This window comes from Cibotium barometz, chromosome 43 (genome assembly GCF_041138505.1).
Source record: "Cibotium barometz isolate CiBa-2024 chromosome 43, ASM4113850v1, whole genome shotgun sequence".
Taxonomy (NCBI): domain Eukaryota; kingdom Viridiplantae; phylum Streptophyta; class Polypodiopsida; order Cyatheales; family Cibotiaceae; genus Cibotium; species Cibotium barometz.
In genome coordinates this window covers 16,944,343-17,016,431 of record NC_141088.1, presented here as the reverse complement: position 1 = coordinate 17,016,431, position 72,089 = coordinate 16,944,343, and the positions used below count along the sequence as shown (strand labels likewise).

At 40.0% G+C, this 72,089-nt stretch overlaps 7 pseudogenes; 4 read left to right on the top strand and 3 right to left on the bottom strand.

Moving 5' to 3' along the window:
* Positions 1-1,771: 1,771 nt before the first annotated feature.
* Positions 1,772-2,470, top strand: LOC147613621 (germin-like protein 8-2 pseudogene; annotated as a pseudogene).
* Positions 2,471-17,328: 14,858 nt separating this feature from the next.
* Positions 17,329-18,027, bottom strand: LOC147613620 (germin-like protein 8-2 pseudogene; annotated as a pseudogene).
* An 8,231-nt stretch (positions 18,028-26,258) lies between these two features.
* Positions 26,259-26,957, bottom strand: LOC147613619 (germin-like protein 8-2 pseudogene; annotated as a pseudogene).
* A 4,145-nt stretch (positions 26,958-31,102) lies between these two features.
* On the bottom strand, positions 31,103-31,801 carry LOC147613618 (germin-like protein 8-2 pseudogene; annotated as a pseudogene).
* An 18,162-nt stretch (positions 31,802-49,963) lies between these two features.
* Positions 49,964-50,662, top strand: LOC147613617 (germin-like protein 8-2 pseudogene; annotated as a pseudogene).
* Positions 50,663-59,086: 8,424 nt separating this feature from the next.
* Positions 59,087-60,039, top strand: LOC147613616 (germin-like protein 8-2 pseudogene; annotated as a pseudogene).
* Positions 60,040-64,360: 4,321 nt separating this feature from the next.
* LOC147613615 (germin-like protein 8-2 pseudogene) lies at positions 64,361-65,059 on the top strand (annotated as a pseudogene).
* Positions 65,060-72,089: the final 7,030 nt, after the last annotated feature.

Below are 72,089 nucleotides of genomic sequence, written 5' to 3'. Positions count from 1 at the left end.
AAATTTGTTCCCCATTGGTTGAGTGTAATGTCGCTAGGAGTGTCTTTGTTTTTATTCTTAGTTGACTCGCCTTAGGTAATATTATGAGGTCGAGCATGTTTGGTTATACATTTGGTTTGCAGTGGAAACGTAAGAACTGTATGAAGTTTCGTACCCCCAATTTCATTGTAGAATACTCATGATAATAAACATTTTTCATGAGATGCGCATGAATGTCAGAGGGCCCTAGTCACATCACTTGAGCACCCAAACCATCATATTGAAGTTATATCTCTTAGATGACACTCCTTGACTTCAAAAGGGTTTTTTTTTGGATATTCTCATAGTCTAGTAGTGTGTCTAGTTGTGCGAACTCTCTAGGTGTGAACTTCCTCTTATTAAGAGAACATGGGATGAGGCTTTATGCCTATAACAGAATTGTAAATGGTGGAAGTATTATCATAGTACAATCATTCTTGTTTGGTGCAACTCCTCTCTTGTGTGTGTTACCTCTCTTTCTTTCTTCCACGTTCTCCTATCCTTGCCTATCTTGGCACCATGTGTACTTTCACTTTGTTCTAGCTCACTAACTCAACAAATCATCAATATATGGAATATTTTCTCTTTATAGTTTGCCTATTAAGTCATCTTTAATCAACAAAAAGATAGTGAGAGATGGTATGTACTATCTTTCTTCTTTCAAAAGAGGACATGATCTATAGACCTCTATGACATAATGTTAGAGTCCATCATCACATGTATAGAACTCTTAGGAAATTTATTCCCCATTGGTTAAGTGTAATGTCACTAGGAATGTCTTAGTTTTTTATTCTTAGTTGACTCGCCTTAAGTAATATTATGAGGTCTGGCACGTTTGCTTATACATTTGGTTTGTAGTGAAAACGTAAGAACTGTATGAAGTTTCGTACCCCCGATTTCATTGCACAATACTCATGATAATAAACATTTTTCATTAGACACATGAATGTCGGAGGGCACTCGTCACATCACTAAGAGCCCAAATCATGATATGGAAGTTCTCCCTCTTAGATGACACTCCTTGACTTCGAAGGGGAGTTTTTTTTTTTGGATATTCTCAGAATCTAGTAGTGTGTCTAGTGGTGCTAACACTCTAGGTATGGAGTCCCTCTTATTAAGAGATCATAAGATACGGCTATAAAGGAATTGTAAATGGTGAAAGTATTATCATAGTACAGTCATTCTTGTTTGGTGCAACTCCTCTCTTGTGTGTGCTCTCTCTCTCTCTCCCCCAATGAAAAAAGATTCATGAAGGAGGTTACAATATTCACACCCGTGTGGCCCCCAAGCATTATTAGTTTCGCAATGCCGGGCTTATAATTGGAAGGCCGCAGTACTTCCAAGGTTCAAATTCGCATCAGTCCGACGTGGAGGAGGATACAAGACACCAATGAATGTGAAGGTGTCCATTCGGAACAACAAAAGCTCACAAGGTTCTCGGCGAATGTCGGTTTGACATGGGCGGCACTTGGAGACTACGTCAATCGATGGGACGTCCTCCCTTCCGGCACCTCAGGACTCGTTGGCCGGGAACGACTGGGTCGAAGCGGCACGATGCACATGGACTCTTTCTTGAGCGATATGACTGGTTCCTTCTTGGAGCGGATATTAGGACTCGTTCCTTCGAGTGGATGTCATGCAGAGCATAAATACCAGCTTATGGGGAGAGGCCTATACTCATCATCTCAGCCGCGCTCAAATCTTTCCAAGCTCCTCATCGCATCGCATTCCCCACAACAATATTCCTCAAACCATGGCAGCAGCAGCAGCAGCAGCCAGCAGCTTGCTTCTTCTGGGCGCAGTGATGCTGTTGGCCTCCTCTACGCTCATACTAGAAGTGAGGGCCGCGGATGCAGACCCTCTGCAGGACTTCTGTGTGGCCGATAACACCAGCATGATCACCCTCAACGGGTTCGCCTGCAAGCCAACCGACGAGGTGCAGGACGCGGACTTCAAGTTCATGATGCTTGAGCATCCCGGCCAACCTATGAAAGGGCTGGGCGTGTCCGTCAACCTGGCCAGTGCGGCCAATTTCTTTGCCCTCAACACGCAGGGCCTGTCCATCGCCCGCATCGACTTTGACCCCAAGGGATTAAACCCGCCCCACGTGCATCCCCGTGCCACCGAGGTGCTCTTCCTGGCCGAGGGCACGCTCAAGGTGGGCTTCGTCACCGCCACGCCCAACAATACCCTCTTCGAGCAGACCCTCTCCCCCGGCGATCTCTTTGTCTTCCCTCGCGGCCTCGTGCACTTCCAGCTCAACCCCGACAAGCACCACTCCGCCCTCGCCATCTCCGCCCTCAATAGCCAGAACCCGGGCACCTCGCAGCTCGCCGCCGCTCTCTTCGACGCATACCCACCCCTGCCCGAGGAGGTGCTAGAGACAGCCTTCGGCATTGACAAGGGTGAGGTGGAAAGCCTCATGGCCAGCGTCCGCAAAACCCTCTCTTAGTTTTATTAGACTGCCTCTCTCCTCATCGTGTACAAACTACAAGTGGCATATGAATTCCTTTTGAATAAAGACATTGTTTTTTAAACTTCAATCTTTCCGATTGTGTAACCAGGTTTGAAATGAAGCCTATCCCATTTTCAGAGTATGATCTAACTTGCCAATTGAGATTATTATCTTCCTAACCTAATGTGTAAACCTTAGACTTTACCCCGTGCATGCACACTCTCGTCATCGTGAACAAACTACAAGTGGCACGAATTCTTCATAAGTGGCATGAATTCCTTTTGAATAATGACATTGCTATTTTGCCCTTTGTGTAACTAGGTTTTGAAAGAAGCCAATACCTAATGCTTAGAACTTTGTGCTTTAGTTGCACAACACCTCGACCTTTGAGGCTTCCTCTATACATATCCCCCTCAATGCATGCCCTCATCAAACACCTTCTCTATGGGTACTCTCTTGTGAGGCATTCTCTTCGGTTGGTACTCTCACTAAAATCCATGTGACAGAACCCTCCCATCCACGTATCATGAGTAAAATCCATCACGAAAGCCGTAAAGAGAGAGAGAGAGAGAGAGAGATGGTATGGCTAGTTGTCCAAAGCTGCAACAACTTTGCAATAGAGGAAGGGTGTGGGAGGCATATATATAGAGACGGTAGATGGTGCGTGGAGAACTCTAACATGTGTGACCTTCCATATTATATAACGAGGCTTTTAAAACCAACCACTCTACAACCTTCATATGGATTATATTTTTCACATCTTCCTAAGGTTATATTTCTTCTTTAATTACTCACAGAGGCATGATCTTTTGAGGCACACCTACCAATTCACCTCATTTAAAATTGCATTATCCATACCATCGAGGGTGTGCAAGCGCTCGGGGGGTCACTATATGTAGAATACCCCTATCGCGTGCGTTCAAGGCCTATATTTTAAATCCCTTATCTGTGAATCTTTTTATCTATATAATATCCCCTTTTCTTTATGAATATTTAAATTTTTTTTTAAAATTTTTAAATCATACCCTTATGTAAATATATTTCTGTAAGTTTCATAAATTAAAAATATGCTTCTGTTGAACGCACGTGATATTCACATTTTTTTGTGAGTGACCCCCCCGAGTGCAAGCGTCTGTCAAATAAGATTATAGACTTTGTTTCTTCTCATCACCAAGGAAGGATTGCATGATTAGTGTGAGTTCCGTGGGTGCTCAATGTCCACTCTCTTTTAGGGTGTCTTGCATGTAGAGAAGCTTAATAGTGGCAATGTCTTGGGGTTCCTAGACCTCATTGTGATCTTCAGATTAATACACATACTAAGTTAAAGTCATTAAAAGCCCTTGATGTGATAATGCAACACGTTTTTAGTAGTTTGTATGCCTCGGATGGAAGGAGAAGTGATAGAGTGATTTGGAAATACTAAAAGAAAGAACTTACCTAGGAGCATAAAAATTTATGTTTGAGTTCTATAGAGGACATGATCAATAGACCTCTATGACATAATGTTAGAGTCCATCATCACATGTATAGAACTCTTAGGAAATTTATTCCCCATTGGTTAAGTCTAATGTCACTAGGAATGTCTTAGTTTTTATTCTTAGTTGACTCGCCTTAAGTAATATTATGAGGTCAAGCATGTGCGCTTATACATTTGGTTTGTACTGGAAACGTAAGAGCTGTATGAAGTTTCATATCCCTAATTTCATTGCACAATACTCATGATAATAAACATTTTTCATTAGACACATGAATGTCAGAGGGAACTCATCACGTCACTGTAGTCTAAGAGCCCAAATCATGATATGGAAGTTCTCTCTCTTAGATGACACTCCTTGACTTGGAAGGAGAGATTTTTTGGATACTCTCAGAATCTATTAGTGTGTGTAGTGGTGCGAACACTCTAGGTGTGAACTCTCTCTTATTAAGAGATCATAAGATGAGGCTTGATGCCTACAAAAGAATTGTAAATGGTCAAAGTATTATCGTACTACAATCATGCCTATTACCTCGGCTGAATTTGAAAGTGCATTCATGAAAGAATTTCATCCTAAGAATGAGATGGATCATAATTGGGAAGCATGGGACAATTGTAAGATGAGAAAAATCTCACATTGACTCAACATATCTCCAATTATACATTCTCAAATTGAAAGGAATGTATGATTTTTAAAAGATTCATGGATTAGACTCGGACTATAACCATCAAGTTAAGCAAAATGAGTTGAAAACTTTAGAAGAAGCAATTAAGTTTGCTCAGATTTTCGACAGCATTGTCGGAAAGAAAAAGCGTGCGTAGAATGCACAACAAACATCTAGTGTGTCCAAGGGTTCCAAGCATCAAGGTTAAAATAAAAGAAAGGGACCTAACCAAAAGAATCTAAGAAGTATAAAGGACCACAAAACTTTTAGAAGCATGAAGATTTTGAAAGAGCTAAAAAAGAGAATTTATGTTTTCACTACATGGAAAAGGGTCTTAGTAAACTACAACATCCTAAGCTAAAAGAAAATGAGAAGAATCAGCGTGATCAAAGTAAAGAAAAGCAAGTGCGCACTATTCAAGTGCTCCCTCTTGAGACTCCTCAAGTTTAAAGAGGTACAAGTTTATCATGCCGATTCTACTCATGTGTGTTGTGTCACATCATCAATGTGGGTGCCAACATTTGGACCACATGAGTTGGTTTGAATGTATGGTCACGCTAAAGGTCACAAGGTATGAGTTATGATTGATGATAGTGCCATGCACAATTTCTTGAACTATACTTTAGTCAAGAAATTAAAGTTTTCAGAAAGCTCAAGTGACCATAAGTATGTGGTTTCTTTGATTAACGGCTATGATAAAGATGTTTGGGATACAATAGTTCATGATGTTCCATTAGTCATTCAAGGTCATGAGATGCATTTGGATTTTCAAGTTATGCATATCACTCGAGCGGATGCTATTCTTGGTCGTAAGTGGTTATATAACATTGGTCCATCTTTGTCTAGAAGTTATTTGCATAATTCTTCTGATGGTCATTCATTATATGACTATTTTCAAAAGGCGATTCTTGAATGGGATGAAACGAACAAGAACATAACAAGGGAAGGAGGACAAGATGCTCATTCAAGCTCATCAAGCAGACACACTCCATCGGGTCAATGTCAAGGACACACAACATATACTAATGTGGAAACAACAAGTTAAATTCGTGCTCCATCTGTTCATCTAAGTTCATTGCACAATACTCATGATAATAAACATTTTTCATTAGACACATGAATGTCGGAGGGCACTCGTCACATCACTAAGAGCCCAAATCATGATATGGAAGTTCTCCCTCTTAGATGACACTCCTTGACTTCGAAGGGGAGTTTTTTTTTGGATATTCTTAGAATCTAGTAGTGTGTCTAGTGGTGCTAACACTCTAGGTATAGAGTCCCTGTTATTAAGAGATTATAAGATAAGGCTATAAAAGAATTGTAAATGGTGAAAGTATTATCATAGTACAGTCATTCTTGTTTGGTGCAACTCCTCTCTTGTGTGTGCTCTCTCTCTCTCTCCCTCAATGAAAAAAGATTCATGAAGGAAGTTACAATTCACACCCGTGTGGCCCCCAAGCATTATTAGTTTCTCTATGGGTACTCTCTTGTGAGGCATTCTCAAACAAACACCTTCTCTATGGGTACTCTCTTGTGAGGCATTCTCTTCGGTTGGTACTCTCACTAAAATCCATGTGACAGAACCCTCCCATCCACGTATCATGAGTAAAATCCATCACGAAAGCCGTAAAGAGAGAGAGAGAGAGAGAGAGAGAGAGAGAGAGAGAGAGAGAGAGAGAGAGATGGTATGGCTAGTTGTCCAAAGCTGCAACAACTTTGCAATAGAGGAAGGGTGTGGGAGGCATATACATAGAGACGGTAGATGGTGCGTGGAGAACTCTAACATGTGTGACCTTCCATACTATATAACGAGGCTTTTAAAACCAACCACTCTACAACCTTCATATGGATTATATTTTTCACATCTTCCTAAGGTTATATTTCTTCTTTAATTACTCACAGAGGCATGATCTTTTGAGGCACACCTACCAATTCACCTCATTTAAAATTGCATTATCCATACCATCGAGGGTGTGCAAGCGTCTGCCAAATAAGTTTATAGACTTTGTTTCTTCTCATCACCAAGGAAGGATTGCATGATTAGTGTGAGTTCCGTGGGTGCTCAATGTCCACTCTCTTTTAGGGTGTCTTGCATGTAGAGAATCTTAATAGTGGCAATGTCTTGGGGTTCCTAGACCTCATTGTGATCTTCAGATTAATACACATACTAAGTTAAAGTCATTAAAAGCCCTTGATGTGATAATGCAACACGTTTTTAGTAGTTTGTATGCCTCGGATGGAAGGAGAAGTGATAGAGTGATTTGGAAATACTAAAAGAAAGAACTTACCTAGGAGCATAAAAATTTACGTTTGAGTTCTATAGAGGACATGATCTATAGACCTCTATGACATAATGTTAGAGTCCATCATCACATGTATAGAACTCTTAGGAAATTGATTCCCCATTGGTTAAGTCTAATGTCACTAGGAATGTCTTAGTTTTTATTCTTAGTTGACTCGCCTTAAGTAATATTATGAGGTCAAGCATGTGCGCTTATACATTTGGTTTGTACTGGAAACGTAAGAGCTGTATGAAGTTTCGTACCCCTAATTTCATTGCACAATACTCATGATAATAAACATTTTTCATTAGACACATGAATGTCAGAGGGAACTCATCACGTCACTGTAGTCTAAGAGCCCAAATCATGATATGGAAGTTCTCTCTCTTAGATGACACTCCTTGACTTGGAAGGAGAGATTTTTTGGATACTCTCAGAATCTATTAGTGTGTGTAGTGGTGCGAACACTCTAGGTGTGAACTCTCTCTTATTTAGAGATTATAAGATGAGGCCTGATGCCTATAAAAGAATTGTAAATGGTCAAAGTATTATCATACTACAATCATGCCTATTACCTCGGCTGAATTTGAAAGTGCATTCATGAAAGAATTTCATCCTAAGAATGAGATGGATCATAATTGGGAAGCATGGGACAATTGTAAGATGAGAAAAATCTCACATTGACTCAACATATCTCCAATTATACATTCTCAAATTGAAAGGAATGTATGATTTTTAAAAGATTCATGGATTAGACTCGGACTATAACCATCAAGTTAAGCAAAATGAGTTGAAAACTTTAGAAGAAGCAATTAAGTTTGCTCAGATTTTCGACAGCATTGTCGGAAAGAAAAAGCGTGCGTAGAATGCACAACAAACATCTACTGTGTCCAAGGGTTCCAAGCATCAAGGTCAAAATAAAAGAAAGGGACCTAACCAAAAGAATCTAAGAAGTCTGAAGGACCACAAAATTTTTAGAAGCATGAAGATTTTGAAAGAGCTAAAAAAGAGAATTTATGTTTTCACTACATGGAAAAGGGTCTTAGTAAACTACAACATCCTAAGCTAAAAGAAAATGAGAAGAATCAGCGTGATCAAAGTAAAGAAAATCAAGTGCGCACTATTCAAGTGCTCCCTCTTAAGACTCCTCATAAGTTTAAAGAGGTACAAGTTTATCATGCCGATTCTACTCATGTGTGTTGTGTCACATCATCAATGTGGGTGCCAACATTTGGACCACATGAGTTGGTTTGAATGTATGGTCACGCTAAAGGTCACAAGGTATGAGTTATGATTGATGATATTGCCATGCACAATTTCTTGAACTATACTTTAGTCAAGAAATTAAAGTTTTCAAAAAGCTCAAGTGACCATAAGTATGTGGTTTCTTTGATTAACGGCTATGATAAAGATGTTTGGGATACAATAGTTCATGATGTTCCATTAGTCATTCAAGGTCATGAGATGCATTTGGATTTTCAAGTTATGCATATCACTCGAGCGGATGCTATTCTTGGTCGTAAGTGGTTATATAACATTGGTCCATCTTTGTCTAGAAGTTATTTGCATAATTCTTCTGATGGTCATTCATTATATGACTATTTTCAAAAGGCGATTCTTGAATGGGATGAGACGAACAAGAACATAACAAGGGAAGGAGGACAAGATGCTCATTCAAGCTCATCAAGCAGACACACTCCATCGGGTCAATGTCAAGGACACACAATATATACTAATGTGGAAACAACAAGTTAAATTCGTGCTCCATCTGTTCATCTAAGTAGTAGACAACTAGTGATATTGCAAGAATTCCTCGAGTGCCGACACTAAAAGACATGGAAGCAATGCTCTATGCTCAACAACTAGGATATAAAAAAAGCTTCATCACAGGACCTGTAGCTAAGAGTTATATATTGCAATTAAAAGATTTTTATCAATGTCAGCCACCACCAGGGAGAAACTAGGTTCTTTTTTCATGAACCCTTCAAATGTGTAGGAGGAAGCATGTAACATTTATGCTATATATGGTATGTAGTTTACGTAAAGACTAACTTGTGTTTTTTCTTTTTTCATGAACCCTTCAAATGTGTAGGAGGAAGCATGTAACATTTATGCTATATATGGTATATGTAGTTTACGTAAAGACTAACTTGTGTTTTTTCTTTTCACAGAATTCAAGGCTTTAAGAAAAAATCAAGATATCTTCGATATGTGAATACCATATCAAAGATGATGAAATGCGACCACCGCATTTACCTATCAAAGTTGCAGAGATCTTCTACATTGAAGATGTGGCTTACATGGTTCAACCTTCATCAATCCAAGGGGCTGGGCTTGGATTATTTATACATTCAAATGTGCAAGCTGGAAGGACCTTGTTGCACTATGGAGGGTCAAAACATTCTCATGATAATTGGATAAAATTATGTGTAGAGAATCCTAGAGCACATAGTTACTCCATCATTGAGGACCCTAGTGTGTGTCCTAAGGAGGAGAGAGTTTACATTGTCGGTGATGTTCAAGATAGAAATGTGGCTCGTTATATAAATAGCTATAAGGATTACAAAGAAAGAGAGAATGTGTGTTATGTATTCTCACCATCATTACCTCCATGGTACAAGCATAGAGAAAGAAATGTACATTGATTATGGCTACATTTATGTAGAAGCATTAGAAGATATCACCGCCGCTGGAGATGAACTTTTTGATGATTATGATTTCTAATGTAATCTCAATTATAATTTATAGTTTTTTTCAACACTACTACTTCTAAGAGGTTTTCAATGTAGAATTACTAAGTAATGATCCCTATAATCACATGGTAACCTATGTTGTATTGTAGTATTTTAAAATCTCTCCGATAGAAATATAGATTATTATTTGTTGAGCATGTTCTTCTTGCATTAGTGAAATATAGTCTAAATCAAAAGGGCAATTCTTCTCAAGTTTCACTGATATAGAATAAATTTACAAGTAATACAAGCTTCTTTCTAGTCGATTTTAATAAACATAGTCCAAATCTAGAACATTTTATTGATTTCATCTAGCCAATTTTAACAAATATAGTCCAAATCTTCGAAAGTGGGAATTGGGATTTTTTCAAATTCCCTAATGTGATGTTAACGGGATTTAGTCCATTTATGTTGATGTATGGTTTTCAACCACGAGCTCTAGTCGCCATTGGACTTGAGAAAGAAAAGATACAAAAGATTAAAGATTTTCTTCAAGTCCTCGAGAAGATGACAAAAATTACGAAAGATAATATTAAGAGAGCACAGGAGGGTGCTAAACATTATGCAAAACAAAGATCGTAGACAAAAAGATTAAATATTTTCTTCAAGTCCTCAAGAAGATGACAAATATTGCGAAATAATGTTAAGAGAGCATAGGACGGTGCTAAACATTATGTAAACAAAGATCGTAGACAAATCATCTTTGAGGAAGGTGATTTGTTTTCAAAGGTTCTTGCACTTTGCGATCTTTGAAAATGGGGAGAAGTCTGAAGCTATCTCCAAGGTATTGTGGTCCATCTGTAATACTTAAAAAAGTAGGTACGTTGCCTATAAGTTAGCTTTATAATAAGAAAGCTCTAAAGTACATCCACTTTTTGACGTCAGTAGACTTAAAGAGAAGTTGGGTGATGACGATAATCTCGTCAGTCAAGAGATCCTAATAAAGCTTATAGAACCCCCATCCTTACCACACAAACCAGAAAAGATATTGGATTTCCAAGAAAAAAGAACTCGACACTTTATATGGCAGGAGTGTTTAGTCAAGTGGAAGGATATAAAAGAAGAAGGCTCTAGGTGGGAAAAGGTAAGCACACTCAGAAAGAGGTTCCCGAATTTTTTTTTCTAGGACCAAAACACCTCTTAAGGGGGGAGTAATGTCATGACAATGGAATTATTGGGAGCCTAGAGACCTCGACCCTCCGAACAAGACACGGGAGGGGTTTAGGGGAGCGAAAAATGATCGGTAGGACTCAAGACTGGACTCAAGACTGGCCGGACACTAGTGAGAGTGGGCAGGTACATGTGAAGAGCTTACTAGCTAATAAAAGAGTGGAGTCCATGTACAAAGGGTCATATGTTTATTTTGTCTATGGTTGGGAGGTGAATGAAGAGCTCTCAGCACCCTTCTCATTTGGGTAGAAGATCGTGATTCCATGGTTGCCCTTAGAAGCCTTACTATTATATTATATATAGAGATGATATACATAATATACATACATGTATGCACATACATACATGTATGTGCATCTAAGAAAATTGATGATGGAACATTATCAAAGGTTATCTAGAATAGAAAAAAAAGAAGAATCACTCTATGGTTCCAATTGAATGTTCTAACACTATCAATAGTGTCAGAACTTAATTATGAATCTAGGCATTGTACATATGTTGTACAATGCCTGGATTGTTTGTCTTGAAGCATGCTATTAATTTTATAGATCCAATGTTTTTGTATGGCATTGTCTTCTACATTATAAGAAGCTCCAAGAGGGCAAGAGGGTAGAACTCTCACACACACTCACGCTCACATAAGCACTATGAAAAGAATACGAGGATAGGGTAGAGAGCTGAGCAAGAGCACACTCTCAATCAACACTCAAGGGAATGTCCCTTTCTCGCATTAGATAAATTCACTCATATACAAGTTTGGGCGTCCATATCCAATAACTCATTGGGCACCCACTTATTGTCTAACCTTGTCTAGGCTAGTCTAAGCACACATTGAGTGGATGCCGGCTCTTTCACTTGGCTTGGTCATCCCTTGACTACATAATTAAGAAAAATCATGCGGGAAATGTAATGATTGAAACAAATTATTAATCTTGCTTAGGCACATAAGTGAGGGTGGACAAGGATATTTTAAGTGGTGCACCCATTATCTGTGCACATCCTTTAGTGACTCTGCGCTCTACTTGTGCATGCTCATGGATTGTTGTAGATTTCTTATCTGCAATGCACATGTGTGTTGTTGATGTATGTCCGTGGTCTATCTTAACCTTGAAATAACACACTGCTTCACTCCGGAGCGCGCTTTGTTAGTTGATCGAGGTTGTAGATTCTTTTGGTTAGGTCCCTTTCTTTTATTTTGACCTTGATGCTTGGAACCCTTGGACACACTAGATGTTTGTTGTGCATTCTACGAACGCATTTTCTTTCCCACAATGCTGTCGAGCAAACTTAATTGCTTCTTCTAAAGTTTTCAACTCATTTTGCTTAACTTGATGGTTATAGTCCGAGTCTAATCCATGAATCTTTTAAAAATCATACATTCCTCTCAATTTGAGAATGATTTCTCTATAATTGGAGATATGTTGAGTCAATGTGAGATTTTTCTCATCTTACAATTGTCCCATGCTTCCCAATTATGATCCATCTCATTCTTAGGATGAAATTCTTTCATGAATGCACTTTCAAATTCAGCCGAGGTAATAGGCATGATTGTAGTATGATAATACTTTGACCATTTACAATTCTTTTATAGGCATCAAGCCTCATCTTATGATCTCTTAATAAGAGAGAGTTCACACCTAGAGTGTTCGCACCACTACACACACTAATAGATTCTGAGAGTATCCAAAAAACTCTCCTTCCAAGTCAAGGAGTGTCATCTAAGAGAGAGAACTTCCATATCATGGTTTGGGCTCTTAGACTACAGTGACGTGATGAGTTCCCTCTGACATTCATGTGTCTAATAAAAAATGTTTATTATCATGAGTATTGTGCAATGAAATTAGGGGTACGAAAGTTCATACAGCTCTTACGTTTCCAGTACAAACCAAATGTATAAGCACACATGCTTGACCTAATAATATTACTTAAGGCGAGTCAACTAAGAATAAAAACTAAGACATTCCTAGGTGACATTAGACTTAACCAATGGGGAATAAATTTCCTAAGAGTTCTATACATGTGATGATGGACTCTAACATTATGTCATAGAGGTCTATAGATCATGTCCTCTATAGAACTCAAACATAAATTTTTATGCTCCTAGGTAAGTTCTTTCTTTTAGTATTTCCAAATCAGTCTATCACTTCTTCTTCCATCCGAGGCATACAAACTACTAAAAACGTGTTGCATTATCACATCAAGGGCTTTTAATGACTTTAACTTAGTATGTGTATTAATCTGAAGATCACAATGAGGTCTAGGAACCCCAAGACATTGCCACTATTAAGCTTCTCTACATGCAAGACACCCTAAAAGAGAGTGGACATTGAGCACCCACGGAACTCACACTAATCATGCAATCCTTCCTTGGTGATGAGAAGAAACAAAGTATATAAACTTATTTGGCAGACACTTGCACACCCTCGATGGTATGGATAATGCAATTTTAAATGAGGTGAATTGGTAGGTTTGCCTCAATAGATCATGCCTCTGTGAGTAATTCAAGAAGAAATATAACCTTAGGAAGATGTGAAAAATATAATCCATATGAAGGTTGTAGAGTGGTTGGTTTTAAAGGCCTCGTTATATAGTATGGAAGGTCACACATGTTAGAGTTCTCCACGCACCATCTACCGTCTCTATATATATGCCTCCCACACCCTTCCTCTATTGCAAAGTTGTTGCAGCTTTGGACAACTAGCCATACCATCTCTCTCTCTCTCTCTCTCTCTCTCTCTCTCTCTCTCTCTCTCTTTACGGCTTTCGTGATGGATTTTACTCATGATACGTGGATGGGAGGGTTCTGTCACATGGATTTTAGTGAGAGTACCAACCGAAGAGAATGCCTCACAAGAGAGTACCCATAGAGAAGGTGTTTGTTTGAGAATGCCTCACAAGAGAGTACCCATAGAGAAACTAATAATGCTTGGGGGCCACACGGGTGTGAATTGTAACTTCCTTCATGAATCTTTTTTCATTGAGGGAGAGAGAGAGACAGCACACACAAGAGAGGAGTTGCACCAAACAAGAATGACTGTACTATGATAATGCTTTCACCATTTACAATTCTTTTATAGCCTTATCTTATAATCTCTTAATAAGAGGGACTCCATACCTAGAGTGTTAGCACCACGAGACACACTACTAGATTCTGAGAATATCCAAAAAAAAAACTCCCCTTCGAAGTCAAGGAGTGTCATCTAAGAGGGAGAACTTCCATATCATGATTTGGGCTCTTAGTGATGTGACGAGTGCCCTCCGACATTCATGTGTCTAATGAAAAATGTTTATTATCATGAGTATTGTGCAATGAACTTAGATGAACAGATGGAACACGAATTTAACTTGTTGTTTCCACATTAGTATATATTGTGTGTCCTTGACATTGACCCGATGGAGTGTGTCTGCTTGATGAGCTTGAATGAGCATCTTGTCCTCCTTCCCTTGTTATGTTCTTGTTCGTCTCATCCCATTCAAGAATCGCCTTTTGAAAATAGTCATATAATGAATGACCATCAGAAGAATTATGCAAATAACTTCTAGACAAAGATGGACCAATGTTATATAACCACTTACGACCAAGAATAGCATCCGCTCGAGTGATATGCATAACTTGAAAATCCAAATGCATCTCATGACCTTGAATGACTAATGGAACATCATGAACTATTGTATCCCAAACATCTTTATCATAGCCGTTAATCAAAGAAACCACATACTTATGGTCACTTGAGCTTTCTGAAAACTTTAATTTCTTGACTAATGTATAGTTCAAGAAATTGTGCATGGCAATATCATCAATCATAACTCATACCTTGTGACCTTTAGCGTGACCATACATTCAAACCAACTCATGTGGTCCAAATGTTGGCACTCACATTGATGATGTGACACAACACACATGAGTAGAATCGGCATGATAAACTTGTACCTCTTTAAACTTGAGGAGTCTCAAGAGGGAGCACTTGAACAGTGCCCACTTGATTTTCTTTACTTTGATCACGCTGATTCTTCTCATTTTCTTTTAGCTTAGGATGTTGTAGTTTACTAAGACCCTTTTCCATGTAGTGAAAACATAAATTCTCTTTTTTAGCTCTTTCAAAATCTTCATGCTTCTAAAAGTTTTGTGGTCCTTTAGACTTCTTAGATTCTTTTGGTTAGGTCCCTTTCTTTTATTTTAACCTTGATGCTTGGAACCCTTGGACACAGTAGATGTTTGTTGTGCATTCTACGCACGCTTTTTCTTTCCGACAATGCTGTCGAAAATCTGAGCAAACTTAATTGCTTCTTCTAAAGTTTTCAACTCATTTTGCTTAACTTGATGGTTATAGTCCGAGTCTAATCCATGAATCTTTTTAAAATCATACATTCCTTTCAATTTGAGAATGTATAATTGGAGATATGTTGAGTCAATGTGAGATTTTTCTCATCTTACAATTGTCCCATGCTTCCCAATTATGATCCATCTCATTCTTAGGATGAAATTCTTTCATGAATGCACTTTCAAATTCAGCCGAGGTAATAGGCATGATTGTAGTACGATAATACTTTGACCATTTACAATTCTTTTATAGGCATCAAGCCTCATCTTATGATCTCTTAATAAGAGAGAGTACACACCTAGAGTGTTCGCACCACTACACACACTAATAGATTCTGAGAGTATCCAAAAAATCTCTCCTTCCAAGTCAAGGAGTGTCATCTAAGAGAGAGAACTTCCATATCATGATTTGGGCTCTTAGACTACAGTGACGTGATGAGTTCCCTCTGACATTCATGTGTCTAATGAAAAATGTTTATTATCATGAGTATTGTGCAATGAAATTAGGGGTACGAAACTTCATACAGCTCTTACGTTTCCAGTACAAACCAAATGTATAAGCGCACATGCTTGACCTCATAATATTACTTAAGGTGAGTCAACTAAGAATAAAAACTAAGACATTCCTAGTGACATTAGACTTTACCAATGGGGAATAAATTTCCTAAGAGTTCTATACATGTGATGATGGACTCTAACATTATGTCATAGAGGTCTATTGATCATGTCCTCTATAGAACTCAAACATAAATTTTTATGCTCCTAGGTAAGTTCTTTCTTTTAGTATTTCCAAATCACTCTATCACTTCTCCTTCCATCCGAGGCATACAAACTACTAAAAACGTGTTGCATTATCACATCAAGGGCTTTTAATGACTTTAACTTAGTACGTGTATTAATCTGAAGATCACAATGAGGTCTAGGAACCCCAAGACATTGCCACTATTAAGCTTCTCTACATGCAAGACACCCTAAAAGAGAGTGGACATTGAGCACCCACGGAACTCACACTAATCATGCAATCCTTCCTTGGTGATGAGAAGAAACAAAGTCTATAATCTTATTTGGCAGACGCTTGCACTCGGGGGGGTCACTCACAAAAAAATGTGAATATCACGTGCGTTCAACAGAAGCATATTTTTAATTTATGAAACTTACAGAAATATATTTACATAAGGGTATGATTTAAAAATTTTAAAAAAAAATTTACATATTCATAAAGAAAAGGGGATATTATATAGATAAAAAAATTCACAGATAAGGGATTTAAAATATAGGCCTTGAACGCACGCGATAGGGGTATTCTACATATAGTGACCCCCCCGAGCGTTTGCACACCCTCGATGGTATGGATAATGCAATTTTAAATGAGGTGAATTGGTAGGTGTGCCTCAAAAGACCATGCCTCTGTGAGTAATTAAAGAAGAAATATAACCTTAGGAAGATGTGAAAAATATAATCCATATGAAGGTTGTAGAGTGGTTGGTTTTAAAAGCCTCGTTATATAATATGGAAGGTCACACATGTTAGAGTTCTCCACGCACCATCTACCGTCTCTATATATATGCCTCCCACACCCTTCCTCTATTGCAAAGTTGTTGCAGCTTTGGACAACTAGCCATACCATCTCTCTCTCTCTCTCTCTCTCTCTTTACGGCTTTCGTGATGGATTTTACTCATGATACGTGGATGGGAGGGTTCTGTCACATGGATTTTAGTGAGAGTACCAACCGAAGAGAATGCCTCACAAGAGAGTACCCATAGAGAAGGTGTTTGATGAGGGCATGCATTGAGGGGGATATGTATAGAGGAAGCCTCAAAGGTCGAGGTGTTGTGCAACTAAAGCACAAAGTTCTAAGCATTAGGTCTTGGCTTCTTTCAAAACCTAGTTACACAAAGGGCAAAATAGCAATGTCATTATTCAAAAGGAATTCATGCCACTTATGAAGAATTCGTGCCACTTGTAGTTTGTTCACGCGATGACGAGAGTGTGCATGCACGGGGTAAAGTCTAAGGTTCACACATTAGGTTAGGAAGATAATAATCTCAATTGGCAAGTTAGATCATACTCTGAAAATGGGATAGGCTTCATTTCAAACCTGGTTACACAATCGGAAAGATTGAAGTTTAAAAAACAATGCCTTTATTCAAAAGGAATTCATATGCCACTTGTAGTTTGTACACGATGAGGAGAGAGGCAGTCTAATAAAACTAAGAGAGGGTTTTGCGGACGCTGGCCATGAGGCTTTCCACCTCACCCTTGTCAATGCCGAAGGCTGTCTCTAGCACCTCCTCGGGCAGGGGTGGGTATGCGTCGAAGAGAGCGGCGGCGAGCTGCGAGGTGCCCGGGTTCTGGCTATTGAGGGCGGAGATGGCGAGGGCGGAGTGGTGCTTGTCGGGGTTGAGCTGGAAGTGCACGAGGCCGCGAGGGAAGACAAAGAGATCGCCGGGGGAGAGGGTCTGCTCGAAGAGGGTATTGTTGGGCGTGGCGGTGACGAAGCCCACCTTGAGCGTGCCCTCGGCCAGGAAGAGCACCTCGGTGGCACGGGGATGCACGTGGGGCGGGTTTAATCCCTTGGGGTCAAAGTCGATGCGGGCGATGGACAGGCCCTGCGTGTTGAGGGCAAAGAAATTGGCCGCACTGGCCAGGTTGACGGACACGCCCAGCCCTTTCATAGGTTGGCCGGGATGCTCAAGCATCGTGAACTTGAAGTCCGCGTCCTGCACCTCGTCGGTTGGCTTGCAGGCGAACCCGTTGAGGGTGATCATGCTGGTGTTATCGGCCACACAGAAGTCCTGCAGAGGGTCTGCATCCGCGGCCCTCACTTCTAGTATGAGCGTAGAGGAGGCCAACAGCATCACTGCGCCCAGAAGAAGCAAGCTGCTGGCTGCTGCTGCTGCTGCTGCCATGGTTTGAGGAATATTGTTGTGGGGAATGCGATGCGATGAGGAGCGTGGAAAGATTTGAGCGCGGCTGAGATGATGAGTATAGGCCTCTCCTCATAAGCTGGTATTTATGCTCTGCATGACATCCACTCGAAGGAACGAGTCCTAATATCCGCTCCAAGAAGGAACCAGTCATATCGCTCAAGAAAGAGTCCATGTGCATCGTGCCGCTTCGACCCAGTCGTTCCCGGCCAACGAGTCCTGAGGTGCCGGAAGGGAGGACGTCCCATCGATTGACGTAGTCTCCAAGTGCCGCCCATGTCAAACCGACATTCGCCGAGAACCTTGTGAGCTTTGAAGCCGCATATCGTTCACTGTTCCGAATGGACACCTTCACATTCATTGGTGTCTTGTATCCTCCTCCACGTCGGACTGATGCGAATTTGAACCTTGGAAGTACTGCGGCCTTCCAATTATAAGCCCGGCATTGCGAAACTAATAATGCTTGGGGGCCACACGGGTGTGAATATTGTAACTTCCTTCATGAATCTTTTTTCATTGGGGGAGAGAGAGAGAGAGAGCACACACAAGAGAGGAGTTGCACCAAACAAGAATGACTGTACTATGATAATACTTTCACCATTTACAATTCCTTTATAGCCGTATCTTATGATCTCTTAATAAGAGGGACTCCATACCTAGAGTGTTAGCACCACTAGACACACTACTAGATTCTGAGAATATCCAAAAAAAAAAACTCCCCTTCGAAGTCAAGGAGTGTCATCTAAGAGGGAGAACTTCCATATCATGATTTGGGCTCTTAGTGATGTGACGAGTGCCCTCCGACATTCATGTGTCTAATGAAAAATGTTTATTATCATGAGTATTGTGCAATGGAATCGGGGGTACGAAACTTCATACAGTTCTTACGTTTTCACTACAAACCAAATGTATAAGCAAACGTGCCAGACCTCATAATATTACTTAAGGCGAGTCAACTAAGAATAAAAAACTAAGACATTCCTAGTGACATTACACTTAACCAATGGGGAATAAATTTCCTAAGAGTTCTATACATGTGATGATGGACTCTAACATTATGTCATAGAGGTCTATAGATCATGTCCTCTTTTGAAAGAAGAAAGATAGTACATACCATCTCTCACTATCTTTTTGTTGATTAAAGATGACTTAATAGGCAAACTATAAAGAGAAAATATTCCATATATTGATGATTTGTTGAGTTAGTGAGCTAGAACAAAGTGAAAGTACACATAGTGCCAAGATAGGCAAGGATAGGAGAACGTGGAAGAAAGAAAGAGAGGTAACACACACAAGAGAGGAGTTGCACCAAACAAGAATGATTGTACTATGATAATACTTCCACCATTTACAATTCTGTTATAGGCATAAAGCCTCATCCCATGTTCTCTTAATAAGAGGCAGTTCACACCTAGAGAGTTCGCACAACTAGACACACTACTAGACTATGAGAATATCCAAAAAAAAAAACCTTTTGAAGTCAAGGAGTGTCATCTAAGAGAGATAACTTCAATATGATGGTTTGGGTGCTCAAGTGATGTGACTAGGGCCCTCTGACATTCATGCGCATCTCATGAAAAATGTTTATTATCATGAGTATTCTACAATGAAATTGGGGGTACGAAACTTCATACAGTTCTTACGTTTCCACTACAAACCAAATGTATAACCAAACATGCTAGACCTCATAATATTACCTAAGGCGAGTCAACTAAGAATAAAAACAAAGACACTCCTAGCGACATTACACTCAACCAATGGGGAACAAATTTTCTACAAGTTCTATTCATGTTTTGATGGACTCTAAGATCATGTCATAGAGGTCTATAGAGATCATGTCATAGATGTTCTCTGTCATCCGCTCATCTTGACTACAGAAGAGTGCCATAATACACTCCCTTGAGAACCACCTATGTCTAATATCTACGATAGTCAAAAAATAGAGGTGCTCGAAGTGTATCTCTAGGCAACTTGGTATGAACAACAAGGTAAAGTAAGCAGATGCTTGAAGGAAAAGGCTATCATACTTACCTCTATTTAAAGTTGAGGGACTCCAGATATAACCTCCTCATCTACAACTTCATTTGAAAGTCGAAAAACTGACTGAAATACTATAACTTTAAAATTTAGATTGCAATTTATGTGTCAAAAATTACATTCCAATATCATATGCTTGAATCTCAACCTCGATCAACTAACAGAGCGCGCTCCGGAGTGAAGGAGTGTGTTATTTCAAGATTAAGATAGACCACGGACATACATCAACAACACACATGTGCATTGCAGATAAGAAATCTACAACAATCCATGAGCATGCACAAGTAGAGCGCAGAGTCACTAAAGGATGTGCACAGATAATGGGTGCACCGCTTAAAATATCATTTTCCACCCTCACTTATGTGCCTAAGAAAGATTAATAGTTTGTTTCAATCATTACATTTCCCGCATAATTTTTGTTAATTATGTAGTCAAGGGATGACCAAGCCAAGTGAAAGAGCCGGCATCCACTCAATGTGTGCTTAGACTAGCCTAGACAAGGTTAGACAATAAGTGGGTGCCCAATGAGTTATTGGGTATGGACGCCCAAACTTATAACTCCCTTGTATATGAGTGAATTTATCTAATGAGAGAAAGGGACATTCCCTTGAGTGTTGATTGAGAGTGTGCTCTTGCTCCTTGTGCTCTAGCTCTCTACCCTATCCTCATATTGTTTTCATAGTGCTTATGTGAGAGTGAGTGTGTGTGAGAGTTCTACCCTCTTGCCCTCTTGGAGCTTCTTATAATGTAGAAGATAATGCCATACAAAAACATTGGATCTAAAAAATTGATAGCATGCTTCTTCAAGACAAACAATCTAGGCATTGTACAACATATGTACAATGCCTAGATTCATAATTAAGTTCTGACACTATTGATAGTGTTAGAACATTTAATTGGAACCATAGAGTGATTTTTTCTTTCTATTCTAGATAACCTTTGATAATGTTCATCATCAATTTTCTTAGATGCACATACATGTATCTATGTGCATACATGTATGTATATTATGTATATCATTTCTATATAATATAATAGTAAGGCTTCTAAGGGCAACCATGGAATCACGATCTTCTACCCAAATGAGAAGGGTGCTAAGAGCTCTTTGTTCACCTCCCAACCATAGACAAAATAAACATATGACCCTTTTGTACATGGACTCCACTCTTTTATTAGCTAGTATGCTCTTCACATGTACCTGCCCACTCTCACTAGTGTCCGGCTAAGTCTTGAGTCCTACCGATCATTTTTCGCTCCCCTAAACACCGCCCGTGTCTTGTTTGGACGGTCGAGGTCTCTAGGCTCCCAATAATTCCATTGTCATGACATTACTCCGCCCTTAAGAGGAGTTTTTGTCCTCGAAAAAAAAAATTCGAGAACCTCTTTCTGAGTGTGCTTACCTTTTCCCACATAGAACCTTCTTCTTTTATATCCTTCCACTTGACTAAACACTCCTGCCGTATAAAGTGTCGAGTTCTTTTTTCTTGGAAATCCAAGATCTTTTTTCTGGTTCGTGTGGTAAGGATGGGGGTTCTATAAGCTTTACTAGGATCTCTTGACTGACGAGATTATCGTCATCACCCAACTTCTTTTTAAGTCTACTGACGTCAGAAAGTGGCTGGACTTTAGAGCTTTCTTATTATAAAGCTAACTTATAAAAGCAACGTACCTACTTTTTTAAGTATTGCAAATGGACCACAATACCTTGGAGATAGCTTCGGACTTCTCCCCGTTTTCAAAGATTCGGAAAGTGCAAGAACCTTTGAAAACAAATCACCTTCCTCAAAGATGATTTTTCTACGATCTTTGTTTGCATAATGTTTAGCACCGTCCTGTGCTCTCTTAAAATTATCTTTTGCAATTTTTGTCATCTTCTCGAGGACTTGAAGAAAATCTTTAATCTTTTGTATCTTTTCTTTCGCGAGTCCAATGGCCACTAGAGCTTGTTGTTGAAAACCATACATCAACATAAATGGACTAAATCCCGTTAACATCACATTAGGGAATTTGAAAAAATCCCAATTCCCACTTTCGAAGATTTGAACTATATTTGTTAAAATTGGCTAGATGAAATCAATAAAATATTCTAGATTTGGACTATGTTTATTAAAATCGACTAGAAAGAAGCTTGTATTACTTGTAAATTTATTCTATATCAGTGAAACTTGAGAAGAATTGCCCTTTTGATTTAGACTATATTTCACTAATGCAAGAAGAACATGCTCAACAAATAATAATCTATATTTCTATCGGAGAGATTTTAAAATACTACAATACAACATAGGTTACCATGTGATTATAGGGATCATTACTTAGTAATTCTACATTCAAAACCTCTTAGAAGTAGTAGTGTTGAAAAAAACTATAAATTATAATTGAGATTACATTAGAAATCATAATCATCAAAAAGTTCATCTCCAGCACTGATATCTTTTCATGATTCTACATAAATGTAGCCATAATCAATGTACATTTCTTTCTCTATGCTTGTACCATGGAGGTAATGATGGTGAGAATACATAACACACATTCTCTCTTTCTTTGTAATCCTTACAGCTATTTATATAACGAGCCACATTTCTATCTTGAACATCACCGACAATGTAAACTCTCTCCTCCTTAGGACACACACTAGGGTCCTCAATGATCGAGTAATTGTGTGCTCTAGGATTCTCTACACATAATTTTATCCAATTATCATGAGAATGTTTTGACCCTCCATAGTGCAACAAGGGTCTTCCAGCTTGCACATTTGAATGTATAAATAATCCAAGCCCAGCCCCTTGGATTGATGAAGGTTGAACCATGTAAGCCACATCTTCAATGTAGAAGATCTCTGCAACTTTGATAGGTAAATGCGGTGGTCGCATTTCATCATCTTTGATATGGTATTCACATATCGAAGATATCTTGATTTTTTCTTAAAGCCTTGAATTCTGTGAAAAGAAAAAACACAAGTTAGTCTTTACGTAAACTACATACCATATATAGCATAAATGTTACATGCTTCCTCCTACATATTTGAAGGGTTCAAGAAAAAAGAACCTAGTTCCTCCCCGGTGGTGGCTGACAATAAAAATCTTTTAATTGCAATATATAACTCTTAGCTACAGGTCCTGTGATGAAGCTTTTTTTATATCCTAGTTGTTGAGCATAGAGAATTGCTTCCATGTCTTTTAGTGTCGGCACTCGAGAATTTCTTTGCACTATCACTAATGTCTACTACTTAGATGAACAGATGGAGCACGAATTTAACTTAATGTTTCCAGATTAGTATATGTTGTGTGTCCTTTACATTGACCCGATGGAGTGTATCTGCTTGATGACCTTGAATGAGCATCTTGTCCTCCTTCCCTTGTTATGTTCTTATTCGTCTCATCCCATTCAAGAATCGCCTTTTGAAAATAGTCATATAATGAATGACTATCAGAAGAATTATGCAAATAACTTCTAGACAAAGATGGACCAATGTTATATAACCACTTATTACGACCAAGAACAGCATCCGCTCGAGTGATATGCATAACTTGAAAATCCAAATGCATCTCATGACCTTGAATGACTAATGGAACATCATTGACTATTGTATCCCAAACATCTTTATCATAGCCGTTAATCAAAGAAACCACATACTTATGGTCACTTGAGCTTTTTGAAAACTTTAATTTCTTGACTAAAGTATAGTTCAAGAAATTGTGCATGGCACTATCATCAAACATAACTCATACCTTGTGACCTTTAACGTGACCATACATTCAAACCAACTCATGTGGTCCAAATGTTAGCACCCACATTGATGATGTGACACAACACACATGAGTAGAATCGGCATGATAAACTTGTACCTCTTTAAACTTATGAGGAGTCTCAAGAGGGAGCACTTGAATGGTGCGCACTTGCTTTTCTTTACTTTGATCACGCTGATTCTTCTCATTTTCTTTTAGCTTAGGATGTTGTAGTTTACTTAGACCCTTTTCCATGTAGTGAGAACATAAATTCTCTTTTTTAGCTCTTTCAAAATCTTCATGCTTCTAAAAATTCTGTGGTCCTTTAGACTTCTTAGATTCTTTTGGTTAGGTCCCTTTCTTTTATTTTGACCTTGATGCTTGGAACCCTTGGACACACTAGATGTTTGTTGTGCATTCTACGAACGCATTTTCTTTCCCACAATGTTGTCGAGCAAACTTAATTGCTTCTTCTAAAGTTTTCAACTCATTTTCCTTAACTTGATGGTTATAGTCCGAGTCTAATCCATGAATCTTTTAAAAATCATACATTCCTCTCAATTTGAGATTGGAGATATGTTGAGTCAATGTGAGATTTTTCTCATCTTAGAATTGTCCCATGCTTCCCAATTATGATCCATCTCATTCTTAGGATGAAATTCTTTCATGAATGCACTTTCAAATTCAGCCGAGGTAATAGGCATGATTGTAGTATGATAATACTTTGACCATTTACAATTCTTTTATAGGCATCAGGCCTCATCTTATGATCTCTTAATAAGAGAGAGTTCACACCTAGAGTGTTCGCACCACTACACACACTAATAGATTCTGAGAGTATCCAAAAAATCTCTCCTTCCAAGTCAAGGAGTGTCATCTAAGAGAGAGAACTTCCATATCATGATTTGGGCTCTTAGACTACAGTGACGTGATGAGTTCCCTCTGACATTCATGTGTCTAATGAAAAATGTTTATAATCATGAATATTGTGCAATGAAATTAGGGGTACGAAACTTCATACAGCTCTTACGTTTCCAGTACAAACCAAATGTATAAGCACACATGATTGACCTCATAATATTACTTAAGGCGAGTCAACTAAGAATAAAAACCAAGACATTCCTAGGTGACATTAGACTTAACCAATGGGGAATAAATTTCCTAAGAGTTCTATACATGTGATGATGGACTCTAACATTATGTCATAGAGGTCTATAGATCATGTCCTCTATAGAACTCAAACATAAGTTTTTATGCTCCTAGGTAAGTTCTTTCTTTTAGTATTTCCAAATCACTCTATCACTTCTATTTCCATCCGAGGCATACAAACTACTAAAAACGTGTTGCATTATCACATCAAGGGCTTTTAATGACTTTAACTTAGTATGCGTATTAATCTGAAGATCACAATGAGGTCTAGGAACCCCAAGACATTGCCACTATTAAGCTTCTCTACATGCAAGACACCCTAAAAGAGAGTGGACATTGAGCACCCACGGAACTCACACTAATCATGCAATCCTTCCTTGGCGATGAAAAGAAACAAAGTCTATAAACTTATTTGGCAGACGCTTGCACACCCTCGATGGTATGGATAATGCAATTTTAAATGAGGTGAATTGGTAGGTGTGCCTCAAAAGATCATGCCTCTGTGAGTAATTAAAGAAGAAATATAACCTTAGGAAGATGTGAAAAATATAATCCATATGAAGGTTGTAGAGTGGTTGGTTTTAAAAGCCTCATTATATAATATGGAAGGTCACACATGTTAGAGTTCTCCACGCATCATCTACCGTCTTTATATATATATGCCTCCCACACCCTTCCTCTATTGCAAAGTTGTTGCAGCTTTGGACAACTAGCCATACCATCTCTCTCTCTCTCTCTCTCTCTTTACGGCTTTCGTGATGGATTTTACTCATGATACGTGGATGGGAGGGTTCTGTCACATGGATTTTAGTGAGAGTACCAACCGAAGAGAATGCCTCACAAGAGAGTACCCATAGAGAAGGTGTTTGATGAGGGCATGCACTGAGGGGGATATGTATAGAGGAAGCCTCAAAGGTCGAGGTGTTGTGCAACTAAAGCACAAAGTTCTAAGCATTAGGTATTGGCTTCTTTCAAAACCTAGTTACACAAAGGGCAAAATAGCAATGTCATTATTCAAAAGGAATTCATGCCACTTATGAAGAATTCGTGCCACTTGTAGTTTGTTCACGATGACGAGAGTGTGCATGCACGGGGTAAAGTCTAAGGTTCACACATTAGGTTAGGAAGATAATAATCTCAATTGGCAAGTTAGATCATACTCTGAAAATGGGATAGGCTTCATTTCAAACCTGGTTACACAATCGGAAAGATTGAAGTTTAAAAAACAATGCCTTTATTCAAAAGGAATTCATATGCCACTTGTAGTTTGTACACGATGAGGAGAGAGGCAGTCTAATAAAACTAAGAGAGGGTTTTGCGGACGCTGGCCATGAGGCTTTCCACCTCACCCTTGTCAATGCCGAAGGCTGTCTCTAGCACCTCCTCGGGCAGGGGTGGGTATGCGTCGAAGAGAGCGGCGGCGAGCTGCGAGGTGCCCGGGTTCTGGCTATTGAGGGCGGAGATGGCGAGGGCGGAGTGGTGCTTGTCGGGGTTGAGCTGGAAGTGCACGAGGCCGCGAGGGAAGACAAAGAGATCGCCGGGGGAGAGGGTCTGCTCGAAGAGGGTATTGTTGGGCGTGGCGGTGACGAAGCCCACCTTGAGCGTGCCCTCGGCCAGGAAGAGCACCTCGGTGGCACGGGGATGCACGTGGGGCGGGTTTAATCCCTTGGGGTCAAAGTCGATGCGGGCGATGGACAGGCCCTGCGTGTTGAGGGCAAAGAAATTGGCCGCACTGGCCAGGTTGACGGACACGCCCAGCCCTTTCATAGGTTGGCCGGGATGCTCAAGCATCGTGAACTTGAAGTCCGCGTCCTGCACCTCGTCGGTTGGCTTGCAGGCGAACCCGTTGAGGGTGATCATGCTGGTGTTATCGGCCACACAGAAGTCCTGCAGAGGGTCTGCATCCGCGGCCCTCACTTCTAGTATGAGCGTAGAGGAGGCCAACAGCATCACTGCGCCCAGAAGAAGCAAGCTGCTGGCTGCTGCTGCTGCTGCTGCCATGGTTTGAGGAATATTGTTGTGGGGAATGCGATGCGATGAGGAGCGTGGAAAGATTTGAGCGCGGCTGAGATGATGAGTATAGGCCTCTCCTCATAAGCTGGTATTTATGCTCTGCATGACATCCACTCGAAGGAACGAGTCCTAATATCCGCTCCAAGAAGGAACCAGTCATATCGCTCAAGAAAGAGTCCATGTGCATCGTGCCGCTTCGACCCAGTCGTTCCCGGCCAACGAGTCCTGAGGTGCCGGAAGGGAGGACGTCCCATCGATTGACGTAGTCTCCAAGTGCCGCCCATGTCAAACCGACATTCGCCGAGAACCTTGTGAGCTTTGAAGCCGCATATCGTTCACTGTTCCGAATGGACACCTTCACATTCATTGGTGTCTTGTATCCTCCTCCACGTCGGACTGATGCGAATTTGAACCTTGGAAGTACTGCGGCCTTCCAATTATAAGCCCGGCATTGCGAAACTAATAATGCTTGGGGGCCACACGGGTGTGAATATTGTAACTTCCTTCATGAATCTTTTTTCATTGGGGGAGAGAGAGAGAGAGAGCACACACAAGAGAGGAGTTGCACCAAACAAGAATGACTGTACTATGATAATACTTTCACCATTTACAATTCCTTTATAGCCGTATCTTATGATCTCTTAATAAGAGGGACTCCATACCTAGAGTGTTAGCACCACTAGACACACTACTAGATTCTGAGAATATCCAAAAAAAAAAACTCCCCTTCGAAGTCAAGGAGTGTCATCTAAGAGGGAGAACTTCCATATCATGATTTGGGCTCTTAGTGATGTGACGAGTGCCCTCCGACATTCATGTGTCTAATGAAAAATGTTTATTATCATGAGTATTGTGCAATGGAATCGGGGGTACGAAACTTCATACAGTTCTTACGTTTTCACTACAAACCAAATGTATAAGCAAACGTGCCAGACCTCATAATATTACTTAAGGCGAGTCAACTAAGAATAAAAAACTAAGACATTCCTAGTGACATTACACTTAACCAATGGGGAATAAATTTCCTAAGAGTTCTATACATGTGATGATGGACTCTAACATTATGTCATAGAGGTCTTTGTTTGCATAATGTTTAGCACCGTCCTGTGCTCTCTTAAAATTATCTTTTGTAATTTTTGTCATCTTCTCGAGGACTTGAAGAAAATCTTTAATCTTTTGTATCTTTTCTTTCTCGAGTCCAATGGCCACTAGAGCTCGTGGTTGAAAACCATACATCAACATAAATGGACTAAATCCCGTTAACATCACATTAGGGAATTTGAAAAAATCCCAATTCCCACTTTCGGAGATTTTAACTATATTTGTTAAAATTGGCTAGATGAAATCAATAAAATGTTCTAGATTTGGACTATGTTTAAAAAAATCGACTAGAAAGAAGCTTGTATTACTTGTAAATTTATTCTATATCAGTGAAACTTGAGAAGAAATGAAAATCCAAATGCATCTCATGACCTTGAATGACTAATGGAACAACATTGACTATTGTATCCCAAACATCTTTATCATAGCCGTTAATCAAAGAAACCACATACTTATGGTCACTTGAGCTTTCTGAAAACTTTAATTTCTTGACTAAAGTATAGTTCAAGAAATTGTGCATGGCACTATCATCAAACATAACTCATACCTTGTGACCTTTAACGTGACCATACATTCAAACCAACTCATGTGGTCCAAATGTTAGCACCCACATTGATGATGTGACACAACACACATGAGTAGAATCGGCATGATAAACTTGTACCTCTTTACACTCATGAGGAGTCTCAAGAGGGAGCACTTGAATAGTGCGCACTTGCTTTTCTTTACTTTAATCACGCTGATTCTTCTCATTTTCTTTTAGCTTAGGATGTTGTAGTTTACTTAGACCCTTTTCCATGTAGTGAAAACATAAATTTTCTTTTTTAGCTCTTTCAAAATCTTCATGCTTCTAAAAATTTTGTGGTCCTTTAGACTTCTTAGATTCTTTTGGTTAGGTCCCTTTCTTTTATTTTGACCTTGATGCTTGGAACCCTTGGACACACTAGATGTTTGTTGTGCATTCTACGAACGCATTTTCTTTCCCACAATGCTGTCGAGCAAACTTAATTGCTTCTTCTAAAGTTTTCAACTCATTTTGCTTAACTTGATGGTTATAGTCCGAGTCTAATCCATGAATCTTTTAAAAATCATACATTCCTCTCAATTTGAGAATGATTTCTCTATAATTGGAGATATGTTGAGTCAATGTGAGATTTTTCTCATCTTACAATTGTCCCATGCTTCCCAATTATGATCCATCTCATTCTTAGGATGAAATTCTTTCATGAATGCACTTTCAAATTCAGCCGAGGTAATAGGCATGATTGTAGTATGATAATACTTTGACCATTTACAATTCTTTTATAGGCATCAAGCCTCATCTTATGATCTCTTAATAAGAGAGAGTTCACACCTAGAGTGTTCGCACCACTACACACACTAATAGATTCTGAGAGTATCCAAAAAACTCTCCTTCCAAGTCAAGGAGTGTCATCTAAGAGAGAGAACTTCCATATCATGGTTTGGGCTCTTAGACTACAGTGACGTGATGAGTTCCCTCTGACATTCATGTGTCTAATAAAAAATGTTTATTATCATGAGTATTGTGCAATGAAATTAGGGGTACAAAACTTCATACAGCTCTTACGTTTCCAGTACAAACCAAATGTATAAGCACACATGCTTGACCTAATAATATTACTTAAGGCGAGTCAACTAAGAATAAAAACTAAGACATTCCTAGGTGACATTAGACTTAACCAATGGGGAATAAATTTCCTAAGAGTTCTATACATGTGATGATGGACTCTAACATTATGTCATAGAGGTCTATAGATCATGTCCTCTATAGAACTCAAACATAAATTTTTATGCTCCTAGGTAAGTTCTTTCTTTTAGTATTTCCAAATCACTCTATCACTTCTTCTTCCATCCGAGGCATACAAACTACTAAAAACGTGTTGCATTATCACATCAAGGGCTTTTAATGACTTTAACTTAGTATGTGTATTAATCTGAAGATCACAATGAGGTCTAGGAACCCCAAGACATTGCCACTATTAAGCTTCTCTACATGCAAGACACCCTAAAAGAGAGTGGACATTGAGCACCCACGGAACTCACACTAATCATGCAATCCTTCCTTGGTGATGAGAAGAAACAAAGTATATAAACTTATTTGGCAGACGCTTGCACACCCTCGATGGTATGGATAATGCAATTTTAAATGAGGTGAATTGGTAGGTTTGCCTCAATAGATCATGCCTCTGTGAGTAATTCAAGAAGAAATATAACCTTAGGAAGATGTGAAAAATATAATCCATATGAAGGTTGTAGAGTGGTTGGTTTTAAAAGCCTCATTATATAATATGGAAGGTCACACATGTTAGAGTTCTCCACGCACCATCTACCGTCTCTATATACATGCCTCCCACACCCTTCCTCTATTGAAAAGTTGTTGCAGCTTTGGACAACTAGCCATACCATCTCTCTCTCTCTCTCTCTCCTTACGGCTTTCGTGATGGATTTTACTCATGATACGTGGATGGGAGGGTTCTGTCACATGGATTTTAGTGAGAGTACCAACCGAAGAGAATGCCTCACAAGAGAGTACCCATAGAGAAGGTGTTTGATGAGGGCATGCACTGAGGGGGATATGTATAGAGGAAGCCTCAAAGGTCGAGGTGTTGTGCAACTAAAGCACAAAGTTCTAAGCATTAGGTATTGGCTTCTTTCAAAACCTAGTTACACAAAGGGCAAAATAGCAATGTCATTATTCAAAAGGAATTCATGCCACTTATGAAGAATTCGTGCCACTTGTAATTTGTTCACGCGATGACGAGAGTGTGCATGCACGGGATAAAGTCTAAGCTTTACACATTAGGTAAAGTCTAAGCTTTACACATTAGGTTAGGAAGATAATAATCTCAATTGGCAAGTTAGATCATACTCTGAAAATGGGATAGGCTTCATTTCAAACCTGGTTACACAATCGGAAAGATTGAAGTTTAAAAAACAATGCCTTTATTCAAAAGGAATTCATATGCCACTTGTAGTTTGTACACGATGAGGAGAGAGGCAGTCTAATAAAACTAAGAGAGGGTTTTGCGGACGCTGGCCATGAGGCTTTCCACCTCACCCTTGTCAATGCCGAAGGCTGTCTCTAGCACCTCCTCGGGCAGGGGTGGGTATGCGTCGAAGAGAGCGGCGGCGAGCTGCGAGGTGCCCGGGTTCTGGCTATTGAGGGCGGAGATGGCGAGGGCGGAGTGGTGCTTGTCGGGGTTGAGCTGGAAGTGCACGAGGCCGCGAGGGAAGACAAAGAGATCGCCGGGGGAGAGGGTCTGCTCGAAGAGGGTATTGTTGGGCGTGGCGGTGACGAAGCCCACCTTGAGCGTGCCCTCGGCCAGGAAGAGCACCTCGGTGGCACGGGGATGCACGTGGGGCGGGTTTAATCCCTTGGGGTCAAAGTCGATGCGGGCGATGGACAGGCCCTGCGTGTTGAGGGCAAAGAAATTGGCCGCACTGGCCAGGTTGACGGACACGCCCAGCCCTTTCATAGGTTGGCCGGGATGCTCAAGCATCGTGAACTTGAAGTCCGCGTCCTGCACCTCGTCGGTTGGCTTGCAGGCGAACCCGTTGAGGGTGATCATGCTGGTGTTATCGGCCACACAGAAGTCCTGCAGAGGGTCTGCATCCGCGGCCCTCACTTCTAGTATGAGCGTAGAGGAGGCCAACAGCATCACTGCGCCCAGAAGAAGCAAGCTGCTGGCTGCTGCTGCTGCTGCTGCCATGGTTTGAGGAATATTGTTGTGGGGAATGCGATGCGATGAGGAGCGTGGAAAGATTTGAGCGCGGCTGAGATGATGAGTATAGGCCTCTCCTCATAAGCTGGTATTTATGCTCTGCATGACATCCACTCGAAGGAACGAGTCCTAATATCCGCTCCAAGAAGGAACCAGTCATATCGCTCAAGAAAGAGTCCATGTGCATCGTGCCGCTTCGACCCAGTCGTTCCCGGCCAACGAGTCCTGAGGTGCCGGAAGGGAGGACGTCCCATCGATTGACGTAGTCTCCAAGTGCCGCCCATGTCAAACCGACATTCGCCGAGAACCTTGTGAGCTTTGAAGCCGCATATCGTTCACTGTTCCGAATGGACACCTTCACATTCATTGGTGTCTTGTATCCTCCTCCACGTCGGACTGATGCGAATTTGAACCTTGGAAGTACTGCGGCCTTCCAATTATAAGCCCGGCATTGCGAAACTAATAATGCTTGGGGGCCACACGGGTGTGAATATTGTAACTTCCTTCATGAATCTTTTTTCATTGGGGGAGAGAGAGAGAGAGCACACACAAGAGAGGAGTTGCACCAAACAAGAATGACTGTACTATGATAATACTTTCACCATTTACAATTCCTTTATAGCCGTATCTTATGATCTCTTAATAAGAGCCTAGAGTGTTAGCACCACTAGACACACTACTAGATTCTGAGAATATCCAAAAAAAAAAACTCCCCTTCGAAGTCAAGGAGTGTCATCTAAGAGGGAGAACTTCCATATCATGATTTGGGCTCTTAGTGATGTGACGAGTGCCCTCCGACATTCATGTGTCTAATGAAAAATGTTTATTATCATGAGTATTGTGCAATGAAATCGGGGGTACGAAACTTCATACAGTTCTTACGTTTTCACTACAAACCAAATGTATAAGCAAACGTGCCAGACCTCATAATATTACTTAAGGCGAGTCAACTAAGAATAAAAAACTAAGACATTCCTAGTGACATTACACTTAACCAATGGGGAATAAATTTCCTAAGAGTTCTATACATGTGATGATGGACTCTAACATTATGTCATAGAGGTCTATAGATCATGTCCTCTTTTGAAAGAAGAAAGATAGTACATACCATCTCTCACTATCTTTTTGTTGATTAAAGATGACTTAATAGGCAAACTATAAAGAGAAAATATTCCATATATTGATGATTTGTTGAGTTAGTGAGCTAGAACAAAGTGAAAGTACACATGGTGCCAAGATAGGCAAGGATAGGAGAACGTGGAAGAAAGAAAGAGAGGTAACACACACAAGAGAGGAGTTGCACCAAACAAGAATGATTGTACTATGATAATACTTCCACCATTTACAATTCTGTTATAGGGATAAAGCCTCATCCCATGTTCTCTTAATAAGAGGAAGTTCACACCTAGAGTGTTCGCACAACTAGACACACTACTAGACTATGAGAATATCCAAAAAAAAAAAACCCTTTTGAAGTCAAGGAGTGTCATCTAAGAGAGATAACTTCAATATGATGGTTTGGGTGCTCAAGTGATGTGACTAGGGCCCTCTGACATTCATGCGCATCTCATGAAAAATGTTTATTATCATGAGTATTCTACAATGAAATTGGGGGTACGAAACTTCATACAGTTCTTACGTTTCCACTACAAACCAAATGTATAACCAAACATGCTAGACCTCATAATATTACCTAAGGCGAGTCAACTAAGAATAAAAACAAAGACACTCCTAGCGACATTACACTCAACCAATGGGGAACAAATTTTCTACAAGTTCTATTCATGTTTTGATGGACTCTAAGATCATGTCATAGAGGTCTATAGAGATCATGTCATAGATGTTCTCTGTCATCCGCTCATCTTGACTACAAAAGAGTGCCATAATACACTCCCTTGAGAACCACCTATGTCTAATATCTACGATAGTCAAAAAATAGAGGTGCTCGAAGTGTACCTCTAGGCAACTTGGTATGAACAACAAGGTAAAGTAAGCAGATGCTTGAAGGCAAAGGCTATCATACTTACCTCTATTTAAAGTTGAGGGACTCCTGATAGATATAACCTCCTCATCTACAACTTCATTTGAAAGCCGAAAAACTGACTGAAATACTATAACTTTAAAATTTAGATTGCAATTTATGTGTCAAAAATTACATTCCAATATCATATGCTTGAATCTCAACCTCGATCAACTAACAGAGCGCGCTCCGGAGTGAAGGAGTGTGTTATTTCAAGGTTAAGATAGACCACAGACATACATCAACAACACACATGTGCATTGCAGATAAGAAATCTACAACAATCCATGAGCATGCACAAGTAGAGCGCAGAGTCACTAAAGGATCTGAACAGATAATGGGTGCACCGCTTAAAATATCCTTGTCCACCCTCACTTATGTGCCTAAGCAAGATTAATAGTTTGTTTCAATCATTACATTTCCCGCATAATTTTTGTTAATTATGTAGTCAAGGGATGACCAAGCCAAGTGAAAGAGCCGGCATCCACTCAATGTGTCCTTAGACTAGCCTAGACAAGGTTAGACAATAAGTGGGTGCCCAATGAGTTATTGGGTATGGACGCCCAAACCTATAACTCCCTTGTATATGAGTGAATTTATCTAATGAGAGAAAGGGACATTCCCTTGAGTGTTGATTGAGAGTGTGCTCTTCCTCCTTGTGCTCTAGCTCTCTACCCTATCCTCATATTGTTTTCATAGTGCTTATGTGAGAGTGAGTGTGTGTGAGAGTTCTACCCTCTTGCCCTCTTGGAGCTTCTTATAATGTAGAAGATAATGCCATACAAAAACATTGGATCTAAAAAATTGATAGCATGCTTCTTCAAGACAAACAATCTAGGCATTGTACAACATATGTACAATGCCTAGATTCATAATTAAGTTCTGACACTATTGATAGTGTTAGAACATTTAATTGGAACCATAGAGTGATTTTTTTTTTCTATTCTAGATAACCTTTGATAATGTTCATCATCAATTTTCTTAGATGCACATACATGTATCTATGTGCATACATGTGTGTATATTATGTATATCATTTCTATATAATATAATAGTAAGGCTTCTAAGGGCAACCATGGAATCACGATCTTCTACCCAAATGAGAAGGGTGCTGAGAGCTCTTTGTTCACCTCCCAACCATAGACAAAATAAACATATGACCCTTTTGTACATGGACTCCACTCTTTTATTAGCTAGTATGCTCTTCACATGTACCTGCCCACTCTCACTAGTGTCCGGCTAAGTCTTGAGTCCTACCGATCATTTTTCGCTCCCCTAAACACCGCCCGTGTCTTGTTTGGATGGTCGAGGTCTCTAGGCTCCCAATAATTCCATTGTCATGACATTACTCCGCCCTTAAGAGGAGTTTTCGTCCTCGAAAAAAAAAATTCGAGAACCTCTTTCTGAGTGTGCTTACCTTTTCCCACATAGAACCTTCTTCTTTTATATCCTTCCACTTGACTAAACACTCCTGCCGTATAAAGTGTCGAGTTCTTTTTTCTTGGAAATCCAAGATCTTTTTTCTGGTTCGTGTGGTAAGGATGGGGGTTCTATAAGCTTTACTAGGATCTCTTGACTGACGAGATTATCGTCATCACCCAACTTCTTTTTAAGTCTACTGACGTCAAAAAGTGGCTGGACTTTAGAGCTTTCTTATTATAAAGCTAACTTATAAAAGCAACGTACCTACTTTTTTAAGTATTGCAAATGGACCACAATACCTTGGAGATAGCTTCGGACTTCTCCCTGTTTTCAAAGATTCGGAAAGTGCAAGAACCTTTGAAAACAAATCACCTTCCTCAAAGATGATTTTTCTACGATCTTTGTTTGCATAATGTTTAGCACCGTCCTGTGCTCTCTTAAAATTATCTTTTGCAATTTTTGTCATCTTCTCGAGGACTTGAAGAAAATCTTTAATCTTTTGTATCTTTTCTTTCTCGAGTCCAATGGCCAGTAGAGCTCGTGGTTGAAAACCATACATCAACATAAATGGACTAAATCCCGTTAACATCACATTAGGGAATTTGAAAAAATCCCAATTCCCACTTTCGAAGATTTTAACTATATTTGTTAAAATTGGCTAGATGAAATCAATAAAATGTTCTAGATTTGGACTATGTTTATTAAAATCGACTAGAAAGAAGCTTGTATTACTTGTAAATTTATTCTATATCAGTGAAACTTGAGAAGAATTGCCCTTTTGATTTAGACTATATTTCACTAATGCAAGAAGAACATGCTCAACAAATAATAATCTATATTTCTATCGGAGAGATTTTAAAATACTACAATACAACATAGGTTACCATGTGATTATAGGGATCATTACTTAGTAATTCTACATTGAAAACCTCTTAGAAGTAGTAGTGTTGAAAAAAACTATAAATTATAATTGAGATTACATTAGAAATCATAATCATCAAAAAGTTCATCTCCAGCACTGATATCTTTTCATGATTCTACATAAATGTAGCCATAATCAATGTACATTTCTTTCTCTATGCTTGTACCATGGAGGTAATGATGGTGAGAATACATAACACACATTCTCTCTTTCTTTGTAATCCTTACAGCTATTTATATAACGAGCCACATTTCTATCTTGAACATCACCGACAATGTAAACTCTCTCCTCCTTAGGACACACACTAGGGTCCTCAATGATCGAGTAATTGTGTGCTCCGTGTCTTGTTTGGACGGTCGAGGTCTCTAGGCTCCCAATAATTCCATTGTCATGACATTACTCCGCCCTTAAGAGGATTTTTCGTCCTCGAAAAAAAAATTCGGGAACCTCTTTCTGAGTGTGCTTACCTTTTCCCACCTAGAACCTTCTTCTTTTATATCCTTCCACTTGACTAAACACTCCTGCCATATAAAGTGTCGAGTTCTTTTTTCTTGGAAATCCAAGATCTTTTCTGGTTTGTGTGGTAAGGATGGGGGTTCTATAAGCTTTATTAGGATCTCTTGACTGACGAGATTATCGTCATCACCCAACTTCTCTTTAAGTCTACTGACGTCAAAAAGTGGATGTACTTTAGAGCTTTCTTATTATAAAGCTAACTTATAGGCAACGTACCTACTTTTTTAAGTATTACAGATGGACCACAATACCTTGGAGATAGCTTCGGACTTCTCCCCATTTTCAAAGATCGCAAAGTGCAAGAACCTTTGAAAACAAATCACCTTCCTCAAAGATGATTTGTCTACGATCTTTGTTTGCATAATGTTTAGCACCGTCCTATGCTCTCTTAACATTATCTTTCGCAATTTTTGTCATCTTCTCGAGGACTTGAAGAAAATATTTAATCTTTTTGTCTACGATCTTTGTTTTGCATAATGTTTAGCACCCTTCTGTGCTCTCTTAATATTATCTTTCGTAATTTTTGTCATCTTCTCGAGGACTTGAAGAAAATCTTTAATCTTTTGTATCTTTTCTTTCTCGAGTCCAATGGCGACTAGAGCTCGTGGTTGAAAACCATACATCAACATAAATGGACTAAATCCCGTTAACATCACATTAGGGAATTTGAAAAAATCCCAATTCCCACTTTCGAAGATTTGGACTATATTTGTTAAAATTGGCTAGATGAAATCAATAAAATGTTCTAGATTTGGACTATGTTTATTAAAATCGACTAGAAAGAAGCTTGTATTACTTGTAAATTTATTCTATATTAGTGAAACTTGAGAAGAATTGCCCTTTTGATTTAGACTATATTTCACTAATGCAAGAAGAACATGCTCAACAAATAATAATCTATATTTCTATCGGAGAGATTTTAAAATACTACAATACAACATAGGTTACCATGTGATTATAGGGATCATTACTTAGTAATTCTACATTGAAAACCTCTTAGAAGTAGTAGTGTTGAAAAAAACTATAAATTATAATTGAGATTACATTAGAAATCATAATCATCAAAAAGTTCATCGCCAGCGGCGGTGATATCTTCTAATGCTTCTACATAAATGTAGCCATAATCAATGTACATTTCTTTCTCTATGCTTGTACCATGGAGGTAATGATGGTGAGAATACATAACACACATTCTCTCTTTCTTTGTAATCCTTATAGCTATTTATATAACGAGCCACATTTCTATCTTGAACATCACCGAAAATGTAAACTCTCTCCTCCTTAGGACACACACTAGGGTCCTCAATGATGGAGTAACTATGTGCTCTAGGATTCTCTACACATAATTTTATCCAATTATCATGAGAATGTTTTGACCCTCCATAGTGCAACAAGGTCCTTCCAGCTTGCACATTTGAATGTATAAATAATCCAAGCCCAGCCCCTTGGATTGATGAAGGTTGAACCATGTAAGCCACATCTTCAATGCAGAAGATCTCTGCAACTTTGATAGGTAAATGTGGTGGTCGCATTTCATCATCTTTGATATGGTATTCACATATCGAAGATATCTTGATTTTTTCTTAAAGCCTTGAATTCTGTGAAAAGAAAAAACACAAGTTAGTCTTTACGTAAACTACATATACCATATATAGCATAAATGTTACATGCTTCCTCCTACACATTTGAAGGGTTCATGAAAAAAGAAAAAACACAAGTTAGTCTTTACGTAAACTACATACCATATATAGCATAAATGTTACATGCTTCCTCCTACACATTTGAAGGGTTCATGAAAAAAGAACCTAGTTTCTCCCTGGTGGTGGCTGACATTGATAAAAATCTTTTAATTTCAATATATAACTCTTAGCTGCAGGTCCTGTGATGAAGCTTTTTTTATATCCTAGTTGTTGAGCATAGAGCATTGCTTCCATGTCTTTTAGTGTCGGCACTCGAGGAATTCTTGCAATATCACTAGTTGTCTACTACTTAGATGAACAGATGGAGCACGAATTTAACTTGTTGTTTCCACACTAGTATATGTTGCGTGTCCTTGACATCGACCCGATGGAGTGTGTCTGCTTGATGAGCTTGAATGAGCATCTTGTCCTCCTTCCCTTGTTATGTTCTTGTTCGTCTCATCCCATTCAAGAATCGCCTTTTGAAAATAGTCATATAATGAATGACCATCAGAAGAATTATGCAAATAACTTCTAGACAAAGATGGACCAATGTTATATAACCACTTACGACCAAGAATAGCATCCGCTCGAGTGATATGCATAACTTGAAAATCCAAATGCATCTCATGACCTTGAATGACTAATGGAACATCATGAACTATTGTATCCCAAACATCTTTATCATAGCCGTTAATCAAAGAAACCACATACTTATGGTCACTTGAGCTTTTTGAAAACTTTAATTTCTTGACTAAAGTATAGTTCAAGAAATTGTGCATGGCACTATCATCAATCATAACTCATACCTTGTGACCTTTAGCGTGACCATACATTCAAACCAACTCATGTGGTTCAAATGTTGGCACCCACATTGATGATGAAACACAACACACATGAGTAGAATCGGCATGATAAACTTGTACCTCTTTAAACTTATGAGGAGTCTTAAGAGGGAGCACTTGAATAGTGCGCACTTGATTTTCTTTACTTTGATCACGCTGATTCTTCTCATTTTCTTTTAGCTTAGGATGTTGTAGTTTACTAAGACCCTTTTCCATGTAGTGAAAATATAAATTCTCTTTTTTAGCTCTTTCAAAATCTTCATGCTTCTAAAAATTTTGTGGTCCTTTAGACTTCTTAGATTCTTTTGGTTAGGTCCCTTTCTTTTATTTTGACCTTGATGCTTGGATCCCTTGGACACAGTAGATGTTTGTTGTGCATTCTACGCACGCTTTTTCTTTCCGACAATGCTGTCGAAAATCTGAGCAAACTTAATTGCTTCTTCTAAAGTTTTCAACTCATTTTGCTTAACTTGATGGTTATAGTCCGAGTCTAATCCATGAATCTTTTAAAAATCATACATTCCTTTCAATTTGAGAATGTATAATTGGAGATATGTTGAGTCAATGTGAGATTTTTCTCATCTTACAATTGTCCCATGCTTCCCAATTATGATCCATCTCATTCTTAGGATGAAATTCTTTCATGAATGCACTTTCAAATTCAGCCGAGGTAATAGGCATGATTGTAGTATGATGATACTTTGACCATTTACAATTCTTTTATAGGCATCAGGCCTCATCTTATGATCTCTTAATAAGAGAGAGTTCACACATAGAGTGTTCGCACCACTACACACACTAATAGATTCTGAGAGTATCCAAAAAATCTCTCCTTCCAAGTCAAGGAGTGTCATCTAAGAGAGAGAACTTCCATATCATGATTTGGGCTCTTAGACTACAGTGACGTGATGAGTTCCCTCTGACATTTATGTGTCTAATGAAAAATGTTTATTATCATGAGTATTGTGCAATGAAATTAGGGGTACGAAACTTCATACAGCTCTTACGTTTCCAGTACAAACCAAATGTATAAGCGCACATGCTTGAGCTCATAATATTACTTAAGGCGAGTCAACTAAGAATAAAAACTAAGACATTCCTAGGTGACATTAGACTTAACCAATGGGGAATAAATTTCCTAAGAGTTCTATACATGTGATGATGGACTCTAACATTATGTCATAGAGGTCTATAGATCATGTCCTCTATAGAACTCAAACATAAATTTTTATGCTCCTAGGTAAGTTCTTTCTTTTAGTATTTCCAAATCACTCTATCACTTCTCCTTCCATCCGAGGCATACAAACTACTAAAAACGTATTGCATTATCACATCAAGGGCTTTTAATGACTTTAACTTAGTATGTGTATTAATCTGAAGATCACAATGAGGTCTAGGAACCCCAAGACATTGCCACTATTAAGCTTCTCTACATGCAAGACACCCTAAAAGAGAGTGGACATTGAGCACCCACGGAACTCACACTAATCATGCAATCCTTCCTTGGTGATGAGAAGAAACAAAGTCTATAAACTTATTTGGCAGACGCTTGCACACCCTCGATGGTATGGATAATGCAATTTTAAATGAGGTGAATTGGTAGGTGTGCCTCAAAAGATCATGCCTCTGTGAGTAATTAAAGAAGAAATATAACCTTAGGAAGATGTGAAAAATATAATCCATATGAAGGTTGTAGAGTGGTTGGTTTTAAAAGCCTCGTTATATAATATGGAAGGACACACATGTTAGAGTTCTCCACGCACCATCTACAGTCTCTATATATATGCCTCCCACACCCTTCCTCTATTGCAAAGTTGTTGCAGCTTTGGACAACTAGCCATACCATCTCTCTCTCTCTCTCTCTCTCTCTCTCTCTCTCTCTCTTTACGGCTTTCGTGATGGATTTTACTCATGATACGTGGATGGGAGGGTTCTGTCACATGGACTTTAGTGAGAGTACCAACCGAAGAGAATGCCTCACAAGAGAGTACCCATAGAGAAGGTGTTTGTTTGAGAATGCCTCACAAGAGAGTACCCATAGAGAAACTAATAATGCTTGGGGGCCACACGGGTGTGAATTGTAACTTCCTTCATGAATCTTTTTTCATTGGGGGAGAGAGAGAGAGAGCACACACAAGAGAGGAGTTGCACCAAACAAGAATGACTGTACTATGATAATACTTTCACCATTTACAATTCTTTTATAGCCTTATCTTATGATCTCTTAATAAGAGCGACTCCATACCTAGAGTGTTAGCACCACTAGACACACTACTAGATTCTGAGAATATCCAAAAAAAAAAAACTCCCCTTCGAAGTCAAGGAGTGTCATCTAAGAGGGAGAACTTCCATATCATGATTTGGGCTCTTAGTGATGTGACGAGTGCCCTCCGACATTCATGTGTCTAATGAAAAATGTTTATTATCATGAGAATTGTGCAATGAAATCAGGGGTACGAAACTTCATATAGTTCTTACGTTTTCACTACAAACCAAATGTATAAGCAAACGTGCCAGACCTCATAATATTACTTAAGACAAGTCAACTAAGAATAAAAAACTAAGACATTCCTAGTGACATTACACTTAACCAATGGGGAATAAATTTCCTAAGAGTTCTATACATGTGATGATGGACTCTAACATTATGTATAGATCATGTCCTCTTTTGAAAGAAGAAAGATAGTACATACCATCTCTCACTATCTTTTTGTTGATTAAAGATGACTTAATAGGCAAACTATAAAGAGAAAATATTCCATATATTGATGATTTGTTGAGTTAGTGAGCTAGAACAAAGTGAAAGTACACATGGTGTCAAGATAGGCAAGGATAGGAGAACGTGGAAGAAAGAAAGAGAGGTAACACACACAAGAGAGGAGTTGCACCAAACAAGAATGATTGTACTATGATAATACTTCCACCATTTACAATTTTGTTATAGGCATAAAGCCTCATCCCATGTTCTCTTAATAAGAGGAAGTTCACACCTAGAGTGTTCGCACAACTAGACACACTACTAGACTATGAGAATATCCAAAAAAAAAAAAACTTTTGAAGTCAAGGAGTGTCATCTAAGAGAGATAACTTCAATATGATGGTTTGGGTGCTCAAGTGATGTGACTAGGGCCCTCTGACATTCATGCGCATCTCATGAAAATTTTTTATTATCATGAGTATTCTACAATGAAATTGGGGGTACGAAACTTCATACAGTTCTTACGTTTCCACTACAAACCAAATGTATAACCAAACATGCTAGACCTCATTATATTACCTAAGGCGAGTCAACTAAGAATAAAAACAAAGACACTCCTAGCGACATTACACTCAACCAATGGGAAACAAATTTTCTACAATTGCAAGTTCTCTCATTTAAAATTGCATTATCCATACCATCGAGGGTGTGCAAGCGTCTGCCAAATAAGTTTATAGACTTTGTTTCTTTTCATCACCAAGGAAGGATTGCATGATTAGTGTGAGTTCCGTGGGTGCTCAATGTCCACTCTCTTTTAGGGTGTCTTGCATGTAGAGAAGCTTAATAGTGGCAATGTCTTGGGGTTCCTAGACCTCATTGTGATCTTCAGATTAATACGCATACTAAGTTAAAGTCATTAAAGCCCTTGATGTGATAATGCAACACGTTTTTAGTAGTTTGTATGCCTCGGATGGAAGAAGAAGTGATAGAGTGATTTGGAAATACTAAAAGAAAGAACTTACCTAGGAGCATAAAAATTTATGTTTGAGTTCTATAGAGGACATGATCTATAGACCTCTATGACATAATGTTAGAGTCCATCATCACATGTATAGAACTCTTAGGAAATTTATTCCCCATTGGTTAAGTCTAATGTCACCTAGGAATGTCTTGGTTTTTATTCTTAGTTGACTCGCCTTAAGTAATATTATGAGGTCAATCATGTGTGCTTATACATTTGGTTTGTACTGGAAACGTAAGAGCTGTATGAAGTTTCGTACCCCTAATTTCATTGCACAATACTCATGATAATAAACATTTTTCATTAGACACATGAATGTCATAAGGAACTCATCACGTCACTGTAGTCTAAGAGCCCAAATCATGATATGGAAGTTCTCTCTCTTAGATGACACTCCTTGACTTGGAAGGAGAGATTTTTTGGATACTCTCAGAATCTATTAGTGTGTGTAGTGGTGCGAACACTCTAGGTGTGAACTCTCTCTTATTAAGAGATCATAAGATGAGGCCTGATGCCTATAAAAGAATTGTAAATGGTCAAAGTATTATCATACTACAATCATGCCTATTACCTCGGCTGAATTTGAAAGTGCATTCATGAAAGAATTTCATCCTAAGAATGAGATGGATCATAATTGGGAAGCATGGGACAATTGTAAGATAAGAAAAATCTCACATTGACTCAACATATCTCCAATCTCAAATTGAGAGGAATGTATGATTTTTAAAAGATTCATGGATTAGACTCGGACTATAACCATCAAGTTAAGGAAAATGAGTTGAAAACTTTAGAAGAAGCAATTAAGTTTGCTCGACAACATTGTGGGAAAGAAAAAGCGTTCGTAGAATGCACAACAAACATCTAGTGTGTCCAAGGGTTCCAAGCATCAAGGTCAAAATAAAAGAAAGGGACCTAACCAAAAGAATCTAAGAAGTCTAAAGGACCATAGAATTTTTAGAAGCATGAAGATTTTGAAAGAGCTAAAAAAGAGAATTTATGTTCTCACTACATGGAAAAGGGTCTAAGTAAACTACAACATCCTAAGCTAAAAGAAAATGAGAAGAATCAGCGTGATTAAAGTAAAGAAAAGCAAGTGCGCACTATTCAAGTGCTCCCTCTTGAGACTCCTCATAAGTTTAAAGAGGTACAAGTTTGTCATGCCGATTCTACTCATGTGTGTTGTGTCACATCATCAATGTGGGTGCTAACATTTGGACCACATGAGTTGGTTTGAATGTATGGTCACGTTAAAGGTCACAAGGTATGAGTTATGTTTGATGTTAGTGCCATGCACAATTTCTTGAACTATACTTTAGTCAAGAAATTAAAGTTTTCAGAAAGCTCAAGTGACCATAAGTATGTGGTTTCTTTGATTAACGGCTATGATAAAGATGTTTGGGATACAATAGTTCATGGTGTTCCATTAGTCATTCAAGGTCATGAGATGCATTTGGATTTTCAAGTTATGCATATCACTCGAGCGGATGCTGTTCTTGGTCGTAATAAGTGGTTATATAACATTGGTCCATCTTTGTCTAGAAGTTATTTGCATAATTCTTCTGATGGTCATTCATTATATGACTATTTTCAAAAGGCGATTCTTGAATGGGATGAGACGAACAAGAACATAACAAGGGACGGAGGACAAGATGCTCATTCAAGCTCATCAAGCAGACACGCTCCATCGGGTCAATGTCAAGGACACACAACATATACTAATCTGGAAACATTAAGTTAAATTCGTGCTCCATCTGTTCATCTAAGTAGTAGACAACTAGTGATAGTGCAAAGAATTCCTCGAGTGCCGACACTAAAAGACATGGAAGCAATTCTCTATGCTCAACAACTAGGATATAAAAAAAGCTTCATCACAGGACCTGTAGCTAAGAGTTATATATTGCAATTAAAAGATTTTTATCGTCAGCCACCACCAGGGAGGAACTAGGTTCTTTTTTCATGAACCCTTCAAATATGTAGGAGGAAGCATGTAACATTTATGCTATATATGGTATGTAGTTTACGTAAAGACTAACTTGTGTTTTTTCTTTTCACAGAATTCAAGGCTTTAAGAAAAAATCAAGATATCTTCGATATGTGAATACCATATCAAAGATGATGAAATGCGACCATTGCATTTACCTATCAAAGTTGCAGAGATCTTCTACATTGAAGATGTGGCTTACATGGTTCAACCTTCATCAATCCAAGGGGCTGGGCTTGGATTATTTATACATTCAAATGTGCAAGCTGGAAGACCCTTGTTGCACTATGGAGGGTCAAAACATTCTCATGATAATTGAATAAAATTATGTGTAGAGATTAATCCTAGAGCACACAATTACTCGATCATTGAGGACCCTAGTGTGTGTCCTAAGGAGGAGAGAGTTTACATTGTCGGTGATGTTCAAGATAGAAATGTGGCTCGTTATATAAATAGCTGTAAGGATTACAAAGAAAGAGAGAATGTGTGTTATGTATTCTCACCATCATTACCTCCATGGTACAAGCATAGAGAAAGAAATGTACATTGATTATGGCTACATTTATGTAGAATCATGAAAAGATATCAGTGCTGGAGATGAACTTTTTGATGATTATGATTTCTAATGTAATCTCAATTATAATTTATAGTTTTTTTCAACACTACTACTTCTAAGAGGTTTTGAATGTAGAATTACTAAGTAATGATCCCTATAATCACATGGTAACCTATGTTGTATTGTAGTATTTTAAAATCTCTCCGATAGAAATATAGATTATTATTTGTTGAGCATGTTCTTCTTGCATTAGTGAAATATAGTCTAAATCAAAAGGGCAATTCTTCTCAAGTTTCACTGATATAGAATAAATTTACAAGTAATACAAGCTTCTTTCTAGTCGATTTTAATAAACATAGTCCAAATCTAGAACATTTTATTGATTTCATCTAGCCAATTTTAACAAATATAGTTCAAATCTTCGAAAGTGGGAATTGGGATTTTTTCAAATTCCCTAATGTGATGTTAACGGGATTTAGTCCATTTATGTTGATGTATGGTTTTCAACCACGAGCTCTAGTGGCCATTGGACTCGAGAAAGAAAAGATACAAAAGATTAAAGATTTTCTTCAAGTCCTCGAGAAGATGACAAAAATTGCAAAAGATAATTTTAAGAGAGCACAGGACGGTGCTAAACATTATGCAAACAAAGATCGTAGAAAAATCATCTTTGAGAAAGGTGATTTGTTTTCAAAGGTTCTTGCACTTTCCGAATCTTTGAAAACGGGGAGAAGTCCGAAGCTATCTCCAAGGTATTGTGGTCCATTTGCAATACTTAAAAAAGTAGGTACGTTGCTTTTATAAGTTAGCTTTATAATAAGAAAGCTCTAAAGTCCAGCCACTTTTTGACGTCAGTAGACTTAAAAAGAAGTTGGGTGATGACGATAATCTCGTCAGTCAAGAGATCCTAGTAAAGCTTATAGAACCCCCATCCTTACCACACGAACCAGAAAAGATCTTGGATTTCCAAGAAAAAAGAACTCGACACTTTATACGGCAGGAGTGTTTAGTCAAGTGGAAGGATATAAAAGAAGAAGGTTCTATGTGGGAAAAGGTAAGCACACTCAGAAAGAGGTTCTCGAATTTTTTTTCGAGGACGAAAACTCCTCTTAAGGGCATAGTAATGTCATGACAATGGAATTATTGGGAGCCTAGAGACCTCGACCGTCCAAACAAGACACGGGCGGTGTTTAGGGGAGCGAAAAATGATCGGTAGGACTCAAGACTTAGCCGGACACTAGTGAGAGTGGGCAGGTACATGTGAAGAGCATACTAGCTAATAAAAGAGTGGAGTCCATGTACAAAAGGGTCATATGTTTCTTTTGTCTATGGTTGGGAGGTGAACAAAGAGCTCTCAGCACCCTTCTCATTTGGGTAGAAGATCGTGATTCCATGGTTGCCCTTAGAAGCCTTACTATTATATTATATAGAAATGATATACATAATATACATACATGTATGCACATAGATACATGTATGTGCAGCTAAGAAAATTGATGATGAACATTATCAAAGGTTATCTAGAATAGAAAAAAAAATTCACTCTATGGTTCCAATTAAATGTTCTAACACTATCAATAGTGTCAAAACTTAATTATGAATCTAGGCATTGTACATATGTTGTACAATGCCTAGATTGTTTGTCTTGAAGAAGCATGCTATCAATTTTTTAGATCCAATGTTTTTGTATGGCATTATCTTCTACATTATAAGAAGCTCCAAGAGGGAAAGAGGGTAGAAGTCTCACACACACTCCCTCTCACATAAGCACTATGAAAAGAATATGAGGATAGGGTAGAGAGCTAGAGCACAAGGAGCAAGAGCACACTCTCAATCAACACTCAAGGGAATGTCCCTTTCTCTCATTAGATAAATTCACTCATATACAAGGGAGTTATAAGTTTGGGCGTCCATACCCAATAACTCATTGGGCACCCACTTATTGTCTAACCTTGGGGCTAGTCTAAGCACACATTGAGTGGATGCCGGCTCTTTCACTTGGCTTGGTCATCCCTTGACTACATAATTAACAAAAATTATGCGGGAAATGTTATGATTGAAACAAACTATTAATCTTGCTTAGGCACATAAGTGAGGGTGGACAAGGATATTTTAAGCGGTGCACCCATTATTTGTGCACATCCTTTAGTGACTTTGCACTCTACTTGTGCATGCTCATGGATTGTTGTAGATTTCTTATCTGCAATGCACATGTGTGTTGTTGATGTATGTCCGTGATCTATCTTAACCTTGAAATAACACACTGCTTCACTCCGGAGCGCGCTTTGTTAGTTGATCGAGGTTGAGATTCAAGCATATGATATTGGAACGTAATTTTTGACACATAAATTGCAATCTAAATTTTAAAGTTATAGTATTTCAGTCAGTTTTTCGACTTTCAAATGAAGTTGTAGATGAGGAGGTTATATCTATCAGGAGTCCCTCAACTTTAAATAGAGGTAAGTATGATAGCCTTTGCCTTCAAGCATCTGCTTACTTTACCTTGTTGTTCATACCAAGTTGCCTAGAGATACACTTCGAGCACCTCTATTTTTTGACTATCGTAGATATTAGACATAGGTGGTTCTCAAGGGAGTGTATTATGGCACTCTTCTGTAGTCAAGATGAGCGGATGACAGAGAACATCTATGACATGATCTCTATAGACCTCTATGACATGATCTTAGAGTCCATCAAAACATGAATAGAACTTGTAGAAAATTTGTTCCCCATTGGTTGAGTGTAATGTCGCTAGGAGTGTCTTTGTTTTTATTCTTAGTTGACTCGCCTTAGGTAATATTATGAGGTCTAGCATGTTTGGTTATACATTTGGTTTGTAGTGGAAACGTAAGAACTGTATGAAGTTTCGTACCCCCAATTTCATTGTAGAATACTCATGATAATAAACATTTTTCATGAGATGCGCATGAATGTCAGAGGGCCCTAGTCACATCACTTGAGCACCCAAACCATCATATTGAAGTTATCTCTCTTAGATGACACTCCTTGACTTCAAAAGGGTTTTTTTTTTTGGATATTCTCATAGTCTAGTAGTGTGTCTAGTTGTGTGAACACTCTAGGTGTGAACTTCCTCTTATTAAGAGAACATGGGATGAGGCTTTATCCCTATAACAGAATTGTAAATGGTGGAAGTATTATCATAGTACAATCATTCTTGTTTGGTGCAACTCCTCTCTTGTGTGTGTTACCTCTCTTTCTTTCTTCCACGTTCTCCTATCCTTGCCTATCTTGGCACCATGTGTACTTTCACTTTGTTCTAGCTCACTAACTCAACAAATCATCAATATATGGAATATTTTCTCTTTATAGTTTGCCTATTAAGTCATCTTTAATCAACAAAAAGATAGTGAGAGATGATATGTACTATCTTTCTTCTTTCAAAAGAGGACATGATCTATAGACCTCTATGACATAATGTTAGAGTCCATCATCACATGTATAGAACTCTTAGGAAATTTATTCCCCATTGGTTAAGTGTAATGTCACTAGGAATGTCTTAGCTTTTTATTCTTAGTTGACTCGCCTTAAGTAATATTATGAGGTCTGGCACGTTTGCTTATACATTTGGTTTGTAGTGAAAACGTAAGAACTGTATGAAGTTTCGTACCCCCGATTCCATTGCACAATACTCATGATAATAAACATTTTTCATTAGACACATGAATGTCGGAGGGCACTCGTCACATCACTAAGAGCCCAAATCATGATATGGAAGTTCTCCCTCTTAGATGACACTCCTTGACTTCGAAGGGGAGTTTTTTTTTTGGATATTCTCAGAATCTAGTAGTGTGTCTAGTGGTGCTAACACTCTAGGTATGGAGTCCCTCTTATTAAGAGATCATAAGATACGGCTATAAAGGAATTGTAAATGGTGAAAGTATTATCATAGTACAGTCATTCTTGTTTGGTGCAACTCCTCTCTTGTGTGTGCTCTCTCTCTCTCTCCCCCAATGAAAAAAGATTCATGAAGGAAGTTACAATATTCACACCCGTGTGGCCCCCAAGCATTATTAGTTTCGCAATGCCGGGCTTATAATTGGAAGGCCGCAGTACTTCCAAGGTTCAAATTCGCATCAGTCCGACGTGGAGGAGGATACAAGACACCAATGAATGTGAAGGTGTCCATTCGGAACAACAAAAGCTCACAAGGTTCTCGGCGAATGTCGGTTTGACATGGGCGGCACTTGGAGACTACGTCAATCGATGGGACGTCCTCCCTTCCGGCACCTCAGGACTCGTTGGCCGGGAACGACTGGGTCGAAGCGGCACGATGCACATGGACTCTTTCTTGAGCGATATGACTGGTTCCTTCTTGGAGCGGATATTAGGACTCGTTCCTTCGAGTGGATGTCATGCAGAGCATAAATACCAGCTTATGGGGAGAGGCCTATACTTATCATCTCAGCCGCGCTCAAATCTTTCCAAGCTCCTCATCGCATCGCATTCCCCACAACAATATTCCTCAAACCATGGCAGCAGCAGCAGCAGCAGCCAGCAGCTTGCTTCTTCTGGGCGCAGTGATGCTGTTGGCCTCCTCTACGCTCATACTAGAAGTGAGGGCCGCGGATGCAGACCCTCTGCAGGACTTCTGTGTGGCCGATAACACCAGCATGATCACCCTCAACGGGTTCGCCTGCAAGCCAACCGACGAGGTGCAGGACGCGGACTTCAAGTTCACGATGCTTGAGCATCCCGGCCAACCTATGAAAGGGCTGGGCGTGTCCGTCAACCTGGCCAGTGCGGCCAATTTCTTTGCCCTCAACACGCAGGGCCTGTCCATCGCCCGCATCGACTTTGACCCCAAGGGATTAAACCCGCCCCACGTGCATCCCCGTGCCACCGAGGTGCTCTTCCTGGCCGAGGGCACGCTCAAGGTGGGCTTCGTCACCGCCACGCCCAACAATACCCTCTTCGAGCAGACCCTCTCCCCCGGCGATCTCTTTGTCTTCCCTCGCGGCCTCGTGCACTTCCAGCTCAACCCCGACAAGCACCACTCCGCCCTCGCCATCTCCGCCCTCAATAGCCAGAACCCGGGCACCTCGCAGCTCGCCGCCGCTCTCTTCGACGCATACCCACCCCTGCCCGAGGAGGTGCTAGAGACAGCCTTCGGCATTGACAAGGGTGAGGTGGAAAGCCTCATGGCCAGCGTCCGCAAAACCCTCTCTTAGTTTTATTAGACTGCCTCTCTCCTCATCGTGTACAAACTACAAGTGGCATATGAATTCCTTTTGAATAAAGACATTGTTTTTTAAACTTCAATCTTTCCGATTGTGTAACCAGGTTTGAAATGAAGCCTATCCCATTTTCAGAGTATGATCTAACTTGCCAATTGAGATTATTATCTTCCTAACCTAATGTGTAAACCTTAGACTTTACCCCGTGCATGCACACTCTCGTCACTCCATCGCGTGAACAAACTACAAGTGGCACGAATTCTTCATAAGTGGCATGAATTCCTTTTGAATAATGACATTGCTATTTTGCCCTTTGTGTAACTAGGTTTTGAAAGAAGCCAATACCTAATGCTTAGAACTTTGTGCTTTAGTTGCACAACACCTCGACCTTTGAGGCTTCCTCTATACATATCCCCCCTCAGTGCATGCCCTCATCAAACACCTTCTCTATGGGTACTCTCTTGTGAGGCATTCTCTTCGGTTGGTACTCTCACTAAAATCCATGTGACAGAACCCTCCCATCCACGTATCATGAGTAAAATCCATCACGAAAGCCGTAAAGAGAGAGAGAGAGAGAGAGAGAGAGAGAGATGGTATGGCTAGTTGTCCAAAGCTGCAACAACTTTTCAATAGAGGAAGGGTGTGGGAGGCATATATATATAGAGACGGTAGATGGTGCGTGGAGAACTCTAACATGTGTGACCTTCCATATTATATAATGAGGCTTTTAAAACCAACCACTCTACAACCTTCATATGGATTATATTTTTCACATCTTCCTAAGGTTATATTTCTTCTTTAATTACTCACAGAGGCATGATCTTTTGAGGCACACCTACCAATTCACCTCATTTAAAATTGCATTATCCATACCATCGAGGGTGTGCAAGCATCTGCCAAATAAGTTTATAGACTTTGTTTCTTTTCATCACCAAGGAAGGATTGCATGATTAGTGTGAGTTCCGTGGGTGCTCAATGTCCACTCTCTTTTAGGGTGTCTTGCATGTAGAGAAGCTTAATAGTGGCAATGTCTTGGGGTTCCTAGACCTCATTGTGATCTTCAGATTAATACGCATACTAAGTTAAAGTCATTAAAAGCCCTTGATGTGATAATGCAACACGTTTTTAGTAGTTTGTATGCCTCGGATGGAAGAAGAAGTGATAGAGTGATTTGGAAATACTAAAAGAAAGAACTTACCTAGGAGCATAAAAATTTATGTTTGAGTTCTATAGAGGACATGATCATCACATGTATAGAACTCTTAGGAAATTTATTCCCCATTGGTTAAGTCTAATGTCACCTAGGAATGTCTTGGTTTTTATTCTTAGTTGACTCGCCTTAAGTAATATTATGAGGTCAATCATGTGTGCTTATACATTTGGTTTGTACTGGAAACGTAAGAGCTGTATGAAGTTTCGTACCCCTAATTTCATTGCACAATACTCATGATAATAAACATTTTTCATTAGACACATGAATGTCAGAGGGAACTCAACACGTCACTGTAGTCTAAGAGCCCAAATCAGGGATTTCACTGACGTAAACGAGAACATGTGATCATGTTAATAACATATGTTAATAACACAAAAAATCTTGTGATCACATGTTATATTCACAAAGCTTTCACAAGGGCCTTAAAAAATTATCTTTATCGGGCATAAAAAATCTTCTTAGGTGGCCACTAACCTGCTATTATGTGAAGATGGTAACATGAGAACATGTGAATAGCTTATTCCCATGTGTAGCCAAGCTTTTAAGGGGTTCCCAAATGGCAAGTGACCTGTTATTTTATGAACGGTAACATGAGAACATGTGAATAACTTGTTCACATGTGTTATTATCACAAAAAATCTTGTGATCACGTGAATATTAAATCCCTGGCCCAAATCATGATATGGAAGTTCTCTCTCTTAGATGATACTCCTTGACTTGGAAGGAGAGATTTTTTGGATACTCTCAGAATCTATTAGTGTGTGTAGTGGTGCGAACACTCTAGGTGTGAACTCTCTCTTATTAAGAGATCATAAGATGAGGCCTGATGCCTATAAAAGAATTGTAAATGGTCAAAGTATTATCATACTACAATCATGCCTATTACCTCGGCTGAATTTGAAAGTGCATTCATGAAAGAATTTCATCCTAAGAATGAGATGGATCATAATTGGGAAGCATGGGACAATTGTAAGATGAGAAAAATCTCACATTGACTCAACATATCTCCAATCTCAAATTGAGAGGAATGTATGATTTTTAAAAGATTCATGGATTAGACTCGGACTATAACCATCAAGTTAAGGAAAATGAGTTGAAAACTTTAGAAGAAGCAATTAAGTTTGCTCGACAACATTGTGGGAAAGAAAATGCGTTCGTAGAATGCACAACAAACATCTAGTGTGTCCAAGGGTTCCAAGCATCAAGGTCAAAATAAAAGAAAGGGACCTAACCAAAACAATCTAAGAAGTCTAAAGGACCACAGAATTTTTAGAAGCATGAAGATTTTGAAAGAGCTAAAAAAGAGAATTTATGTTCTCACTACATGGAAAAGGGTCTAAGTAAACTACAACATCCTAAGCTAAAAGAAAATGAGAAGAATCAGCGTGATCAAAGTAAAGAAAAGCAAGTGCGCACCATTCAAGTGCTCCCTCTTGAGACTCCTCATAAGTTTAAAGAGGTACAAGTTTATCATGCCGATTCTACTCATGTGTGTTGTGTCACATCATCAATGTGGGTGCTAACATTTGGACCACATGAGTTGGTTTGAATGTATGGTCACGTTAAAGGTCACAAGGTATGAGTTATGTTTGATGATAGTGCCATGCACAATTTCTTGAACTATACTTTAGTCAAGAAATTAAAGTTTTCAAAAAGCTCAAGTGACCATAAGTATGTGGTTTCTTTGATTAACGGCTATGATAAAGATGTTTGGGATACAATAGTCAATGATGTTCCATTAGTCATTCAAGGTCATGAGATGCATTTGGATTTTCAAGTTATGCATATCACTCGAGCGGATGCTGTTCTTGGTCGTAATAAGTGGTTATATAACATTGGTCCATCTTTGTCTAGAAGTTATTTGCATAATTCTTCTGATGGTCATTCATTATATGACTATTTTCAAAAGGCGATTCTTGAATGGGATGAGACGAATAAGAACATAACAAGGGAAGGAGGACAAGATGCTCATTCAAGGTCATCAAGCAGACACACTCCATCGGGTCAATGTAAAGGACACACAACATATACTAATCTGGAAACATTAAGTTAAATTCGTGCTCCATCTGTTCATCTAAGTAGTTGACATTAGTGATAGTGCAAAGAATTCCTCGAGTGCCGACACTAAAAGACATGGAAGCAATTCTCTATGCTCAACAACTAGGATATAAAAAAAGCTTCATCACAGGACCTGTAGCTAAGAGTTATATATTGCAATTAAAAGATTTTTATCGTCAGCCACCACCAGGGAGGAACTAGGTTCTTTTTTCATGAACCCTTCAAATATGTAGGAGGAAGCATGTAACATTTATGCTATATATGGTATGTAGTTTACGTAAAGACTAACTTGTGTTTTTTCTTTTCACAGAATTCAAGGCTTTAAGAAAAAATCAAGATATCTTCGATATGTGAATACCATATCAAAGATGATGAAATGCGACCACCGCATTTACCTATCAAAGTTGCAGAGATCTTCTACATTGAAGATGTGGCTTACATGGTTCAACCTTCATCAATCCAAGGGGCTGGGCTTGGATTATTTATACATTCAAATGTGCAAGCTGGAAGACCCTTGTTGCACTATGGAGGGTCAAAACATTCTCATGATAATTGGATAAAATTATGTGTAGAGAATCCTAGAGCACACAATTACTCGATCATTGAGGACCCTAGTGTGTGTCCTAAGGAGGAGAGAGTTTACATTGTCGGTGATGTTCAAGATAGAAATGTGGCTCGTTATATAAATAGCTGTAAGGATTACAAAGAAAGAGAGAATGTGTGTTATGTATTCTCACCATCATTACCTCCATGGTACAAGCATAGAAAAAGAAATGTACATTGATTATGGCTACATTTATGTAGAAGCATTAGAAGATATCACCGCCACCGCCGCTGGAGATGAACTTTTTGATGATTATGATTTCTAATGTAATCTCAATTATAATTTATAGTTTTTTTGAACACTACTACTTCTAAGAAGTTTTCAATGTAGAATTACTAAGTAATGATCCCTATAATCACATGGTAACCTATGTTGTATTGTAGTATTTTAAAATCTCTCCGATAGAAATATAGATTATTATTTGTTGAGCATGTTCTGCTTGCATTAGTAAAATATAGTCTAAATCAAAAGGGCAATTCTTCTCAAGTTTCACTGATATAGAATAAATTTACAAGTAATACAAGCTTCTTTCTAGTCGATTTTAATAAACATAGTCCAAATCTAGAATATTTTATTGATTTCATCTAGCCAATTTTAACAAATATAGTTCAAATCTTCGAAAGTGGGAATTGGGATTTTTTTAAATTCCCTAATGTGATGTTAACGGGATTTAGTCCATTTATGTTGATGTATGGTTTTCAACCACAAGCTCTAGTGGCCATTGGACTCGAGAAAGAAAAGATACAAAAGATTAAAGATTTTCTTCAAGTCCTCGAGAAGATGACAAAAATTGCAAAAGATAATTTTAAGAGAGCACAGGACGGTGCTAAACATTATGCAAACAAAGATCGTAGAAAAATCATCTTTGAGGAAGGTGATTTGTTTTCAAAGGTTCTTGCACTTTCCGAATCTTTGAAAACGGGGAGAAGTCCGAAGCTATCTCCAAGGTATTGTGGTCCATTTGCAATACTTAAAAAAGTAGGTACGTTGCTTTTATAAGTTAGCTTTATAATAAGAGAGCTCTAAAGTCCAGCCACTTTCTGACGTCAGTAGACTTAAAAAGAAGTTGGGTGATGACGATAATCTCGTCAGTCAAGAGATCCTAGTAAAGCTTATAGAACCCCCATCCTTACCACACGAACCAGAAAAAAGATCTTGGATTTCCAAGAAAAAAGAACTCGACACTTTATACGGCAGGAGTGTTTAGTCAAGTGGAAGGATATAAAAGAAGAAGGTTCTATGTGGGAAAAGGTAAGCACACTCAGAAAGAGGTTCTCTAAATTTTTTTTTCGAGGACGAAAACTCCTCTTAAGGGCGGAGTAATGTCATGACAATGGAATTATTGGGAGCCTAGAGACCTCGACCGTCCAAACAAGACACGGGCGGTGTTTAGGGGAGCGAAAAATGATCGGTAGGACTCAAGACTTAGCCGGACACTAGTGAGAGTGGGCAGGTACATGTGAAGAGCATACTAGCTAATAAAAGAGTGGAGTCCATGTACAAAAGGGTCATATGTTTATTTTGTCTATGGTTGGGAGGTGAACAAAGAGCTCTTAGCACCCTTCTCATTTGGGTAGAAGATCGTGATTCCATGGTTGCCCTTAGAAGCCTTACTATTATATTATATAGAAATGATATACATAATATACATACATGTATGCACATAGATACATGTATGTGCATCTAAGAAAATTGATGATGAACATTATCAAAGGTTATCTAGAATAGAAAAAAAAATCACTCTATGGTTCCAATTAAATGTTCTAACACTATCAATAGTGTCAGAACTTAATTATGAATCTAGGCATTGTACATATGTTGTACAATGCCTAGATTGTTTGTCTTGAAGAAGCATGCTATCAATTTTTTAGATCGAATGTTTTTGTATGGCATTATCTTCTACATTATAAGAAGCTCCAAGAGGGCAAGAGGGTAGAACTCTCACACACACTCACTCAGCACACTCTCAATCAACACTCAAGGGAATGTCCCTTTCTCTCATTAGATAAATTCACTCATATACAAGGGAGTTATAAGTTTGGGCGTCCATACCCAATAACTCATTGGGCACCCACTTATTGTCTAACCTTGTCTAGGCTAGTCTAAGCACACATTGAGTGGATGCCGGCTCTTTCACTTGGCTTGGTCATCCCTTGACTACATAATTAACAAAAATTATGCGGGAAATGTAATGATTGAAACAAACTATTAATCTTTCTTAGGCACATAAGTGAGGGTGGAAAAGGATATTTTAAGCGGTGCACCCATTATCTGTGCACATCCTTTAGTGACTCTGCGCTCTACTTGTGCATGCTCATGGATTGTTGTAGATTTCTTATCTGCAATGCACATGTGTGTTGTTGATGTATGTCCGTGGTCTATCTTAATCTTGAAATAACACACTCCTTCACTCCGGAGCGCGCTCTGTTAGTTGATCGAGGTTGAGATTCAAGCATATGATATTGGAACGTAATTTTTGACACATAAATTGCAATCTAAATTTTAAAGTTATAGTATTTCAGTCAGTTTTTCGACTTTCAAATGAAGTTGTAGATGAGGAGGTTATATCTATCAGGAGTCCCTCAACTTTAAATAGAGGTAAGTATGATAGCCTTTGCCTTCAAGCATCTGCTTACTTTACCTTGTTGTTCATACCAAGTTGCCTAGAGATACACTTCGAGCACCTCTATTTTTTGACTATCGTAGATATTAGACATAGGTGGTTCTCAAGGGAGTGTATTATGGCACTCTTCTGTAGTCAAGATGAGCGGATGACAGAGAACATCTATGACATGATCACTATAGACCTTTATGACATGATCTTAGAGTCCATCAAAACATGAATAGAACTTGTAGAAAATTTGTTCCCCATTGGTTGAGTGTAATGTCGCTAGGAGTGTCTTTGTTTTTATTCTTAGTTGACTCGCCTTAGGTAATATTATGAGGTCTAGCATGTTTGGTTATACATTTGGTTTGTAGTGAAAACGTAAGAACTGTATGAAGTTTCGTACCCCCAATTTCATTGTAGAATACTCATGATAATAAACATTTTTCATGAGATGCGCATGAATGTCAGAGGGCCCTAGTCACATCACTTGAGCACCCAAACCATCATATTGAAGTTATCTCTCTTAGATGACACTCCTTGACTTCAAAAGGTTTTTTTTTTTTGGATATTCTCATAGTCTAGTAGTGTGTCTAGTTGTGCGAACACTCTAGGTGTGAACTTCCTCTTATTAAGAGAACATGGGATGAGGCTTTATGCCTATAACAGAATTGTAAATGGTGGAAGTGTTATCATAGTACAATCATTCTTGTTTGGTGCAACTCCTCTCTTGTGTGTGTTACCTCTCTTTCTTTCTTCCACGTTCTCCTATCCTTGCCTATCTTGGCACCATGTGTACTTTCACTTTGTTCTAGCTCACTAACTCAACAAATCATCAATATATGGAATATTTTCTCTTTATAGTTTGCCTATTAAGTCATCTTTAATCAACAAAAAGATAGTGAGAGATGGTATGTACTATCTTTCTTCTTTCAAAACAGGACATGATCTATAGACCTCTATGACATAATGTTAGAGTCCATCATCACATGTATAGAACTCTTAGGAAATTTATTCCCCATTGGTTAAGTGTAATGTCACTAGGAATGTCTTAGTTTTTTATTCTTAGTTGACTCGCCTTAAGTAATATTATGAGGTCTGGCACGTTTGCTTATACATTTGGTTTGTAGTGAAAACGTAAGAACTGTATGAAGTTTCGTACCCCCGATTTCATTGCACAATACTCATGATAATAAACATTTTTCATTAGACACATGAATGTCGGAGGGCACTCGTCACATCACTAAGAGCCCAAATCATGATATGGAAGTTCTCCCTCTTAGATGACACTCCTTGACTTCGAAGGGGAGTTTTTTTTTTGGATATTCTCAGAATCTAGTAGTGTGTCTAGTGGTGCTAACACTCTAGGTATGGAGTCCCTCTTATTAAGAGATCATAAGATAAGGCTATAAAGATATTGTAAATGGTGAAAGTATTATCATAGTACAGTCATTCTTCTTGTTTGGTGCAACTCCTCTCTTGTGTGTGCTCTCTCTCTCTCTCCCCCAATGAAAAAAGATTCATGAAGGAAGTTACAATATTCACACCCGTGTGGCCCCCAAGCATTATTAGTTTCGCAATGCCGGGCTTATAATTGGAAGGCCGCAGTACTTCCAAGGTTCAAATTCGCATCAGTCCGACGTGGAGGAGGATACAAGACACCAATGAATGTGAAGGTGTCCATTCGGAACAACAAAAGCTCACAAGGTTCTCGGCGAATGTCGGTTTGACATGGGCCGCACTTGGAGACTACGTCAATCGATGGGACGTCCTCCCTTCCGGCACCTCAGGACTCGTTGGCCGGGAACGACTGGGTCGAAGCGGCACGATGCACATGGACTCTTTCTTGAGCGATATGACTGGTTCCTTCTTGGAGCGGATATTAGGACTCGTTCCTTCGAGTGGATGTCATGCAGAGCATAAATACCAGCTTATGAGGAGAGGCCTATACTCATCATCTCAGCCGCGCTCAAATCTTTCCACGCTCCTCATCGCATCGCATTCCCCACAACAATATTCCTCAAACCATGGCAGCAGCAGCAGCAGCAGCCAGCAGCTTGCTTCTTCTGGGCGCAGTGATGCTGTTGGCCTCCTCTACGCTCATACTAGAAGTGAGGGCCGCGGATGCAGACCCTCTGCAGGACTTCTGTGTGGCCGATAACACCAGCATGATCACCCTCAACGGGTTCGCCTGCAAGCCAACCGACGAGGTGCAGGACGCGGACTTCAAGTTCACGATGCTTGAGCATCCCGGCCAACCTATGAAAGGGCTGGGCGTGTCCGTCAACCTGGCCAGTGCGGCCAATTTCTTTGCCCTCAACACGCAGGGCCTGTCCATCGCCCGCATCGACTTTGACCCCAAGGGATTAAACCCGCCCCACGTGCATCCCCGTGCCACCGAGGTGCTGTTCCTGGCCGAGGGCACGCTCAAGGTGGGCTTCGTCACCGCCACGCCCAACAATACCCTCTTCGAGCAGACCCTCTCCCCCGGCGATCTCTTTGTCTTCCCTCGCGGCCTCGTGCACTTCCAGCTCAACCCCGACAAGCACCACTCCGCCCTCGCCATCTCCGCCCTCAATAGCCAGAACCCGGGCACCTCGCAGCTCGCCGCCGCTCTCTTCGACGCATACCCACCCCTGCCCGAGGAGGTGCTAGAGACAGCCTTCGGCATTGACAAGGGTGAGGTGGAAAGCCTCACGGCCAGCGTCCGCAAAACCCTCTCTTAGTTTTATTAGACTGCCTCTCTCCTCATCGTGTACAAACTACAAGTGGCATATGAATTCCTTTTGAATAAAGACATTGTTTTTTAAACTTCAATCTTTCCGATTGTGTAACCAGGTTTGAAATGAAGCCTATCCCATTTTCAGAGTATGATCTAACTTGCCAATTGAGATTATTATCTTCCTAACCTAATGTGTAAAGCTTAGACTTTACCTAATGTGTAAAGCTTAGACTTTATCCCGTGCATGCACACTCTCGTCATCGCGTGAACAAATTACAAGTGGCACGAATTCTTCATAAGTGGCATGAATTCCTTTTGAATAATGACATTGCTATTTTGCCCTTTGTGTAACTAGGTTTTGAAAGAAGCCAATACCTAATGCTTAGAACTTTGTGCTTTAGTTGCACAACACCTCGACCTTTGAGGCTTCCTCTATACATATCCCCCTCAGTGCATGCCCTCATCAAACACCTTCTCTATGGGTACTCTCTTGTGAGGCATTCTCTTCGGTTGGTACTCTCACTAAAATCCATGTGACAGAACCCTCCCATCCACGTATCATGAGTAAAATCCATCACGAAAGCCGTAAAGAGAGAGAGAGAGAGAGAGAGATGGTATGGCTAGTTGTCCAAAGCTGCAACAACTTTGCAATAGAGGAAGGGTGTGGGAGGCATATATATAGAGACGGTAGATGGTGCGTGGAGAACTCTAACATGTGTGACCTTCCATATTATATAACGAGGCTTTTAAAACCAACCACTCTACAACCTTCATATGGATTATATTTTTCACATCTTCCTAAGGTTATATTTCTTCTTTAATTACTCACAGAGGCATGATCTTTTGAGGCACACCTACCAATTCACCTCATTTAAAATTGCATTATCCATACCATCGAGGGTGTGCAAGCGCTCGGGGGGTCACTATATGTAGAATACCCCTATCGCGTGCGTTCAAGGCCTATATTTTAAATCCCTTATCTGTGAATTTTTTTATCTATATAATATTCCCTTTTCTTTATGAATATGTAAATTTTTTTTAAAATTTTTTAAATCATACCCTTATGTAAATATATTTCTGTAAGTTTCATAAATTAAAAATATGCTTCTGTTGAACGCACGTGATATTCACATTTTTTTGTGAGTGACCCCCCCCGAGTGCAAGGAAGGATTGCATGATTAGTGTGAGTTCCGTGGGTGCTCAATGTCCACTCTCTTTTAGGGTGTCTTGCATGTAGAGAAGCTTAATAGTGGCAATGTCTTGGGGTTCCTAGACCTCATTGTGATCTTCAGATTAATACACATACTAAGTAAAAGTCATTAAAAGCCCTTGATGTGATAATGCAACACGTTTTTAGTAGTTTGTATGCCTCGGATGGAAGGAGAAGTGATAGAGTGATTTGGAAATACTAAAAGAAAGAACTTACCTAGGAGCATAAAAATTTATGTTTGAGTTCTATAGAGGACATGATCAATAGACCTCTATGACATAATGTTAGAGTCCATCATCACATGTATAGAACTCTTAGGAAATTTATTCCCCATTGGTTAAGTCTAATGTCACTAGGAATGTCTTAGTTTTTATTCTTAGTTGACTCGCCTTAAGTAATATTATGAGGTCAAGCATGTGCGCTGAGAGGATGGAGAGGCATCTGCCAGAGGATAGGTGTCAGGGGGGGCCGCCGGGGGAGGCGGGAGGGGGGGCTGGGGGGAGAGGGGGGGTGGAAGGAGTGCTCTCCGGGTGAGGGGAAGGGGAGCCAGGGGTCGCAGAGTGCGGCCCGGGATCCTGAGGAATCTGCTCCAAGGACGGGGCGGGGCCCCCCGCGGGGGGAGGCGAGAGCGGGGTCTCCACGTGGGAGGCTCCACCAGCGGCCTCAACGGGCACTGAGTCTGAATCCTCGTCCATCGGGGTGGAACCTGCTGGCCGCCTATCCCTGACTGGAGCATAAGTGCGGGTAGGTGCCTGTCCGCCAGCCTGTGCTGCCTGCTGCTGCTGGCGTCTGCGAACGGTCCCTGCGGGCCGGGCGTTTTCGCCGACGAACCTTCTGCGATCCGCCAGCCTCCTGGGTCTGCCCGGCATCCTCCGCTGGGCCCTGCTCGTCAGATGATGGCGCCTACTGTGGCGAGCCAGGGATGTCCGGTCTCTGAGGTGGATGGCCACCACTCGGGTCTCCTGCACAGGGGGTCCAGAGGCGGCATAGCGTGAAGGATGAACCCCCTTGCAGGGACAGGCACGTGCGAGATGGCCCATCTCCCGACATGTGTAACACTGGCCGGGGAGGCCCGAATACTCCACGCGCTGTATCAGATGTCCTCGAGAAAGACAAGGGAGGAGGATCGTCTTCGGGAGGGACTCCGGTGACGGAACCACAACACGAATGGCCGGGAGTCCTGCTGCCCGAGCAATCACTGAGAAGCCGTTGTCTGAGGCGTCTCCACCACTTGCCCGAACGCCTTGCCAATGGATGACAAGAGGGGCAAGTACTCCCTACGGAGTCCAGGAAAGCAGATAGTGACGGGGAAACCTGTCGCGCCTGCTAGCGGGTCGAAGCGGGGTCGAAACCATGAGTCCATCGTGCCAGGATGCCCGGGATGAGCGGAGGGCAATGGGGCTCCGAGCCAGCACCATCTGAGCTGCCTGGGAGGACTCGAAATCCATCTGGTAGTAGCCACGTCCCAAAAAATCTACGCTAATGATCTTGGCGGGCACGCCAACAAGGCTGCCTTGCAGAAGGTCGGGAAGCTCTCTCCGCATCGGACGGCTACCCACTATCTTGCAGACCAAGGAGGAGGCCTCAAGAGCGGATACTGTGGAAACAAACAACTGAAGATCTTCAGCTGTGAACTCCAGACGGAGACCGAAATCGGCAGGGGTAGTCGGAGCGGCTTCCATGGAGTCCTCCAGAGGGAAAAGGCCAGAAACCGGGGGTCACCAACGGGAGGGACACAGCCCTGCGAGGAAAAGGAGAGGCGGAGGGCTACAGGATAGCGGGGGCGGGGCGGGGGGGGGAGGGGGGAGCTGAGGCGGGGGGGGAGCTAGCGGTGGGGGGAGGGGCGAGACGGAAGGGGAGGAGAGGGAGAAGGCGGAGGAAAAAAAAACAAAAAACAAAAACAAAAACAAAAACAAAAAACAAAAAAAAACAAAAAAAACAAAAAAACAAAAAACAAAAAACAAAAAACGCGCAGCGGAGGAGAAGGCGGAGGGGGGAGAGGTGGCGGGGGGAGAGAAGAGAGGCGGAGGAGACGAAGGCTTGGGGGGTAGAGAGGCGGGGGAAGAGAAGTCAGGGGAAGGAAGCAAGCGGGGGGGGAATGGCGGGAGAGGCAGCGTGGAAGGAGGCGGAGGAGGATAAGGCGGGGGAGGTAATGAGGAAGGAGGCGGGGGAGCGATGGCGGGGGAGGATGCGAGGCAGAAGGCGGGGGAGAAAAGGCGAGGAAGGGCGCAATGAAGGAGGCAGGGGGAGAGGACGGAGGAGAATGCGGGGGACTGGCGGGGGGGAGAGGGGGGCGCGACGGCGAGAAGCAGCGGGGGGCTGGAGAGGCGGAGCTCGCAGGCGAAGTCGTTGTCCCAAATATTGATATATATGCTATGAGTAGTGCCACACTTGTACCCCCGATTTCATTGCACAATACTCATGATAATAAACATTTTTCATTAGACACATGAATGTCGGAGGGCACTCGTCACATCACTAAGAGCCCAAATCATGATATGGAAGTTCTCTCTCTTAGATGACACTCCTTGACTTCGAAGGGGAGTTTTTTTTTTTTGGGATATTCTCAGAATCTAGTAGTGTGTCTAGCGGTGCTAACACTCTAGGTGTGGAGTCCCTCTTATTAAGAGATCATAAGATAAGGGTATAAAAGAATTGTAAATGGTGAAAGTATTATCATAGTACAGTCATTCTTGTTTGGTGCAACTCCTCTCTTGTGTGTGCTCTCTCTCTCTCTCTCCCCCAATGAAAAAAGATTCATGAAGGAAGTTACAATATTCACACCCGTGTGGCCCCCAAGCATTATTAGTTTCGCAATGCCGGGCTTATAATTGGAAGGCCGCAGTACTTCCAAGGTTCAAATTCGCATCAGTCCGACGTGGAGGAGGATACAAGACACCAATGAATGTGAAGGTGTCCATTCGGAACAGTGAACGATATGCGGCTTCAAAGCTCACAAGGTTCTCGGCGAATGTCGGTTTGACATGGGCGGCACTTGGAGACTACGTCAATCGATGGGACGTCCTCCCTTCCGGCACCTCAGGACTCGTTGGCCGGGAACGACTGGGTCGAAGCGGCACGATGCACATGGACTCTTTCTTGAGCGATATGACTGGTTCCTTCTTGGAGCGGATATTAGGACTCGTTCCTTCGAGTGGATGTCATGCAGAGCATAAATACCAGCTTATGAGGAGAGGCCTATACTCATCATCTCAGCCGCGCTCAAATCTTTCCACGCTCCTCATCGCATCGCATTCCTCACAACAATATTCCTCAAACCATGGCAGCAGCAGCAGCAGCAGCCAGCAGCTTGCTTCTTCTGGGCGCAGTGATGCTGTTGGCCTCCTCTACGCTCATACTAGAAGTGAGGGCCGCGGATGCAGACCCTCTGCAGGACTTCTGTGTGGCCGATAACACCAGCATGATCACCCTCAACGGGTTCGCCTGCAAGCCAACCGACGAGGTGCAGGACGCGGACTTCAAGTTCACGATGCTTGAGCATCCCGGCCAACCTATGAAAGGGCTGGGCGTGTCCGTCAACCTGGCCAGTGCGGCCAATTTCTTTGCCCTCAACACGCAGGGCCTGTCCATCGCCCGCATCGACTTTGACCCCAAGGGATTAAACCCGCCCCACGTGCATCCCCGTGCCACCGAGGTGCTGTTCCTGGCCGAGGGCACGCTCAAGGTGGGCTTCGTCACCGCCACGCCCAACAATACCCTCTTCGAGCAGACCCTCTCCCCCGGCGATCTCTTTGTCTTCCCTCGCGGCCTCGTGCACTTCCAGCTCAACCCCGACAAGCACCACTCCGCCCTCGCCATCTCCGCCCTCAATAGCCAGAACCCGGGCACCTCGCAGCTCGCCGCCGCTCTCTTCGACGCATACCCACCCCTGCCCGAGGAGGTGCTAGAGACAGCCTTCGGCATTGACAAGGGTGAGGTGGAAAGCCTCATGGCCAGCGTCCGCAAAACCCTCTCTTAGTTTTATTAGACTGCCTCTCTCCTCATCGTGTACAAACTACAAGTGGCATATGAATTCCTTTTGAATAAAGACATTGTTTTTTAAACTTCAATCTTTCCGATTGTGTAACCAGGTTTGAAATGAAGCCTATCCCATTTTCAGAGTATGATCTAACTTGCCAATTGAGATTATTATCTTCCTAACCTAATGTGTAAACCTTAGACTTTACCCCGTGCATGCACACTCTCGTCACTCCATCGCGTGAACAAACTACAAGTGGCACGAATTCTTCATAAGTGGCATGAATTCCTTTTGAATAATGACATTGCTATTTTGCCCTTTGTGTAACTAGGTTTTGAAAGAAGCCAATACCTAATGCTTAGAACTTTGTGCTTTAGTTGCACAACACCTCGACCTTTGAGGCTTCCTCTATACATATCCCCCCTCAGTGCATGCCCTCATCAAACACCTTCTCTATGGGTACTCTCTTGTGAGGCATTCTCTTCGGTTGGTACTCTCACTAAAATCCATGTGACAGAACCCTCCCATCCACGTATCATGAGTAAAATCCATCACGAAAGCCGTAAAGAGAGAGAGAGAGAGAGAGAGAGAGAGAGATGGTATGGCTAGTTGTCCAAAGCTGCAACAACTTTTCAATAGAGGAAGGGTGTGGGAGGCATATATATAGAGACGGTAGATGGTGCGTGGAGAACTCTAACATGTGTGACCTTCCATATTATATAATGAGGCTTTTAAAACCAACCACTCTACAACCTTCATATGGATTATATTTTTCACATCTTCCTAAGGTTATATTTCTTCTTTAATTACTCACAGAGGCATGATCTTTTGAGGCACACCTACCAATTCACCTCATTTAAAATTGCATTATCCATACCATCGAGGGTGTGCAAGCGTCTGCCAAATAAGTTTATAGACTTTGTTTCTTTTCATCACCAAGGAAGGATTGCATGATTAGTGTGAGTTCCGTGGGTGCTCAATGTCCACTCTCTTTTAGGGTGTCTTGCATGTAGAGAAGCTTAATAGTGGCAATGTCTTGGGGTTCCTAGACCTCATTGTGATCTTCAGATTAATACGCATACTAAGTTAAAGCTTAAGTCATTAAAAGCCCTTGATGTGATAATGCAACACGTTTTTAGTAGTTTGTATGCCTCGGATGGAAGAAGAAGTGATAGAGTGATTTGGAAATACTAAAAGAAAGAACTTACCTAGGAGCATAAAAATTTATGTTTGAGTTCTATAGAGGACATGATCTATAGACCTCTATGACATAATGTTAGAGTCCATCATCACATGTATAGAACTCTTAGGAAATTTATTCCCCATTGGTTAAGTCTAATGTCACCTAGGAATGTCTTGGTTTTTATTCTTAGTTGACTCGCCTTAAGTAATATTATGAGGTCAATCATGTGTGCTTATACATTTGGTTTGTATTGGAAACGTAAGAGCTGTATGAAGTTTCGTACCCCAAATTTCATTGCACAATACTCATGATAATAAACATTTTTCATTAGACACATGAGTGTCAGAGGGAACTCATCACGTCACTGTAGTCTAAGAGCCCAAATCATGATATGGAAGCTCTCTCTCTTAGATGACACTCCTTGACTTGGAAGGAGAGTTTTTTTGGATACTCTCAGAATCTATTAGTGTGTGTAGTGGTGCGAACACTCTAGGTTGAACTCTCTCTTATTAAGAGATCATAAGATGAGGCTTGACGCCTATAGAAGAATTGTAAATGGTCAAAGTATTATCATACTACAATCATGCCTATTACCTCGGCTGAATTTGAAAGTGCATACATGAAAGAATTTCATCCTAAGAATGAGATGGATCATAATTGGGAAGCATGGGACAATTGTAAGATGAGAAAAATCTCACATTGACTCAACATATCTCCAATCTTAAATTGAGAGGAATGTATGATTTTTAAAAGATTCTTGGATTAGACTCGGACTATAACCATCAAGTTAAGCAAAATGAGTTGAAAACTTTAGAAGAAGCAATTAAGTTTGCTCGACAACATTGTGGGAAAGAAAAAGCGTTCGTAGAATGCACAACAAACATCTAGTGTGTCCAAGGGTTCCAAGCATCAAGGTCAAAATAAAAGAAAGGGACCTAACCAAAAGAATCTAAGAAGTCTAAAGGAACACAAAATTTTTAGAAGCATGAAGATTTTGAAAGAGCTAAAAAAGAGAATTTATGTTTTCACTACATGGAAAAGGGTCTAAGTAAACTACAACATCCTAAGCTAAAAGAAAATGAGAAGAATCAGCGTGATCAAAGTAAAGAAAAGCAAGTGCGCACTATTCAAGTGCTCCCTCTTGAGACTCCTCATAAGTTTAAAGAGGTACAAGTTTATCATGCCGATTCTACTCGTGTGTTGTGTCACATCATCAATGTGGGTGCTAACATTTGGACCACATGAGTTGGTTTGAATGTATGGTCACGTTAAAGGTCACAAGGTATGAGTTATGTTTGATGATAGTGCCATGCACAATTTCTTGAACTATACTTTAGTCAAGAAATTAAAGTTTTCAGAAAGCTCAAGTGACCATAAGTATGTGGTTTCTTTGATTAACGGCTATGATAAAGATGTTTGGGATACAATAGTCAATGATGTTCCATTAGTCATTCAAGGTCATGAGATGCATTTGGATTTTCAAGTTATGCATATCACTCGAGCGGATGCTGTTCTTGGTTGTAAGTGGTTATATAACATTGGTCCATCTTTGTCTAGAAGTTATTTGCATAATTCTTCAAATGGTCATTCATTATATGACTATTTTCAAAAGGCGATTCTTGAATGGGATGAGACGAACAAGAACATAACAAGGGAAGGAGGACAAGATGCTCATTCAAGCTCATCAAGCAAACACACTCCATCGGGTCAATGTCAAGGACACATAACATATACTAATCTGGAAACATTAAGTTAAATTTGTGCTCCATCTGTTCATCTAAGTAGTAGACAACTAGTGATAGTGCAAAGAATTCCTCGAGTGCCGACACTAAAAGACATGGAAGCAATTCTCTATGCTCAACAACTAGGATATAAAAAAAGCTTCATGACAGGACCTGCAGCTAAGAGTTATATATTGCAATTAAAAGATTTTTATCGTCAGCCACCACCAGGGAGGAACTAGGTTCTTTTTTCATGAACCCTTCAAATATGTAGGAGGAAGCATGTAACATTTATGCTATATATGGTATGTAGTTTATGTAAAGACTAACTTGTGTTTTTTCTTTTCACAGAATTCAAGGCTTTAAGAAAAAATCAAGATATCTTCGATATGTGAATACCATATCAAAGATGATGAAATGCGACCACCGCATTTACCTATCAAAGTTGCAGAGATCTTCTACATTGAAGATGTGGCTTACATGGTTCAACCTTCATCAATCCAAGGGGCTGGGCTTGGATTATTTATACATTCAAATGTGCAAGCTGGAAGGCCCTTGTTGCAATATGGAGGGTCAAAACATTCTCATGATAATTGGATAAAATTATGTGTAGAGAATCCTAGAGCACACAATTACTCGATCATTGAGGACCCTAGTGTGTGTCCTAAGGAGGAGAGAGTTTACATTGTCGGTGATGTTCAAGATAGAAATGTGGCTCGTTATATAAATAGCTATAAGGATTACAAAGAAAGAGAGAATGTGTGTTATGTATTCTCACCATCATTACCTCCATGGTACAAGCATAGAAAAAGAAATGTACATTGATTATGGCTACATTTATGTAGAAGCATTAGAAGATATCACCGCCACCGCCGCTGGAGATGAACTTTTTGATGATTATGATTTCTAATGTAATCTCAATTATAATTTATAGTTTTTTTGAACACTACTACTTCTAAGAAGTTTTCAATGTAGAATTACTAAGTAATGATCCCTATAATCACATGGTAACCTATGTTGTATTGTAGTATTTTAAAATCTCTCCGATAGAAATATAGATTATTATTTGTTGAGCATGTTCTGCTTGCATTAGTAAAATATAGTCTAAATCAAAAGGGCAATTCTTCTCAAGTTTCACTGATATAGAATAAATTTACAAGTAATACAAGATTCTTTCTAGTCGATTTTAATAAACATAGTCCAAATCTAGAACATTTTATTGATTTCATCTAGCCAATTTTAACAAATATAGTTCAAATCTTCGAAAGTGGGAATTGGGATTTTTCAAATTCCCTAATGTGATGTTAACGGGATTTAGTCCATTTATGTTGATGTATGGTTTTCAACCACGAGCTCTAGTGGCTATTGGACTCCAGAAAGAAAAGATACAAAAGATTAAAGATTTTCTTCAAGTCCTCGAGAAGATGACAAAAATTGCAAAAGATAATTTTAAGAGAGCACAGGACGGTGCTAAACATTATGCAAACAAAGATCGTAGAACAATCATCTTTGAGGAAGGTGATTTGTTTTCAAAGGTTCTTGCACTTTCCGAATCTTTGAAAACGGGGAGAAGTCCGAAGCTATCTCCAAGGTATTGTGTTTCATTTGCAATACTTAAAAAAGTAGGTACGTTGCTTTTATAAGTTAGCTTTATAATAAGAAAGCTCTAAAGTCCATCCACTTTTTGACGTCAGTAGACTTAAAAAGAAGTTGGGTGATGACGATAATCTCGTCAGTCAAGAGATCCTAGTAAAGCTTATAGAACCCCCATCCTTACCACACGAACCAGAAAAGATCTTGGATTTCCAAGAAAAAAGAACTCGACACTTTATACGGCACGAGTGTTTAGTCAAGTGGAAGGATATAAAAAAAAAGGTTCTATGTGGGAAAAGGTAAGCACACTCAGAAAGAGGTTCTCAAATTTTTTTTTCGAGGATGAAAACTCCTCTTAAGGGCGGAGTAATGTCATGACAATGGAATTATTGGGAGCCTAGAGACCTCGACCGTCCAAACAAGACACGGGCGGTGTTTAGGGGAGCGAAAAATGATCGGTAGGACTCAAGACTTAGCCGGACACTAGTGAGAGTGGGCAGGTACATGTGAAGAGCATACTAGCTAATAAAAGAGTGGATTCCATGTACAAAAGGGTCATATGTTTATTTTGTCTATGGTTGGGAGGTGAACAAAGAGCTCTCAGCACCCTTCTCATTTGGGTAGAAGATCATGATTCCATGGTTGCCCTTAGAAGCCTTACTATTATATTATATAGAAATGATATACATAATATACATACATGTATGCACATAGATACATGTATGTGCATCTAAGAAAATTGATGATGAACATTATCAAAGGTTATCTAGAATAGAAAAAAAAAATCACTCTATGGTTCCAATTAAATGTTCTAACACTATCAATAGTGTCAGAACTTAATTATGAATCTAGGCATTGTACATATGTTGTACAATGCCTAGATTGTTTGTCTTGAAGAAGCATGCTATCAATTTTTTAGATCCAATGTTTTTGTATGGCATTATCTTCTACATTATAAGAAGCTCCAAGAGGGCAAGAGGGTAGAACTCTCACACACACACACTCTCACATAAGCACTATGAAAAGAATATGAGGATAGGGTAGAGAGCTAGAGCACAAGGAGTAAGAGCACATTCTCAATCAACACTCAAGGGAATGTCCCTTTCTCTCATTAGATAAATTCACTCATATACAAGGGAGTTATAAGTTTGGGCGTCCATACCCAATAACCCATTTATTGTCTAACCTTGTCTAGGCTAGTCTAAGCACACATTGAGTGGATGCCCGCTCTTTCACTTGGCTTGGTCATCCCTTGACTACATAATTAACAAAAATTATGCGGGAAATGTAATGATTGAAACAAACTATTAATCTTGCTTAGGCACATAAGTGAGGGTGGACAAGGATATTTTAAGCGGTGCACATTGGTTGAGTGTAATGTCGCTAGGAGTGTCTTTGTTTTTATTCTTAGTTGACTCGCCTTAGGTAATATTATGAGGTCTAGCATGTTTGGTTATACATTTGGTTTGTAGTGGAAACCTAAGAACTGTATGAAGTTTTGTACCCCCAATTTCATTGTAGAATACTCATGATAATAAACATTTTTCATGAGATGCGCATGAATGTCAGAGGGCCCTAGTCACATCACTTGAGCACCCAAACCATCATATTGAAGTTATCTCTCTTAGATGACACTCCTTGACTTCAAAAGTGTTTTTTTTTTAATATTCTCATAGTCTAGTAGTGTGTCTAGTTGTGCGAACACTCTAGGTGTGAACTTCCTCTTATTAAGAGAACATGGGATGAGGTTTTATGCCTATAACAGAATTGTAAATGGTGGAAGTATTATCATAGTACAATCATTCTTGTTTGGTGCAACTCCTCTCTTGTGTGTGTTACCTCTCTTTCTTTCTTCCACGTTCTCCTATCCTTGCCTATCTTGGCACCATGTGTACTTTCACTTTGTTCTAGCTCACTAACTCAACAAATCATGAATATATGGAATATTTTCTCTTTATAGTTTGCCTATCATCTTTAATCAACAAAAAGATAGTGAGAGATGGTATGTACTATCTTTCTTCTTTCAAAAGAGGACATGATCTATAGACCTCTATGACATAATGTTAGAGTCCATCATCACATGTATAGAACTCTTAGGAAATTTATTCCCCATTGGTTAAGTGTAATGTCACTAGGAATGTCTTAGTTTTTTATTCTTAGTTGACTCGCCTTAAGTAATATTATGAGGTCTGGCACGTTTGCTTATACATTTGGTTTGTAGTGAAAACGTAAGAACTGTATGAAGTTTCGTACCCCCGATTTCTTTTTTTTTTTTTTCCCCGGAAAAACGATCCTTCTATTAGTTAATGAGAAAACGCCATAAGGCTACAAAGCTCACCTCGCAAGGAGGGATAAAAACACAGTGAACACCTGAGCTCCACCCCCGTGGTTGGCTGGCCGCTCTCTGGGGGGGGCTACCTAGTAGTACATGTGGGAGGTGAGAAAAGCCAAACTGGAGGCCTATAGTGCCAAGTGACATCCTCGCCCCTCGCGGTGGGGAAAGGGCCAGGCTGCCACGTGCGGAGGAAAGCCT